The sequence below is a fragment of the Cibotium barometz genome, chromosome 33 (assembly GCF_041138505.1).
Source record: "Cibotium barometz isolate CiBa-2024 chromosome 33, ASM4113850v1, whole genome shotgun sequence".
NCBI classification, from domain to species: domain Eukaryota; kingdom Viridiplantae; phylum Streptophyta; class Polypodiopsida; order Cyatheales; family Cibotiaceae; genus Cibotium; species Cibotium barometz.
Genome location: NC_141078.1, coordinates 3,040,604 through 3,112,692, shown reverse-complemented (window position 1 = coordinate 3,112,692; position 72,089 = coordinate 3,040,604). Strand labels below are relative to the sequence as shown.

At 40.3% G+C, this 72,089-nt stretch overlaps 1 protein-coding gene across 3 annotated transcripts; it reads right to left on the bottom strand.

Annotated features, from left to right (window-relative positions):
- Positions 1 to 38,289: 38,289 nt before the first annotated feature.
- On the bottom strand, positions 38,290 to 49,455 carry LOC147619198 (uncharacterized). Of its 3 annotated transcripts, XM_086772820.1 has the most exons (6): positions 49,058 to 49,451; positions 39,335 to 39,443; positions 39,053 to 39,261; positions 38,888 to 38,965; positions 38,627 to 38,684; positions 38,290 to 38,413 (listed from the first exon to the last, which is right to left on the bottom strand). In XM_086772820.1, the coding sequence occupies exons 1-6, from the start codon at positions 49,358 to 49,360 to the stop codon at positions 38,376 to 38,378; spliced, it is 795 nt and encodes a 264-aa protein (XP_086628946.1). In that variant the 5' UTR covers positions 49,361 to 49,451; the 3' UTR covers positions 38,290 to 38,375. The 3 variants fall into 3 exon arrangements, with proteins under 3 accessions (XP_086628946.1, XP_086628944.1, XP_086628945.1); XM_086772818.1 differs by having other exon boundaries at positions 38,290 to 38,684; positions 49,058 to 49,455; XM_086772819.1 differs by having other exon boundaries at positions 38,290 to 38,684; positions 39,053 to 39,255; positions 49,058 to 49,453.
- Positions 49,456 to 72,089: the final 22,634 nt, after the last annotated feature.

Here is a 72,089-nt window from a genome sequence, read left to right as displayed (position 1 = left end):
TAAAGAAATATGAAGGGTCGGGAGACCCATACGACCATGTAGCAGCTTTTAGGCAAGCAGTTCGAGCTGAGCAAGTAGCTGATAAGCATACTCAAATTGAAGGATTTGGACTCACTCTTGAAGGAAAAGCCCTTGCTTGGTTTCAGGCATTAGAAGCTTCTGACAAAACTTCTTTACGAGTTTTGGAAGAGAGATTCATTGCTGCTTTTTCCTTGATGGGAATTCAACATGACACGGTAGCACACATCTACTCTTTCAAGCAGGGTGAGAATGAGAGTGTTAGAGACTGTGTAAATAGAATGAAGCAGTACATTAATCGTTGCCCAGAAGATGAGAAGCCCGCTCAAAGTCGATTAATTTCTCTCTTCTTAAAAGGCCTCAAAAATTCAACACTGCATACACATCTCTATGCGAAGAAACATACAAGTTTCAATGAGTGTTGCCATGATGCTATGGATTTCACCGATAATTTCAAGTTCCAAGATGGTTCTGGCCCTGAGGTGAAACCTAGAAATCAATGGGGTGATGACCAAAGTTCAGGGTCTAGCGCACTAGTAAATCCAGACCAAATAGCCAACCTAGTGCTAAGGAGATTAGGACAGACCTATCGTCCACCCATGCAGCCACAACAACAGCAGCAGAGAATGAGGAGTATACTTCCTACAGGTCCTCATCTTTGTGGAGCATGTGGCGGTGACCATAAAACAGAGGACTGTAATTTAAAAAAAAAAAGGGTTAGATAGTTACGACACACATTTTCTTTTTAGTTGCCTTTAGTGGTTAGGTAGGGAAAAATATATATATATATACATATATATATATATATTTTTATCAAAAAAACAAAACACAAAAACCAAAACTAAAACAAAACACACACAAAAAAAAAAAAAACCAAAAAAATTTGACCTTATGCACTTGCGGTCGGGACGTCGTGTAGATTCTGCCATAGGACCTACGGCACCTTCTAGAGTACCTACGCAAGAAAGTGGGACCCAATCGGTAGGCAATTTGGCAGATATTGCTGAAACCCTTACTGAATCCCAATCCGATACCCTTTCCTCCAGAACAACTAGTTCATTGTCCATGGATAATCTAGTGCCGACAAATAGTCATCCCGTAGCCCAAAATAGGACACCCACACGATCCTTTAATCCATTTGAGGCCGACACCATGGGGTTAACATTCAATGTGCGACTCCAATATGTCTACACAAATGCTCAAGGAGCTGAGATCTTTAGGGACCCACAACAACGCTACCTTGTTAAGATCGCCGACATATTCTCAGAACTTGATAGAGCACCTCTAGTCAATGACCAGGGTAACATGTACATGGGTGGAGATGGTGTTCGCTATGAAGTCACCTACCATCCAGAAAAGGTAGACAAATTAGGGGAGCTCTCTAAAACTGAGTTGTTAGACTATTCACAACTTTCCAGAGCAAAAGAGTCTAGAGATGACTGGCTTATCGAGCCGGACATGCCTGGACCATCCAATGCCCAGTCCTCAAAGCCATCCACCAGAGATGATTTACTTCTTGTAGATCTAAATTTGGACAAGGATAGGAAAGGCAAGTGTAAAATGGATCAGGGGGATGAAAGTCAATGGGAGTTTGTACGACAAATTCCTGTGACAAAGGTCTTACAGGATGACCCACTTCAAGAGGTCTATAAGGATTCGTTAGAGGGATACTATGCCACAACTAAATCGCCAGAGCTGGATCTTCCTCTAGCTTATGTAGTGGTAGTTGAGAAGTGTGCAGGACACATGAACAGAATAGTTGATAAATGGGCCAATGAATATCGAACGTTAGATTGGAAAGAGATTAGGGAACTCACGTGGAAAGGACAACCATTATTTATGGAAGTGTTCTCAACACATACAGCCAAACCAGGAGAGACAACCTTTCTTGGAGAAACTGTTGCTCCTCCCCTACGAGAGTTCACTAGAGAGGGACCTTCAACATCCAAGTGGACCACTGCTAGTAGCCCAACTCTAGCACCACGATATCGTCCTACACCAAATGTGCGACCACCACAACAACATCTTTCTCATTATAACAATCGGAGGATAGGGGAGCCAACTCGGCCTCCTATAAGTGCACCTCCTGAAATGAGGGTGCCAAGATCTTTAGAGGGGTTTGGTGAGGCTGGTAATAGGGTACCCACACCAATTTTGGAAACATGTGGACCATCTTTCCAAAGAGAGGAACAATTTCCACTGAGAGTGAGAGGCCGTAGGCCCTATGATGAGTATTCACGACAAGTAAGACCATCAACTCTTCAGAAATTGGTAAAGAAATATGAAGGGTCGGGAGATCCATACGACCATGTAGCAGCTTTTAGGCAAGCAGTTCGAGCTGAGCAAGTTGCTGATAAGCATACTCAAATAGAAGGGTTTGGACTCACTCTTGAAGGAAAAGCCCTTGCTTGGTTTCAGGCATTAGAAGCTTCAGACAAAACTTCTTTACGAGTTTTGGAAGAGAGATTCATTGCTGCTTTTTCTTTGATGGGAATTCAACATGACACGGTAGCACACATCTACTCTTTCAAGCAAGGAGAGAATGAGAGTGTTAGAGACTGTGTAAATAGAATGAAGCAGTACATTAATCGTTGCCCAGAAGATGAGAAGCCCGCCCAAAGTCGATTAATTTCTCTCTTCTTAAAAGGCCTCAAAAATTCAACACTGCATACACATCTCTATGCAAAGAAGCATACAAGTTTCAATGAGTGTTGCCATGATGCTATGGATTTCACCGATAATTTCAAGTTCCAAGATGGTTCTGGCCCTGAGGTGAAACCTAGAAATCAATGGGGTGATGACCAAAGTTCAGGGTCTAGCGCACTAGTAAATCCAGACCAAATAGCCAACCTAGTGCTAAGGAGATTAGGACAGACCTATCGTCCACCCATGCAGCCACAACAACAGCAGCAGAGAATGAGGAGTATACTTCCTACAGGTCCTCATCTTTGTGGAGCATGTGGCGGTGACCATAAAACAGAGGACTGTAATACCTTTTCTCCTCTAGTCACAAACCAACCCACAAAGAAGTGGTGCCAAGCCTGTGCTTGGAACTTTACTCATACCACCCAGGATTGTACTCGCATTGCGAGAATGAGACAGGAACGTGAGCAGCCGAGAGGTGGAGTGGCTCCACAAATGTATCAACAATATACAAATTTTGAACGTAAGCCACCGATGACACAAGAACAAGCACGACCTGTTCTTGGTGCTCAACCTCCTGCTCCAGGGACTGCTCCTGTGAGGGTTGTCGACTACGACAATTCAAATATGTGTAGAGAATTGGTAAACCCAGGCTATGTGGAGGAAGAATATGTATCATATTCATCCAAGGATAATATCTTTGAAAGTCCCACATACCCAAACCAAGCACTGGTGGAGATTCAACCAGGGGAACAAAACTCTTTAATGTTGCTAGGCGGCTACCAACCTAGGACTCCAGGCCCCTCAGGTCAATGGCAGCCAAGGAAAGTAGAGGCCAAACCAATGGGCCCCTGTTATGAGTGCGGAGAACCCCATTGGGCTCGTGATTGTCCACATCGCTCAAGGCAAGCATCTAGATCCAATACAACAGCACAACAATTTCCACCAATAGAAAGATATTGTCTGGGGTGTTGTGTCGAACACTTCCCGAAGGATTGTCTCCTGAAACCACATGAGGAAGGCACCTCTCAACCAAAGGTTTCACTCAACCTTGTAGGTACAGTTCCATCCCCACCTTCATCTGAGAATGAGGATGTCGTGCCACTTAGAGTCATGACTCGATCACAGACACGAAACGCTGAAATACAGACTGATGAGACACCTCGAACTAGGGACGCAAAGAAAAATCTAGTGGTCAAAACCCTACAGTCCAGTAGAAAAAAAACCACTAGGAGAAAGAAGAACCGAAACAAGCAAACTAAAAGTACATCCACTAGTTCTCAGGAGACCACTAAACAAAACATACGGGATAAAACTTTTACATCCCAGGAAGTGCGTGAGGAACATCAACCTCAACCTGAGCCTAGTGTTAAACAAGATAAGGCTAGTACGACTGAGGATAGTTCTGGGGGTTCTGTTTTTGTGGATAAAGTAAATGAGACTCTAGAGGCCATCATTGATGCTCATAGAAGTTGCATTGCAGCTTTATCTGAGCTACCCAAAAAGCTTCAAGAATACCCAAACCCTCGTGAGGAGAAGATCAATCTAGCTGTACACCAGCAACTCATTAGGGAAGCTCAGTCAATACTTGAGGGACCACCACCACCTATTCCTCGTGGCCCAGCCTCTCTTAAGCCAACATTAGAAACCATACCGGAAGTGTCATCAAGTCGGGAAATGAAAAGTGAGCTCATTTCACAAGCTCAAAGCGAAAGATCTGCACCAATTGACACTCCATTAAAAGATGACATTCTGCCATCACCTAGCCTTGTCTTCCCATGCAATGATGAAATTATTGATGCTAATGAGGACATGGCAAATGAAATGTGGGCCACAGTAACTGAGAAAATAAATGAAAACATGTCTTCTGTTAGTTCGCCTCCATTCTCTGAGGTGGATTTTACCAGAGACAAGGAAAACAACTTTGGACGCCCAAGCATCCAGGAGGAAGGTCAAACAATGGTTTCTCCTAGAAGTAAGCATACAATGAAAACCTTACCGTCCTATCTGGGAGAATATGAGAACTGTTCTCAAACCTTGAGGATACCCTCAATGCATAAAAGGTTGACAAAGGAAAAAGATATGAGTATGGTGCACGCTATTTTGTCTGCACCAGTGGCTTGTAACTTACCTTTGCTTGATTTGATAAAAAGTCGACCTGAGTTGTGGAATGATATTGCCACATGTTTGTCAGAGCAGGTATTGCTACAAAAGGGTCCCCATGAGTGTACTATACACCCTGAGACAAAGCATGTAATGCCAGTTCCTATCAACAAAGTTGAAAAATTTTGTGAGGACGATCAGGGAAATGCTACCCTCCCATTAGAAGTGCGAAAAGTATCTTCAACTGCAATACTTGATAGTGGTGCAGGAGTAGGCATTGTGACAAGGTCCATTTGGGAAAAATGGGGCAAACCAGCTATTAGGAGTACAAGGATGCGCTTGCAGCTAGCAGATGGAAGCTTAGAACATCCCCTTGGGCTGCTTGAGAACATATTGGTCACCACATGTGGGATTGAATATGAGCATACCTTTGCAGTAGTGGATTTCGGAAAGCATCCAAACTACGAAGTGATATTGGGTAGACCATTCATGCGACAATTTCAAATGATTCAAGATTGGGGATACAACTACTTGTACCTCAGACATGATTCTGTCATCACAAGGGTCAACCTAAGGAATCACTCATATCGTGATGTAACAAGGTCTCCGATAGATGAGTTTGATTCTGCTTCATCTGAGGGCTCAAAAATTACATTGTCAGATGGGCGGGAAGATCTAATGATGTGTGGAGCCTCATGTAGGGATTTCAACACTGAGAGACTTAAGGGTAATCGAAGTGTATCAGACGAGGCATACATTCCACAACCCTTCCCTGAGCATTTAATTGATCCACTAGAATGGAGTCATGTCCTTGCAACATTATCGACATGTGCTTTACCGAAGCCAATTCAATTCTGTGACTCAGATGGATATGACATTATACCTATACGAATGGTACAACCACGTGCTCTTCTAGATCATTTGTACTATAGGGATACATCCAAAACAACAGCTATGCATGTCGAGGAAGTCTCAGTTGAGAATTTAACACTCGAATCTGCAAATGATGCTGATAAGAAAGAGACACAAGCTCCAACACAAATGATGTGGATAATTGATGAGTACTCAAGTGAGGGCCATGGCTGGCATGTTCCAACTACTCTAGTTGCTGCTCAAAGAAGGCCAGGCAAAAAGGAATTATCAATGTGGCTACCCAAAGATGCGTACAAACTTGTACCATCTAGTCCAGTTGCTAAGCCTCTTAAGAAGCACATCATGTCCAAGCCTAAACCTCGGATTGTTACTCGATGGGTCCCAAAAAATGTGCTCAAAGCACAAGGTTATTATGAGGGTGCAACAGCAATATGGCTTCCAAAATGCCATGCTTTGCTAAGGGTAAAAGAATGTTTCAAAAAGGTTCCAAGAGCCACCCTTGATTTTCCATATCAGTGGGTGCAGAAGAAATCAACACAAACTCTTCAAGAAAGAAAAGGTGGCTGTGATAGCACTTACAAATCAACTTGTGTTGATCTTCCTAAAACATGTATTGAGACACCTGTTGTCCCGATTTCTCCTTGTTACATAATTCAACCATCAACTGGTGTACTTAAGACCCATCCAACTTCACATGGGTCTCATTTGAGCATAGATTCTAGCATTTCAATGCCTAAATCCTCTTATCTTGCTCAAATTCCAAAACAATTGATAAAATTCGCACCCAAGAAGGACATACCTAAAACCAAAGATAAGGCATTAGCACTACAAATGAAGCTCTTTGGTAGATCAATGTTTGAATAGTGTGGTTCCTTACGCCTTTAGACAATTGTGTTCTTTTTGGGATAATCTCCACTACCAGCGCAAGGGTAAGTTCAACGACTCCACAATAAGATCGACAAGCCAGGGCACTTTTCTCCCATTGGGTTTTTCCCCTCGGCTATATTTGGTGATTGGCACCACTAACAAATTTTATTCTTTTGTTTTTTCTTTGTTTGTTAATAAAACTTTGTGCAGAGATCTCAGCTTAAGAAGAGCATCAGATACGCCCCTACAGTCCACCTATCGTGCACACAAATTAGGAAGGGGGGAGATATGCTATGCCTACAGGGATCAAGGAGAAGCAATGCGGTGGAGTACGCGCGCCAGCGAAGAATCCGGCGACAAATCCGGGAGCGAGAGCGCCGAGCGGTGCGGATAAGGTAGGGGGAAATTTTTCTTTTTTTTATTTTTTTAGTTTTTATTTATTTTTTAAGTTTTTTTTTTGTATTTTTAAATATAAAAACAAAAAAAAATATAATATTTTTTAAAAAAAAAAAAGAAAAAGGCATTAAAAAAAACAAAAAAAGAAAAGAGATTAAAAAAGAAAAGAAAAGAGAAAGAAAAAAAAGAATTTTAAAAAAAAAAGAAAAAAAAAAGAATAGTGGAAAATTTAAAAAAAAATATAGAGAGAAGAAAGAAAGAAAAGAATTAAAAAAAATAAAAAAAATAAAAAAAATTCTTTTTATTTGTTTTTAGGAGTCCATAGTGTGTGCATATTTTTTATTTTTTTATTTTTTTATTTTTTTTATTTCTGTAATTTTTAGCATATTTAGGGTAATTTGCATTGTTTTAAATTTTTGTAATATATATATATATATATATATATATATAAAGAAAAAGGACAAAAACAAAAACAAAACAAAAACCAATAAAAAGAAAAAAAGAAAAAAAGAAAAAGAAGAAGAAAAAAACAATTTTTATCATTGTTCATCATTTAAAATTTTGCATAATTTAAGTAGCTTGCATTTTTTATTTTTATAGAATTTTTGTAATTGCATGCATAATTAGTAGATTTATAATTTGGCACGAAATTTATTCATTTTATTAAAAAACAAACAAACAAACAAACAAACAATAAAAACAAACAAAAGGAGGAAAGAAAACAAAAGAAAATTTTTGATTTTTTTGGGAGTCTATTATTTTTTTGCATATTTTGTAGTTCTTCATTTTTTTTTAATTTTTTTTTGCATAATTAGTGTAACCTGCATTTTTTCTAATTTTTGTAACTCTGTGCATAATTAGTATTTTTTTTTAGTGTGATTCATAATTTTGTGTAAATTAAAAAAAAATAAAAATAAAAATCATAAAATCATAAAATCATTTAAAAAAAAACATTTAAAAATAAGAAAATAGGATAGATAGTTACATACTCCTTTTAATTGTCTCTAGTGGTTAGGTAGGGAAAAATATATATATATATACATATATATATATATTTTTATCAAAAAAACAAAACACAAAAACCAAAACTAAAATAAAAACCCAAAAAAACCAAAAAAATTTTGACCTTATGCACTTACGGTCAGGACGTCTGATAGATTCTGCCATAGGGCCTAGGGCACCTTCTAGAGTGCCTACGCAAGAAAGTGGGACCCAATCGGTAGGCAATTTGGCAGATATTGCTGAAACCCTTACTGAATCCCAATCCGATACCCTTTCCTCCAGAACAACTAGTTCATTGTCCATGGACAATCTAGAGCCGACAAATAGTTATCCCGTAGCCCAAAATAGGACACCCACACGATCCTTTAATTCATTTGAGGCCGACACCATGGGGTTAACATTCAATGTGCGACTCCAATATGTCTACACAAATGCTCAAGGAGCTGAGATCTTTAGGGACCCACAACAACGGTATCTTGTTAAGATAGCCGACATATTCTCAGAACTTGATAGAGCACCTCTAGTCAATGACCAGGGTAACATGTACATGGGTGGAGATGGTGTTCGCTACGAAGTCACCTACCATCCGGAAAAGGTAGACAAATTAGGGGAGCTCTCTAAAACCGAGTTCTTAGACTTATCAGAACTTTCCAGAGCAAGAGAGTCTAGAGATGACTGGCTCATCGAGCCGGACATGCCTGGACCATCCAATGCCCAATCCTCAAAGCCATCCAACAGAGATGATTTACTTCTTGTAGATCTAAATTTGGACAAGGATAGGAAAGGCAAGTGTAAAATGGATCAGGGGGCTGAAGGCCAATGGGAGTTTGTACGACAAATTCCTGTGACAAAGGTTTTACAGGATGACCAACTTCAAGAGGTCTATAAGGATTCGTTAGAGGGATATTATGCCACGACTAAATTGCCACAACTGGATCTTCCTCTAGCTTATGTAGTGGTAGTTGAGAAGTGTGCAGGACATATGAACAGAATAGTTGATAAAGGGGCCAATGAATATCGAACGTTAGATTGGAAAGAGATTAGGGAACTCACGTGGAAAGGACAACCATTATTTATGGAAGTGTTCTCAACACATACAGCCAAACCAGGAGAGACAGCCTTTCTTGGAGAAACTGTTGCTCCTCCCCTACGAGAGTTCACTAGAGAGGGACCTTCAACATCTAAGTGGACCTCTGCTAGTAGCCCAACTCTAGCACCACGATATCGTCCTACACCAAATGTGCGACCACAGGTCACACCACAACAACATCTTTCCCACTATGACAATCGGATGAGAAGGGAGCCAACTCGGCCTCCTATAAGTGCACCTCCTGAAATGAGGGTGCCAAGATCTTTAGAGGGGTTTGGTGAGGCTGGTAATAGGGTACCCACACCAATTTTGGAAACATGTGGACCATCTTTCCAAAGAGAGGAACAGTTCCCACTAAGAGTGAGAGGCCGTAGGCCCTATGATGAGTATTCACGACAAGTAAGGCCATCAACTCTTCAGAAACTGGTAAAGAAATATGAAGGGTCGGGAGATCCATACGACCATGTAGCAGCTTTTAGGCAAGCAGTTCGAGCTGAGCAAGTTGCTGATAAGCATACTCAAATAGAAGGGTTTGGACTCACTCTTGAAGGAAAAGCCCTTGCTTGGTTTCAGGCATTAGAAGCTTCAGACAAAACTTCTTTACGAGTTTTGGAAGAGAGATTCATTGCAGCTTTTTCCTTGATGGGAATTCAACATGACACAGTAGCGCATATCTACTCTTTCAAGCAGGGTGAGAATGAGAGTGTTAGAGACTGTGTAAATAGAATGAAGCAGTACATTAATCGTTGCCCAGAAGATGAGAAGCCCGCCCAAAGTCGATTAATTTCTCTCTTCTTAAAAGGCCTCAAAAATTCAACACTGCATACACATCTCTATGCGAAGAAGCATACAAGTTTCAATGAGTGTTGCCATGATGCTATGGATTTCACCGATAACTTTAAGTTCCAGGATGGTTCTGGCCCTGAGGTGAAACCTAGAAATCAATGGGGTGATGATCAAAGTTCAGGGTCTAGCGCGCTGGTAAATCCAGACCAAATAGCCAACCTAGTGCTAAGGAGATTGGGACAGACCTATCGTCCACCCATGCAGCCACAACAACAGCAGCAGAGAATGAGGAGTATACTTCCTACAGGTCCTCATCTTTGTGGAGCATGTGGCGGTGACCATAAAACAGAGGACTGTAATACCTTTTCTCCTCTAGTCACAAACCAACCCACAAAGAAGTGGTGCCAAGCCTGTGCTTGGAACTTTACTCATACCACCCAGGATTGTAATCGCATTGCGAGAATGAGACAGGAACGTGAGCAACCGAGGGGTGGAGTGGCTCCACAAATGTATCAACAGTATACTAGTTTTGAACGTAAGCCACCGATGACACAAGAACAAGCACGACCTGTTCTTGGTGCTCAACCTCCTGCTCCAGGGACTGCTCCTGTGAGGGTTGTCGACTACGACAATTCAAATATGTGTAGAGAATTGGTAAACCCAGGCTATGTGGAAGAAGAATACGCATCATATTCATCCAAAGAAAATATCTTTGAAAGTCCCACATACCCAAACCAAGCACTGGTGGAGATTCAACCAGGGGAACAAAACTCTTTAATGTTGCTAGGCGGCTACCAACCTAGGACCTAGGACTCCAGGCCCCTCAGGTCAATGGCAGCCAAGGAAAGTAGAGACCAAACCAATGGGCCCCTGTTATGAGTGTGGAGAACCCCATTGGGCTCGTGATTGTCCACATCGCTCAAGGCAAGCATCTAGGTCCAATACAACAGTGCAACAGTTTCCACCAATAGAAAGATATTGTCTAGGGTGTTGTGTAGAACACTTCCCAAAAGACTGTCTGCTGAAACCACATGAGGAAGGCACCTCTCAACCGAAGGTTTCACTTAACCTTGTAGGGGCAATTCCATCACCACCTTCATCTGAGAATGAGGATGTCGTGCCACTTACTCGATGGATCCCCAAACATGTTCTTAAAGCACAAGGTTATTATGAGGGTGCAACATCAATTTGGCTTCCAAAATGCCAAGGATTGCTAAAGGTAAAAGAGTGTTTCAGAAAGATTTCAAGAGCTACCCCTGATTGCCCATATCAGTGGGTGCAGAAGAAATCAACACAAATTCCCCAAGAAAGGAAAGGTGGCTGTGATAGCACTTACAAATCCACTTGTGTTGATCTTCCTAAAACATGTATTGAAACACCGGCTGTCCCGATTTCTCCTTATTACCCAATTCCATCATCAACTGATGTACCTAAGACTCATCCAACTTCAAATGAGTCTCATTTGAGCATAGATTCTAGCAATTCAATGCCTAAATCCTCTTATCTTGCTCAAATTCCAAGACAATTGATAAAAATCCCACCCAAGAAGGACATACCTAAAACCAAAGATAAGGCATTAACACTACAAATGAAGCTCTTTGGTAGATCAATGTTTGAATAGTGTGGTGCCGTACGCCCTTAAAGGATTATGTTCTTTTTGAGATAATCTCCACCATCAGCGCAAGAGTAACTCAGTGACTCCACAATAAGAACGACAAGCCAGGGCACTTTTCTCCCATTGGGTTTTTTCCCCTCGGCTATATTTGGTGATTGGCACCACTAACAAATTTTATTCTTTTGTTTTCTTTCTTTGTTGGTTAATAAAATTTTTGCAGAGATCTCAGCTTAAGAAGAGCATCAGATACGCCCCTACAGTCCACCTATCGTGCACACAAATTAGGAAGGGGGGAGATATGATACGCCTACAGGGATCAAGGAGGAGCAATCTGCACAAAATCAGCAATTAATCAAGGGAAACGAACAACATCAACAGAGCACTACAACAGGTGTATGCAAATCTTAATCTTTATTTCTTTAAGTGCTCTTATCTTTCGAATATATGGTTTGCATGTACACAATATTGGCTGGCTTGAGTTTTTGATTTGTAGTTAAAATATGGTGAGTGAATTCTAGAGTCTTAGAAGACTTAGTAAAAGATATGTCTATCCAAAGACAGTGTAGGATATATACCAAGGGAGTATGCCAAGTACTTATGTCTTCAAGGTATATTAGTTATCCCTAGTGGTAGCTATCTCTTAGATATGAGCTAGGTGCTAGGAGTAATAAAAATTTATGAAAATATACCCTACAAAAATATATATACAAGGTGAATTGCGACATGAAGTGTCTACCGCCATGCGAAGTGCTTGGTAGGACCTGGGGATGTCTCAGCACCTTGGGGCCGATGCCTTGGTTTCCATGGGGTGAACACTGATGTCTAGAAGCTTCAATAGAGGACCTTTGAGGAATCTATCGCCTTGATAGATGTTGGTAGGACTCGGGGGTACACTATGGGCCCTCAAGACCGATGCCCTCATCTTCAAGGGGTACTCCTTAGGTCATAAAAGAAAGAAAAAGGGTCTGTCGCCCTTGAGATACTTAGCGGTCTTTAGATTCTCTTGGCGGAGGTCTCTTGGCCATTTCTCGGGTCTCATGGGGATAGAACCTTAATCTTTATCACCTTTTACACACATATCAAAAAAAAAAAAAAAAACAACAACAACAAGAGAGAGCTCCAATCACCTTTGCTCATACTTAGGAGTAGGGTTGCCACTTAGGAGTAACTTCCATACTGATAGGACATTGAGACTGCGGTCATAACCGGAGGTGTACAAAGACACTTGTCTTTGCATAGCATTATCTACTACCTAAGTCTCACTTTGACTAGTTTTTACTCACCTCTTTTAGTATTCATTAAAACTTTAATCAGCCTTGCACTTGTATGCTCACGTGTGTAATTATTATTGCTGATTTTGCTTTTCTTTTCTTTTTAAAGGACTTTACTTGTATCAATTGTTTTTTTTGTTGCAGCTCTTGCTACTACCGCGCTCGAGGACGTGCGCAAAATAGGAAGGGGGGAGTGTTGCATGCAAATGAAGATCAATACAAGGATGCCGAGGATGCAACAAAAAAAGATACTTAGGGCTCTTGTAAAGAGTTCCACTTTGTAGATGAATGTGGGAGAGGGTTTGATAATAATCCCACATGGGGACTTATGGGAGTCCTAGAATTTTTGTATAAAAGGTGGCTCATTTGAGAGCTTAGACACACTTTTGGGCTTAGTTCATGCAAGAGCTCCTTTGAGAGACCTACTCTCCCTCTTCTCCATAGAGGTGAAGACTCTTCTCTCACCCCATCTACATCATTGTATGAGGTAAATCTCTTCATTGAATCATTAGCAATGTCATGAGTCATTCTCATCCTCTTCTCTAATCATTTTACTCTTATGCATGCTTTTAGTATTTCATTTTTGAGTACATGGATTGATTTGAAGCTTTCATGGAAGCTTGATGCTTGAATGTATGCATGCTTGTAGGAAGATAGGAGTGGAGTGAGGTCTTTCTCTTTGCTTGAGTGCATAGTGATTGTATTCCTCTTGCTTGTATTTGTGAATGAAGGGGTGTGTAGGAATGAGGACAAGTTGAGCTTGTGTGTATGCTTAGTCTAGTGTCAAGTGATGGTAGCCATGAGCATTCTCTCCATTTGTGGATAAGCTCTTGTGCACCGGTACGGGTCGAATCCCTAGCTCCGAAAGGGATGCAAATCCCATTGGATTGAGCTTAGTGTGGATCGTACTCCTCTTGCTACAAGAGAGAGAGTTTTCCGTCTCTCCAGGATCCATCCTTCTTCTTCACCAAGAGAATGGGAGATGCAAATGGAGATTGTGAAGGTTGAATAAGACCCATAGCAAGCAAATCTTGCACTTGCTTAGCCACTTCCTCTCTTTCTACCTTAGACAAATGGTAAGGAGGCTTGTTGACAACCTTTGCATTCGGTTCAAGTACTATGGCATGGTCAATCTCCCTCTGAGGTGGTAGACTCTTTGGCACTTGCAAAATATCTTCATACTCCTTAAGAAGAGTTGCCATTTCCTCATCTATGTGCTGTCCACTGCCTTCCATCCCCTCTTGGGTAACATGTAACACATAGATAGTGCCAAAAGCCTTAATCTCTTTCTTGAGTCGCCTTGGAGTGATCAAAGAGAGCTTCTTAGGTGCATTTGCAGCAAGTACCACTTGTTGCCCATGATGTAGAAAGCTCATGAAACCTTGTTGAAGGTTCATGTGAATGTCACCAAGTGAAGCAGACCAATCACACCCCATGATAATGTCGATGGGACCCATATCCAAAACCACCAAATCACCTTCCCAAGTGTATGAAGAGGATAAAACCACTTTTTTAGAAGGGCAAACCAAGCTAGTCTTCTCACTTTCCCCATTTGCCACTTGCACTTGGTTGGAACGTTGTAGGTGTCTTCTTTGTGTTGAGTTTGAGAGAGTTGATGGATTTAGAGTTGATGAAGCTATGAGTGCTCCCGGAATCCACAAGAATATGTGCAACCCTCCCATTGATGGTCCCCACCAACCTTAGTGTGCTTGGGTTCTTGCAACCCGCCAACAACTCTTGTGAGATAGAGCATATGCAAGCTGAAATTTCTGCATTTGTAGGCATGTCTCCGTCCACAAGGCTTTCCTTAACTCCACCTCCCGGATCAAACGGAAACTCACCATCCTCCGTGATGAAAGAATGGTCTTCAAGTGACTCCTCATGTACTTGGTAGCCCACTCCTCCAACTCTTGCGGAGATGACCCGTCACCTTTGAACTTTGATAGTGAGATTTTGTCTTTGACATCCTTGGAAGATATGTGGGATGGGTTATCATGTTGGGTAGAGGGCTTGAATCTTTGCATCTTCGAGTATGACTCCATAAATTGTGCAAAGTCTTTGTAATCCCTCTTGATGATATTCGACAATTCCATCCACTTCTCGTGAGCATCCCTTTGTCTTTGGGCAAAGGACATTTGATTCCAATCGAGTGCAATCTCCTCATCATTCACAAACACCTCATCCTCTTCCCTTGAATGCATTGCCCTAGAAAAGGTAGGACCCTTTGATGCATTGAGGTGAGACAAACCCGAATGAAAAGAAAAAGGAAACATGTCCTTGACAAGAGGTCTCCGTGCATCCGCCATGAATCCCCGAGTGGATGCTCCCAATGGATCCTCTTGTACGGCCTTCATGGAATCCTCATTCAAGATGCCCTTGCCTTTTCTTTGCTCATAGTCACCATAATTCCCATTCTTTTCTTGTGCTTGAGACTTCCCAAACTTGTCCTCCATCACACCAATCCGTGAGGATAATGTTTCAAAATGAGAATCAAGCTTGGAGTCAGGTCTCCAACCGTTGTACAAGCATTTGCATGAGGGTGTCATGGTTAACCGCCGCTTGTGTCCTTTGATAAATTTGATTATGTACATTGCCCCCATTGTCTTCATTGATGAATGCATCCCTTGCATCCATATTACCTTCCATGTCCTCATCACCAATGATCATTTCTTGCACAACATCCCCACCCTTGCGTGGTCTTCCCTTCGGCATAGTGAAGAAATGCAAGATGTTGGTAGAATGCCCAAATGATGTTGAAATTGGACAAAAGAAGGTTTTATGGGTAGATAATGGTGTCTACTATCCTCCCCAATGAACACAGTAAAAATTAGGTGTGGGCAAGTACTCTCTGTTTTAGGGTTTGTGAGGGACAGCTGAAAGTAGTAATTTGGCTCTAAAACGCAAAATATATGTCGGAATTAGGATTTTGACGGCTCTATAGAAAGCTAACGGAAGATAAAACCTACCCCTAAAAGCATTTTGATTCAGTCAAAGTGGAAGTATATTCTGTTTGACTTTGACCAGAAAGTCAACATGACTACTTTGACCGAGATTGTGATATCCGATTAAGGGGTTCTATGGCTCATTTGAAAACTCTCAAGGAGTAGAATAGAGTTGTGTAATCACTCGGACCTAATCCCAAAAACCCTAGGACTAAATTAGGGTTTTGTAAAATCCCAAAAATTCCCAAAATTCGGTCCCAAAGCTCAATCCGGCTACAAATGATTGGTGTTTCTCCCCTTGGTAGTTGTGAATAACTCTTCAAGTGTATCCATGGGGTAAATCTCCAATCAATAAGCTTGTTTGGCTCCCTTGTTGGAAAAATTCCGCCAGAGTCTCCTTTGTAATTGGAACCAAATCTCAAATGAAAATGCAACTTCTCAAATCACAATGCAATACTCTTTGTATCCCACAATGTCATGAAAGATCATATGCACTCTTTGTCCATCAAAGCATTTGCAATATCCACACAATATGACGGAAAAGGGGCCCCATTGCCCAAATGCATCCACAAAGTCGATGGTGAGGATTGTTGAGGACGCGCGTTGAAGCTTGCCGATCTCCCGGCCAAGCTCTTCTCACCCCTTCACCGAGTTTCCAAGGTGAAGGTTGAGGCCATTTCTTCACACCGGTGTACCTAATCCCCCTTTGTACCGCTTTACCAAGCAATCACGGCACAAAGAGTTCAAGCCATTCTCCCCTTGGCCTCTCCAACCAATGCCAAGGTACCCTCACACATTGCTAGATTCTATAGAAACTTGAAGTGGTAGCAATGGTGAGTGTAGGTACAAAATGATGTGGATAATATCAAATGATAGAACAAGTTTGTTGGCTTACAAGTATTGAGCATGACTCATGCCCTTTTATAATTTAGAACTCATCAATAAAGCATGGACTCATGCCTCAATCCATCATCCAAAAGCTCCAACACAAACCAACAATTCACAATGCCCTCACCATGGCATTTGCATAAGCATTTGTTAACCACAATCAAGGCATTTGCAATTGCATTCCAACAATCCCTTTCACATCATATTGACAAATGCATGCTTCCAAAACTTATGCTCTCTTATGCCCATGTGTAAAACATAGCATTGGCATGGCTATGTATAGCATCCATAGTGTCCATATGGCATCAAGATGAGCATGAGGGACTCCAAAAACATTGCATAAGCTTGCTATTCCATCAATGGCATGCCAAATGAGACATAATGAAGAAAATCCCCCAAAATGTGATCTATGAATTGGCCAAGCTCATGTGGAATCAATTCCTTTCACCATTGCCATCAATAATGCATGGAGAAGCAATATTGGCATGTGAATGGTCAAGCTTTAATGGTTAATTTCTGAAAATTAGGGGAGTTTGAATGTGTCCAACCCTAATCCATTCCCAAGCTCCACCAAATGCTTCAAACTTGCAAGGGATTGATCAAACCACTCACCAATGTCATCCGGAAAGCTTCAATGGTAGAAAATGTTGAAGAAGCCTCTTGTTGAAGAAAAACGTGGCCCCTTTTTGCTCCCTGATTTGCAGCCATTAAAGAACACCATTTCTCCCTCTCCATTGGCCATGAAATGCTCCCCAAAATCTCACCAAAAAGGGCTAAAACACTTAGCAATCCTTCATGAAGCTTGTGGCTAAGCTTCATAGCTTGGAGGAGGCATGGAAGAGGCGACGAAAATCAGCCCAAAATTCAGCGTGGAAGTGAAAATCAGTCCCATTGCTAGTCTCCATGCTCATTGAGAGAAGAAATCACCATAATATGATGCTTATCAAGTGTCTAAGAGCTTAGCAATGCAAGATTTCTCACAGCCATGGAAGAATGAACAAAAGCTCTCCAATCTTGAGAAAAATTTGCAAGAAAGAGGCTCAAATGAAAGATCTCAAGGAGCTCTACAAAAACCCTAAGGTTTGGTATCAAAACGGGTAAAGGAAAAGCATCCCATGGCTATGGAAAGCTTGAGGAAGAAGAAGATGATTACTAAACGTGATTAGCAGAAAAGTTAATTGCAATTAGTCACTTGCCCTAAGTTTTGGCCCTACTGTCCCAAATTTTTGGTCCAGAGGTCCAAAATTTGGTCCAAAATTGGCAAAATTGGCCAAAATCACTCAAAATTCAAGCAATTTCCATGAAACGCTCACCATCTCCATGAGATTAAGCAAGATTAGAGAAGATTTGTCAAGAATCACTCAAGGATTACAAGAAAATGAGAAAAAAAATGAAAGAAACTCAAATTTTCAAGCAAATTTTCCCAACAACCCATGCATGCCCATGATCAAAATCAAGAGCTCTGATACCAATTGGAATGAAGGGATGTAATGCATGAAAAATATGAGTAATCACCATGTAAACATGATGCCTAAGTGTGTTTAGTCTCTCACCAAGAGAATGGAAATAGCCTTCCAAAAGCCAAGAGAGAAGCCATGAGCTCCAAGAAACATAAATTTCCATTTCTAAAAATGATCATCAAAAGTTACAACCATGGTCCAAGTCCCCTCTTTTATACATGGACTTGTCCCATTATTAACCCTATTGAATAAAGTTCCTACTTTATTACAGAAAACTTTCCTTGCCCGAAAAGCACGGGCAATTCCTCCACGATAACTTTTCTCTAACGTAGTCAAAAGCCTTAACTAACTAACCTAATCTGACAAAACTCGTAAGTCCCAAGTCAGATTAGGGAAAAGATAGCACTCAGATCATAGAGACCGATGCTTTTTTCCTCATTGAGAGGCACAGCCATTGATTCTTTTCCATAGAACAATTTTTGTCCGGGATTTACTTCATCTATCATACCATAACAGGATTGAATCTCAATTTAAGGATCCATCAATCGCGTGGGTTAGCCAACCGCCCAACCACTGTAGTAATGGGATCCAATTATTGTCTTGATTTAAGGATCCATCAATCGCGTGGGTTAGCTAACCGCCCAACCACTGTAGTAATGGGATCCAATTAAGAATTTGGTTAGGTTTTGTCCTAAGTACCAGGGAAAAGAGTTCCCAAGCCCCCTAGCCAAATATTCATGCAAACTTAAAACTAGTCACACCACTTACACACCCAATATGAAATTACCTTTTTCTCAGAATCAGCTATCTTTAAAACAATCATTGAATGAAACCATTGTGTCACTGATCACAATCCTCAAAATATCCGATTGAACCCTTATCTTCAATCATTCCTTCATCGGTGTACCTATGGCATCATTGGCAACCAGAACGCTCGCCACCTGTTCACTCAGGGGCCTTTTCGTCGATAGTTCCTAGCTCATAATAACCGGCAATATATTCACGTATCAAAATGGAATCTCTGTTGAAGATCGGCAAGATCAACCAACGGATCCATATAAAAGAGCCATGGACTCATCCATTTTCATTGATCCCTATTACATCAAATCATTCCCACATCAAATCACATCTAATCGCATCATCCACACATCAATCCACATCATCCATACATCCATTTACATCATCCACACCAATCCACATCATTCATATATCCATCCACATCAATCCACATTATCCATACATCCATCCACATCAATCCACACGTCAAACCACATCATCCATACATCCATCCACATCAATCCACATTATCCACACATCAATCCACATCATCCATACATCCATTCACGTCAATCCACATTACCCACACATCAATCCATATCATCCATACATCCATCCACATGAATCCACATTATCCACTCATCCATCCACATCAATCCACACGTCAATCCACATTACCCACACATAAATCCACATCATCCATACATCCATTCACGTCAATCCACATTACCCACACATCAATCCACATCATCCATACATCCATTCACGTCAATCCACATTACCCACACATCAGTCCATATCATCCATACATCCATCCACATCAATCCACATTATCCACTCACCCATCCACATCAATCCACATTACCCACACATCAATCCACATTCATTTCATAAGTATTCCCATTCTCATCTAATCACATATTTTTCTAACTCATCACTTATTTTCTCATTTATCCTCATTAGATCACATCTACTTGCATCTACCCATACATCTCATCACTTCACATACATTAACATTACATTGTATCTTATCACATCAATTTCACATCACATCTTATTCATTCACATGCTAACACATTCACATCTTATTCATTCACATGCTAACACATTCATTCACGTCCCTTATCGTTCATTCACATCCTGATTCACATGTTATCACATTCATTCACATCCTATATCATTCATTTACGTCGTGATTCACATGACATCACATCTCATCTATTCATTCATATTTATAATTCGCATCACATATCATCACATCGATTTATCTCTCATTCTCATCACTTCTATTCTCATCACATCTATCCTCGATTCATTCTCATCTATCTGATTCATATCACATCTATTTATAGAATGTAAGAGAATTCTTATTTTTGATATAAAGATTCTTTACGCATCTATTTATGCATAAGAACAACTTCAGTGGGAAATAACACTTTTATAAAAATTCGTTTATGCATCTATTTATGCATAAATTCAATTTTAAGGAGAATAACACTTTCGAAATAAAAATAAATCTTTTATGCATCTTTCTATGCATAAAATCAAAATTGATGAGAATAACACTTTTGAAATAAAAATAAATTTCTTTATGCATCTTTCTATGCATAAAATCAAAATTGATGAGAATAACTCTTTTGAAATAAAAATAAATTTCTTTATGCATCTTTCTAAGCATAAAATCAAAATTGATGAGAATAACTCTTTTGAATTGAAAATAGATTTCTTTATGCATCTTTCTGTGCATAAAAGCAAAATTGATGAGAATAACTCTTTTGAATTAAAAATAAATTTCTTTATGCATCTTTCTATGCATAAAATCAAAATTGATGAGAATAACTCTTTTGAAATAAAAATAAATTTCTTTATGCATCTTTCTATGCATAAAATCAAAATTTGATGAAAGTAACGCTTTTATTAAAAAAATTCTTTTATCCATCTATTTATGCATAAATTCAATTTTAATGAAAGTAACACTTTTATAATAAAAAAAGGTCTTTTATGCATAAAAATCAATTTTGATGAAATTAACACTTTTATAATCAAAACATTCCCAATATGCATCTTTCTATGCATAGAAATTAATTCTAATGAGAATAACACTTTTATTATAAAAATATTTCTAATACGCATTTTTCTATGCATAGAATAAAAATAACACTTTTAGAATACACAAGCGGTGGGGATTACTCTTTTTGAATAATAAAAGATAAAACTTATTTCACAAAATTTAAGAAAATTTTGCCATAACCTCCTTTGTATGGCTGACCATTTTTTAATTTTTTTCATTCTCAAGTTACTTAAAAATTATCCCAAATGGTTTAAAGCATTCTAAACTAATCAAATTTCACTTTTTAAAGAGAAACAATATGAAACGTTTAATTCTAATAATTTGATTACACATCTAGGATAAAGAAAGGCTGAATTCAAGAATGAAGAGAGGGGAAAAGCCTTTCCAACAAGGCATAGCATCATTTTTCATTTTAAAGAAAACAAAAATCAGAAAACCATTAAATGGAATAAAGAAAAAGTAGGATTTCTAACTTACATGAATTTTTGTGAGCTTTCCTTTGGCTTGACATGACAGACCAATGTTATTGTAATCTATCACTGGATCTCATTGTTGACTCGCTGGTCTCAAAACAGAGAGTCCAGAGTGATACTGTTTTGTGAAAAACAAAGACTCAATGGAAATTTTGAAGTATGATATGTGTAACCAGTAAATTGTTTGTATGATTTTTTTTTATATTAAAGTTTTAAAGAGGAGTGTGTGCGTATTTGTTTTCTAAAGCTAAAGTTAAGAAAGGCATTTCAATTATGGGTGGGTGAGTACTTGTTTGGATCTACCGATTCCAGTGGCAGGGTGGTGGCTAACCCATGGGCCGGATGGGGTTAGGCTAGAATCAGTGGAACTAAAAAATCTTAGGATTACGCTAGGATTCGAGTCGATAGTTAATTCCCTGATAAATTTTTTGTTTGAGTGATCAACGGTTGTGCCTAATCTTGATTAGAAAAAAAGCGTTGAATTGCTCAAATGATCAAATTATATCAGTGATAGTTTCCTTCTATCTGGTTTATTCAGGTAGAGGATAGTTTAGATTTTGATCTCGTTAGAAAACTCGATAAGAAAAATTCAAAAAAAGGTGGAATCATCCCCGCTTTTGGAATGAAGGGATGTAATGCATGAAAAATATGAGTAATCACCATGTAAACATGATGCCTAAGTGTGTTTAGTCTCTCACCAAGAGAATGGAAATAGCCTTCCACAAGCCAAGAGAGAAGCCATGAGCTCCAAGAAACATAAATTTCCATTTCTAAAAATGATCATCAAAAGTTACAACCATGGTCCAAGTCCCCTCTTTTATACATGGACTTGTCCCATTATTAACCCTATTGAATAAAGTTCCTACTTTATTACAAACCATCCCTTCCCAAAGATTTTGTCCTCAAAATCAATAACATGTACAATCTCAAAGTATGAGACTCTAATGTAATCAATGGGAAGTGGTTAAGAGTTCTCAAGTACATCCAAAGCACATATACAATGAAAATCCGGATGTATACAAGTCCACAAAGCTTCAAGCCCAAAGTGTATGAGTGGGACTGTTATGACAGCCCTTCTAGTCGATGAAGACCCTTGAAAATCCTTCATTTAGACTCCATATATTGGGCTGAAAATGATATGTACACTCAGCCATATGTAGCCCACATCATAATCTTTCATTAGGATACGCCATGAAGCTTGTTGGAGTAGAAAAATAGGCCCAATAGTAGACCTTCCCAAAGCTGTCCAGAAATTACAGCATGTATACTTCTCCTCATATTACCCAATTTGCTCAAGTAAACCATACCACTTGGTCACGGAAAGTCATCCACAAGTAAGCCATGTTGTTGGACATACTCCAATGATTGCCAAGTAGCCTCATCCATGGGTAATTGCTTCCATTTGACAAGGTATTCATCAATATTCCGATTCCTCAACTCTCTTGTCCTCTTGCCAATAACCCTCTCCGGCTCATAAATGATCTCACCTTCTTCATTCATGGGTGGAAGCTCTTCCATCTCTTGAGGCAAAGATCCCATAAACCTCTTAAGGTTAGATACATGAAACACATTATGGATCCTTGTCGAAGAAGGCAAATCCAACTTGTAGGCCAAATCACCAACCCTCTTGATAATCAAGTATGGTCCATAATACCTATGAGCCAATTTTGAGTTGGTTACACCTTTGAGAGTGTTATGCCGACTCTTGGGAAGCTTCAATAGCACATAATCATCCTCTTGAAACTCCACATTCCTTCTATGAACATCCGCATTAGCCTTCATGACATAGATGTTCCCCTTTGCTCTTGCTATAGATCAAGATGTCATCGAAGAACACTAGCACAAACTTGAAAAGAAGGGGAGCCAATATCCGATTCATCAATGCTTGAAAAGTGGCCGGAGCATTTGTAAGACCAAAGGGCATCACCATGAAGTGAAACAATCCCCTTTCCGTCCTAAATGCTGTCTTCTCTTCATCACCTTCCTTCATCCTTATTTGATGATATCCCGATCTCAAATCAATCTTGGTGAAGAACTTTGCCCCTTTGAGCTCATCAAGAAGATCATCAATGCGAGGTATGGGATACCTATTCTTGATTGTGACCTTGTTCAAGTCACGATAATCAATGCACATGCGAAAGGATCCATCCTTCTTCTTCACCAAGAGCACGGGAGATGCAAATGGAGATTGTGAAGGTTGAATAAGACCCATAGCAAGCAAATCTTGCACTTGCTTAGCCACTTCCTCTCTTTCTACCTTAGACAAACGGTAAGGAGGCTTGTTGACAACCTTTGCATTCCGGTTCAAGTACTATGGCATGGTCAATCTCCCTCTTAGGTGGTAGACTCTTTGGCACTTGCAAAATATCTTCATACTCCTTAAGAAGAGTTGCCATTTCCTCATCTATGTGCTGTCCACTGCCTTCCATCCCCTCTTGGGTAACATGTAACACATAGATAGTGCCAAAAGCCTTAATCTCTTTCTTGAGTCGCCTTGGAGTGATCAAAGAGAGCTTCTTAGGTGCATTTGCAGCAAGTACCACTTGTTGCCCATGATGTAGAAAGCTCATGAAACCTTGTTGAAGGTTCATGTGAATGTCACCAAGTGAAGCCAACCAATCACACCCCATGATAATGTCGATGGGACCCATATCCAAAACCACCAAATCACCTTCCCAAGTGTATGAAGAGGATAAAACCACTTTTGTAGAAGGGCAAACCAAGCTAGTCTTCTCACTTTCCCCATTTTCCACTTGCACTTGGTTGGAACGTTGTAGGTGTCTTCTTTGTGTTGAGTTTGAGAGAGTTGATGGATTTAGAGTTGATGAAGCTATGAGTGCTCCCGGAATCCACAAGAATATGTGCAACCCTCCCATTGATGGTCCCCACCAACCTTAGTGTGCTTGGGTTCTTGCAACCCGCCAACAACTCTTGTGAGATAGAGCATATGCAAGCTGAAATTTCTGCATTTGTAGGCATGTCTCCGTCCACAAGGCTTTCCTTAACTCCACCTCCCGGATCAAACGGAAACTCACCATCCTCCGTGATGAAAGAATGGTCTTCAAGTGACTCCTCATGTGCTTCTTCATTGCAATCCTCCCATTCCTCAATGTCATGAGAGTCATCCTTGTTCTCTTCCTCATCAATGAGGATCATAGTGGCCACAATCTTCTTTGATTTGCACACATGCCCGGGTGACCACCTCTCTTTGCACTTGAAACATAGCCCTTTGCTTCTCAACTCCTCAATCTTTGGATCATCCATTCTTTGAGTCTTCTTGAAGGGTTGAAAGGGCTTCTTCTTCATGAAGTCACTACTCTTTTTGGCATCAAATTGATGTATCCCATTCTTTGGCTGTCCACCCCCAAATGATGTAGGAGTTCTTGGATTAGAGGATGGTAATGTAGAGGTAGGACCTTTCCCAAAATTGTAAGAAGTAGTGGTTGGTTTGAGTGTGTCTTTGGTGAAGGTCATGGGCTGAGACCTCTTGTACTTTGGCTCATAGAGTTCGGCTAACCTCATAGCTTCTTTGAGAGAGCTAGGCCTTTGACCCGACACATCCGCCTTGATGAAGTGTTCAAGCCCATGCACAAACTTTTTCATCTTCATGTCTTCACTCAAGCCTTCCACGTACATTGAAAGCTTCAAAAATCTCTTGATGTAACCTCTCACCATCATCCCCTTTTGAGAAAGTTCATACCATTCTTCATGGTATCGGTCGAGCATGAAGGCCAAGTTCATCTCCCGCTTCAATCCTTCCCAAGTTGATGGCGTGTTCCCTTGTTTGACCAAGAGCCTCCACCATTGGATGAGCATAATCTTCAAGATGTAAGGAGGAAAATTGTACCATATCACGCTCACTTTTTGGGTAAAGTTGGAAATAGGTGTCAAGCTTGGTAGCCCACTCCTCCAACTCTTGCGGAGATGACCCGTCACCTTTGAACTTTGATAGTGAGATTTTGTCTTTGACATCCTTGGAAGATATGTGGGATGGGTTATCATGTTGGGTAGAGGGCTTGAATCTTTGCATCTTCGAGTATGACTCCATAAATTGTGCAAAGTCTTTGTAATCCCTCTTGATGATATTCGACAATTCCATCCACTTCTCGTGAGCATCCCTTTGTCTTTGGGCAAAGGACATTTGATTCCAATCGAGTGCAATCTCCTCATCATTCACAAACACCTCATCCTCTTCCCTTGAATGCATTGCCCTAGAAAAGGTAGGACCCTTTGATGCATTGACGTGAGACAAACCCGAATGAAAAGAAGGAGGAAACATGTCCTTGACAAGAGGTCTCCGTGCATCCGCCATGAATCCCCGAGTGGATGCTCCCAATGGATCCTCTTGTACGGCCTTCATGGAATCCTCATTCAAGATGCCCTTGCCTTTTCTTTGCTCATAGTCACCATAATTTCCATTCTTTTCTTGTGCTTGAGACTTCCCAAACTTGTCCTCCATCACACCAATCCGTGAGGATAATGTTTCAAAATGAGAATCAAGCTTGGAGTCTAAGGTCTCCAACCGTTGTACAAGCATTTGCATGAGGGTGTCATGGTTAACCGCCGCTTGTGTCCCTTGAGAAATTTGATTATGTACATTGCCCCCATTGTCTTCATTGATGAATGCATCCCTTGCATCCATATTACCTTCCATGTCCTCATCACCAATGATCATTTCTTGCACAACATCCCCACCCTTGCGTGGTCTTCCCTTCGGCATAGTGAAGAAATGCAAGATGTTGGTAGAATGCCCAAATGATGTCGGAATTGGACAAAAGAAGGTTCTATGGGTAGATAATGGTGTCTACTATCCTCCCAAATGAACACAGTAAAAATTAGGTGTGGGCAAGTACTCTCTGTTTTAGGGTTTGTGCGGAACAGCTGAAAGTAGTAATTTGGCTCTAAAACGCAAATATATGTCGGAATTAGGATTTTGACGGCTCTATAGAAAGCTAACGGAAGATAGAACCTACCCCTAAAAGCATTTTGATTCAGTCAAAGTGGAAGTATATTCTGTTTGACTTTGACCAAAAAGTCAACATGACTACTTTGACCGAGATTGTGATATCCGATTAAGGGGTTCTATGGCTCATTTGAAAACTCTCAAGGAGTAGAATAGAGTCATGTAATCACTCGGACCTAATCCCAAAAACCCTAGGACTAAATTAGGGTTTTGTAAAATCCCAGAAATTCCCAAATTTCGGTCCCAAAGCTCAATCCGGCTACAAATGATTGGTGTTTCTCCCCTTGGTAGTTATGAATAACTCTTCAAGTGTATCCATGGGGTAAATCTCCAATCAATAAGCTTGTTTGGCTCCCTTGTTGGAAAAATTCTGCCAGAGTCTCCTTTGTAATTGGAACCAAATCTCAAATGAAAATGCAACTTCTCAAATCACAATGCAATACTCTTTGTATCCCACAATGTCATGAAAGATCATATGCACTCTTTGTCCATCAAAGCATTTGCAATATCCACACAATATGACGGAAAAGGGGCCCCATTGCCCAAATGCATCCACAAAGTCGATGGTGAGGATTGTTGAGGACGCGCGTTGAAGCTTGCCGATCTCCCGGCCAAGCTCTTCTCACCCCTTCACCGAGTTTCCAAGGTGAAGGTTGAGGCCATTTCTTCACACCGGTGTACCTAATCCCCCTTTGTACCGCTTTACCAAGTAATCACGGCACAAAGAGTTCAAGCCATTCTCCCCTTGGCCTCTCCAACCAATGCCAAGGTACCCTCACACATTGCTAGATTCTATAGAAACTTGAAGTGGTAGCAATGGTGAGTGTAGGTACAAAATGATGTGGATAATATCAAATGATAGAACAATTTTGTTGGCTTACAAGTATTGAGCATGACTCATGCCCTTTTACAATTTAGAACTCATCAATAAAGCATGGACTCATGCCTCAATCCATCATCCAAAAGCTCCAACACAAACCAACAATTCACAATGCCCTCACCATGGCATTTGCATAAGCATTTGTTAACCACAATCAAGGCATTTGCAATTGCATTCCAACAATCCCTTTCACATCATATTGACAAATGCATGCTTCCAAAACTTATGCTCTCTTATGCCCATGTGTAAAACATAGCATTGGCATGGCTATGTATAGCATCCATAGTGTCCATATGGCATCAAGATGAGCATGAGGGACTCCAAAAACATTGCATAAGCTTGCTATTCCATCAATGGCATGCCAAATGAGACATAATGAAGAAAATCCCCCAAAATGTGATCTATGAATTGGCCAAGCTCATGTGGAATCAATTCCTTTCACCATTGCCATCAATAATGCATGGAGAAGCAATATTGGCATGTGAATGGTCAAGCTTTAATGGTTAATTTCTGAAAATTAGGGGAGTTTGAATGTGTCCAACCCTAATCCATTCCCAAGCTCCACCAAATGGTTCAAATTTGCAAGAAATTGATCAAATCACTCACCAATGTCATCCGGAAAGCTTCAATGGAAAAAATTGTTGAAGAAGCCTCTTGTAGGAGAAAAACGTGGCCTCTCTTTGCTCTCAAATTTGCAGCCAAAGAACACCATTTCTCCCTCTCCATTGGCCATGAAATGCTCCCCAAAATCTCACCAAAAAGGGCTAAAACACTTAGCAATCCTTCATGAAGCTTGTGGCTAAGCTTCATAGCTTGGAGGAGGCATGGAAGAGGCGACGAAAATCAGCGAAAATCAACCCAAAATTCAGCGTGGAAGTGAAAATCAGTCCCATTGCTAGTCTCCATGCTCATTGAGAGAAGAAATCACCATAATATGATGCTTATCAAGTGTCTAAGAGCTTAGCAATGCAAGATTTCTCACAGCCATGGAAGAATGAACAAAAGCTCTCCAATCTTGAGAAAAATTTGCAAGAAAGAGGCTCAAATGAAAGATCTCAAGGAGCTCTACAAAAACCCTAAGGTTTGGCATCAAAACGAGTAAAGGAAGAGCATCCCATGGCTATGGAAAGCTTGAGGAAGAAAAAGATGATTACTAAACGTGATTAGCAGAAAAGTTAATTGCAATTAGTCACTTGCCCTGAGTTTTGGCCCGACTGCCCCAAATTTTTGGTCCAGAGGCCCAAAATTTGGTCCAAAAATGGCAAAATTGGCCAAAATCACTCAAAATTCAAGCAATTTCCATGAAATGCTCACCATCTCCATGAGATTAAGCAAGATTAGAGAAGATTTGTCAAGAATCACTCAAGGATTACAAGAAAATGAGAAAAAAAATGAAAGAAACTCAAATTTTCAAGCAAATTTTTCCAACAACCCATGCATGCCCATGATCAAAATCAAGAGCTCTGATACCAATTGGAATGAATGGATATAATGCATGAAAAATATGAGTAATCACCATGTAAACATGATGCCTAAGTGTGTTTAGTCTCTCACCAAGAGAATGGAAATAGCCTTCCACAAGCCAAGAGAGAAGCCATGAGCTCCAAGAAACATAAATTTCCATTTCTAAAAATGATCATCAAAAGTTACAACCATGGTCCAAGTCCCCTCTTTTATACATGGACTTGTCCCATTATTAACCCTATTGAATAAAGTTCCTACTTTATTACAGCTTTCCGGGCATGGGAAATTTTTTCGGTTTCGGTTTTCAGAGTGACCACCAGCCTATTCTCGTGCCCGGACATTCGTGGGCGAGGCCCCTAGTGAGAAACCCTGCCCCGCACACATGAGGGGGTTGCTTCCGCTGTCAGCTACTACCGAGAGTCGGGTGTGCGGAGGGGACAGTGGGATCTTATAGTCATCGATGACCAAGCTTAGCTGTCATGAAGCGATGATACATCTAACTAGACACGACATGATACACTTAATCAAAGGGTGGCTATAGCACTTGAGATCCTATGTTGAGGAATACAACATCTAAGAGTCCAAACAAACAAGCCATAACACACTCAATTAGAGGCTAGCTAGCACTTGAGATCATATGTCGAGGAATATAGCATCTAAGAGTCCTATTTATTAATCTACAAATTCTAAGGTCTTGTTGAAGCAATCCATACTAAACCTCTTATAACATCCAGTCGAATAAGGATCATTACAAGGGAAATGTTCTTAAATAGCTTCTCATCTTGGCTATAAGTAGCCATGATCCACTTTCCTAAGAACCATTTGCCTCTCAATGAGAAGGGGTCAAAAAGTTAAGGGTCTCAAAATTTTAAGCCAGGGCAACTTGATCTGTGCTACAAGCTAAAGAGAGGAGAAGCTCCAATGCAAAAGCTGATATAAAATAGGTGCACATTCCTATGCATAAGGGTGCACAAGAACCTCTATATTAAGCACATTTAAACCTACTTCTAGGCTTCTTTTTCTCACTAATTCTTGCTAGATTTTAGGGCTCATTTCATGAATCCTTTATCCTAACATTTACATATACCAATCTAAAATAAAGGCCTAAAATGCTATATGTGAAAAGGAATAAAGACTACATTTATTATGCACATTTTAGGATGCACAACTAATTAAATAAGCTAACCTCTACATAGCCTTCTAACCCCTAATCCCTAAGTTTATTCCATTTGTAATATAGCACTAAAATAATTTATGGTCATTTACAAGAACTCTCCTAAAGTCATCAAAGGATTGTTGCCAAAACCACATAACAAGCTTTTTACCCTATGGTACCCTACAATAATTTATTGTAGGGTACAAACATTATTTTCTAAGGTCATCCCTCATGGTTTAATCAATTTGACCATGCATAATGATAGAGGGGATAATTTATTTATTTAATAGTCTCTAGGGTATAAACTACATGTCCAATGGATTTAAATAAAACCTCTATTTATTGTTTAATTTAACATAGAATTATAAATAATGAAAACTTAAAAGACAAGGACTTCAAGGCTCAAAAAGGATTGTGTACTTGCACAAATTCAAAAATTTAAATATAAGGCTTGAAAACCTACTTGTGTATATGCCAAAACTTAATGTGTATACATTGTTGCAAGATGAAAAAACAACCTTCAAAGCTCTTCACAAATTCCTTCTCAACTTGTTTTTAGTACCCACACACTCCCAAAGGTGACTTAAATGGCCTAAATAGATAGGCTAGGTAGTACTAGATGATGTAAGGGTATCATACAAGTATTTTAAGGTTAAAAGGGGATACATGCAATAGCAAATGGAGAGGTTTTTAGTACCCACACACTCCCAAAGGTGACTTAAATGGCTTAAATAGATAGGCTAGGTAGTACTAGATGATGTAAGGGTATCATACAAGTATTGTAAGGTTAAAAGGGGATACATGCAATAGCAAATGGAGAGGTTTTACTAGGTGTGGAAGAGAAATGAGATTGGGGCCCTTATGATATAAAAGTTGGCTCCCTTACATGTATGAAATCGACCATATATGGTATGTAGGAGTTCGAGCCACCATGCCCTCACATCTACTAAGTTAACTCCAAAAAGGGGGCTAGACTAAGGCTTCATAAAGTATGAGCCCACTATGCACAAATAAAACTCAAGTTGAAGGAGCCTGTCATCACTACCCATACACCAAAACCACTAGCCAAAACCCATGGTCTACCCAAAATCTCTAGCAAAACCCATGTGTGGCCAATCTATTTTCCACTCATCTCAAATCCACTTGGTTTCAACCAATTTACCCTTTGGGGCTATTTAATTTATTTATCCAAGGGTACACACACTTAGACTAAACCAATTTAATTCATTTTTCTTATGTTCTAATAATATTTTTGCCCATGCTCTTAGTCCTAGGGGTAAACCCCTCATTTTGGATTTAAAATAGACTTAGATTTTTCAATTTATCTAGGGATCTAGGTGCTTTCTCACATGCGTGCACACACACACACGCGCACGGACGCACGCACGCACACACACATGCACGCATTAACATGTACATGTGCATAAGTGCTTTCATATTTCATCAATAAGTTCCCAGGGCATGTGAACCTTAGCATTTCAGGTAAAATTCAAGGTTTCTACCTTTAAAAAAATTTCAAGGACTTTTACCCATCTTAGAGCAAATTTTCCATATGTCTATTCTACTTACATATTTTTCCTTTCTTTAAAAGTACATAATTGTATTATTTTTAGGCCAAAAAACATTTATTTAATTACTTCTTTTTGCACACGTAGGAGGGATCTTATAGGGTCCCCACACCCACTTGATTTGATGATCAAGCTTGCATATATTGGGGTCCGAGGCCTATGATTCTTTGATCTGAGCACCCATATGTGGGGTTTCCTTCGTAGCATCATTATGCTTCTAGTAGCTTTATTATAGGATCCAATGAAGAATCCAGTGTTGGGATGGTGTTGGGTATTGAGGCCGTCATGTGGATCTTTTTGGCTTCAAGGATTGTGCAAGCGGGAGGCAGTGAGGTTTTGGGACCTAGACGGACGAGGCTTTTGGGACCCAGATAAACAAGTTCCCCATTCGTAAAAGCCCTGGGCTTGTAGTATCTTGAGAAGGGTCCAATGGGGCTCAAGGTTTGGGTAAAATTCTGTTACTTGGGGTTCCTCTTGGTAAATCTCTACTCATGGTTGGGCTTCGAGCCAAATGGTAGGTGACAGGTCCTTAAATAGGCATTGGACTTTTCTTGGCTAGCCATGGTGATGCACTCCTTCTTGGGGGGGAGGGGGTCATTCTTCATCTTTGGATGTAGAGGTTTAGGATCTCCATAATGATTTAAGGAGGTGACCGCCGACATGGCAAGGCGAGAATATTGTTTAGTGCTAGAGGTTACATAAGTTGGCAGTCTGTAATAAGTAAAGGATGAGCCTTGGGATGTTGATAGGTTTGGGGTGCCGTCATCCACCAAGGGTAACCATTCCAAAGGAGAGCTTGAGCATTGTGTGGTCCTCCTTCACTAGCTACTAACGATACAATTTGTGAGCTACGATCCATCCCCTCTCGAAGATGATGCTCTCTTTTAATGTACCTGTGGGGGTTATATAAAACTTGCACAATGTAATTTTAGACCCAATTAGAAACGTTGCTTCAAAACAACCGACGGTCATCATCATAGATTTGGAAATATTTACCATAATGATGGCTACTATGGATGGTGGGTGGCCTAATGAGGTCCATGTCTCCCACTATGGCTAGCCCGAGTGTCCAGCGTGGGCCATACAAATAGGTGGTCTTTTTTAAAAAAACTTGAACTCAAGGGCGAGCGGGTTCCACTGCTAGTTTTATCTCAAAGTATCAAGCGCAAACATGGATGTGATTTTGGCACCGTCTAATCGTGCAAACCTTGGCCCTAGTTACAAGAACGTGAATCTGATCCTCGAAGTTGGTAGGATCTAGGAGGGGCTCATATTCTTGGTCCTCATCTTCACCATCCAACATCTTGTTATACAAGATTTGTAGAATCAACGTGGTGTAAGATCTTGCATTGCATGCTCTACAAATACCAGTCCGAGCGGTTGTGTTAGGTTCATTGGTGAGAATGCCTTGACCCACCATGAGATGAGTCTTCCTGTTTTCTAGTTTTTTTTCAAGGATTGGTTACCTTTGCGTATGTAAATGTGATTGGTTTCCCAATTGTGAACCAGCCTTGTGTCTCTCATATAAGTCTCTCATGCAAGGCCTTCTGAGGATCATGCGTATACATGTAAATGTGATTGGTTTCCCAATTGTGAACCAGCCTTGTGTCTCTCATATAAGTCTCTCATGTAAGGCCTTCTGAGGATCATGGTTATCTTTGTATGTAAATGTGGTTGGTTACCTTTGCATACGTAAATATGATTGGTTTCCCAATTGTGAACTAGCCTTGTGTCTCTCATATAAGTCTCTCATGTAAGGCCTTCTGAGGATCATGGTGTATGACCCTCTTCTTTGAAAATCCATCACCGCAAATGTGTGGTGGAAGCTAAGCCTAAAGATCTTCATCTTTACATCCCGACAAATGCGCCCAAAGGTTTTGTTGTGTTCCTATCATTGGCAAGCTTGACCCCATGAGGCTTGTGGTGGGCAAAGAGTGGTGGGCTTCCCCGAGCCTCCTAGTACACCCTGGTGATTATATTGAGACGAGCACGACCATCAAACATTGCCGAGACCATCGTTCCATTATAAATGACACGTAGCATGACGTTCATTTCATCACTTTCAAAGTAGTGTCATAGCTTATTCATGGTCACTTTTGGTTGTCCTTTTTTCTTGGGTATGAAAGGAGAGAGCTCATTGTGGCATGGCTCAGCCTCCTCTTCAGCTTAGGTTTAACTGTGTGGGATCTTAAATTCCCATTCATCCAGTCAGATAAGTCTCTCCAAAGTTGAAAATTTCCTTATAAAGAGAACTTATCAGAACTCAAACTTCTGAGAATAAGAATTCTATGAGGCAAGCTACATCCGTCATGCGATATTCGCACTCACTTATCACTTGAAGGGTGGACTGGGACCTACTAATGTGTAGGGGATGTGCACTAATCCAGCACCTCCTTCCCTAGGAGGCGATGCCTCTAATGGGGTCAAAATGAAGTCATAACCTATCAAATCAGAGAAAATATTATGGTGACTATGATACCCATGGAACACCAACTTTCACCTCCTAATGAGTCCTCCTTCACTACATCTAGCATTGCAAAATATGGTCGTATTAGTTCCAGAGATAGAGTCTACACAACTACCTCTTTTTGCGGCCTCTTAAGAATGGTTATAGTTTTAGGCAAGGCCTTGGTGGGCACTGAGGTTCCCTCATAGGTTCTATGTAGTTTTAATATGGAATGGCATTTAGCTTTAGTACTAGATTCATGGATGGAGTTGGGGCCACTAGGTGTGATGGTGGCTCTATGAGGACAATTGGCAACCGTTAGTGTAAGCCCTTATAATGCAAACATTACATTGGTGGCTTGCGTGCCATATTGTTAAGGCTTATCACTCTTTGTTTCACCATGGCCTCAATTAGAGAGGTATGGTTTATGCTTGGAAGTTTCTCTTGATATCCATATAAATCAATCTACTTATATGACTCATAGCTCTCTTATTCTTGACTCTCAGAGTTCGCTGTGGCAATGTCACTGAGTATTGTTATACTGGTGCGGTTCTAGGAGGGCCCGGTTGGGGTGGTGATGCCGAATATCGGAGAGGTGGGTATGGCATGAGTGGCGGTCTATACATACCTCTCAATATAGGGTTCTAATGAATGAGCAGCACTGTATTATGCATTGTTTAAGAAGCATTTGGTATGGGTGGCAGGGCTCGTGTATGCATTAGCACTAGGAGCATAGGTTGTGGTGTTGAGTTTCCTTGGTATCAACAATGGGTTGTATCGTGGTTCCCATGGCATTGCAGTGAGCACAAAACTCTTATTATCTAAGCATTGGACACTCTGTACTTATATTATTTTGACGACAAATTGTGCACCAAACCATCTTTCTTCATGAGAATAAATGTGGGTGTCCTGCTTGAGGTGCTAGCTGGGGGCCTTGAGGTTTCCCTTGGAGCTATCCCTGTCCCCGCTAGCCTAAACAGTTTAGAAAATGATCTCCCAACTCGTCCATGTTCATGTCCTTAATTAGGACTCTAGCTGGTGTGCAGGCACCCTTGGCTAACGTCAAGGCTTTGGATTATGCGTCCCCTCTCTCTTGGTTCGAGTGTATGACTCCTACATCCTTGTCTTACAGGTTATCTACCAAGTCTATTGCCTCGTGGGTAGTGCCTAGACTTGTAGAGATGGTCATGAAGCCTCTTACTCTTGAGACCGGTCATAAATTGATCAATGAGTGATGGATTATCTAGTCTCTCACAGGTGCTACATCTCATGTGGAGATACTTGGTTAAAGCAGTATAGTCCCATATCATTTCTCCATCCTCTTGCTTGAGGTTATACATCTACTTGATGGGGGCTCCATCTCACTCCACTGGGTGAGAATCCCACTATGAAATTGTGTCTCAAGTCCTTGTAGTTGGCCTTTTTAAGTGGGGTTAGTGACCTAAAACATTGGCCTGTTTTAAGGTAAGTTGGCAGCTCCTGCTTTCAAGTGTTCCACTGTTTGATGCACTACAATTGACTATATTATTGTTTCCAACAATTAGTCCAAATCAAATTCGCATCAAAGGTCCCTGTGGTTTCAAACAAGGGTTTTTTTAATAGATTTGATTTGATTTTTTAATATTCTCTTTTTTGCTACTACGAGGCTCATGTGTCTTAGTTCACATCTCCAAGCTCACGCCTCTAAACTCACGTCTCTAGGCTCACGTATATATAGGTTCACATGTTTGGACTCATGTATCCAGGTTCACGTCTCCAGGCTCAGGTCTCCACACTCACATATCCAGGTTCATGCCTCTAGATTCATGTTTACCTCTTTTCTGTATAAGCTTGGTTCATGTACTTTCATTGTATGAAAGGAGCCTACTTGGGACATGAAAATCTAGGAACAAGGCCTATGATAGGATTGGTGTGCAATTATTGGATAAAAAGTGTACTTTATTTTTCAATACTACGGACAAAAATTTTCCTAGAATTTGCCATTTTGGTACAGAGTGTATGACAAGAAAATCTTCCAAGGACATGGCTAGGTGTGTCCATACACGGGCTTTTATGAACATTATAATTTGTCCGTAATATATTAGATATACCTGCCTCTAGGCTCATAGTTTTGTGAATGCCCTTGTGGATCCCTTTGTGATGAGGTAGTCTCAGACAATGGCTCCTTAGCCCTCACCATATTCCTTGTTTCTCGTCCAAAATGGAGAAGAACTGGAACTTGGTTTCGTGGTAAAGACGTTTCTATAGTGGGTTCATGTGGAGAGCGGGACTCTTGCTTGTGTTGTGCATGCTTGATGTTGTGTGCCGCACTATGGAACATTTGTCCCTATTGGTACAGCAAAAGAGACATGTCTCGATTATTGAACTATAATTATTGTTGGTTTGTTTGTTGGTCATGTCAGCTTGCGATAAACCAAGCTCAACCAAATGTTTAAAAGATTATGGCATCTAACATGGTTTGTTTCTTTCGGTGGGAGCACAAACTGTGAGGTTCCAAATCCTGCTCCTGCTTCTTCATTGGAGTTGCGCCCAAAGATAGGGTCGTTGAATGTCTTCTTTATAAAATTTAAGATGTTTATAGAGCCAATTGGTAATCCATAGTTCAAAGGACCATGGCGGCTCCTACGTCTAAGTGTTCCACTATTCCTCCACTCACATCTGTGTTTCATTGGCTCATTTCTTTCTAGAGCTCTTTTCTTAGATGTGGATCTAAAGGAGTCTAGCCTTCTTAACTAGAGAGCACTTTGCAAAGTGTTAGTTGTTTGTTAAAGATCAAAGGCTTAGTGGGTTCGAGGAGGTCTGGTTTGATGTGCTACAATTGACTATATCGTTATTTCTAACAATTAGTCCAAATCGAGTTCACATTCAAAGATTCCTGGTATTTCTAGATCAGGTATGAGAACGGTTTCAAACAAGGGCTTTTTAAATAGATTTGATTTGATTTTTTGAAGGCGTTTTTTTGCTGTTGCTACTAGGCTCACGTGTCCAAGTTCACGTCTCTAGACTCATGTATATAGGTGTACGTGCTTGTTAGGCTCTCGTCTCTGCACTCACATATCCAGGTTCATGTCTCTAGACTCACATCTGTAGGTTCACGTCTTTTTTATATAAACTCGGCTTACATACTTCCATTGTATGAAAGGAGCCTACTACATTAAAATTTAGAAACATGACCAATGCTTCTCAAAAAATATGAAATTGTGAAGCTGACATCCTAATATGACAACATTAATGCATTTCACATCCCACTAGACAAGGGATGCTAGAAGGAAATGCAAATTCAGTACATTGATTCAGATTCACATCCACTTATAAGCTCACATGGATGACTTTCAAGATACCCTCCATGAAATTAATGAAGTAAATCTTGAGCAAAACTCACATTTGATTCATATTAGTGCTTAATTACTCATTCATCCCAATTCCATGTTCAAGATATCAATCATTGCAACTGAAAAAATATGAAATTATGAAGCAACATTCTAATTAGGCAGCATTGATGCAATTTCACAACCACTAGACAAAGAAACTCAAAGAGAGTACATTGGTTTAGATTCACATCCATGTTGAGCAAAGCCTTACAGAATCAGAACGCCCATTAGGGAAAAAAAAGTTATCATTTTGAACCAATATAAGAAACAAGAATGAGTTTAGTGGCTCAGCTCATGCACTCTTGCAGCCCATCCAACTTTATTACTAGGTCACGAGTGCACATCCAACAAACTAACTAATTGCCATCTTTAGGCAGACTCTTTTTCAGTTTAAATTGTAGGGAATGGAAGAGAAGTGAAAAGATCCACACCAAGCATGCACTCCTGCACATGAAGAACCCAAGATAAAGGACTTTAACATTACCACCATGGTGAAGACACCAGAAAACATGAATGTTTCCACCAATGTGAAGTTGCCTCATTGAGCAAGAACATGTACTTCAGCACCATAGAATCAAAGTGGGTCCTCAACATCTATGACTGTGTAGGGGCTCTCCACATCCATTGCCTACGGAGGGGCACTCTGTATCTCTAGATGATCTGAAGCTGTTGGGTGGAGCAAGCCACTGAGGGTGAAGCCTTGAAGATCATAACCTCGGTCTTGCCAAGGTTAACATGAGGCCCGCTGCTCACAAAAGGCCTGCAATGCCATGGAGTGTCGAGTGTCTCTGTAACCCCTCTGCTAAATCAGAGATTAATACTACATTGTTTGCATAAAGCAAAATGGGTACCAACGTCCACTTAGTGTAGCGCCTAGCCTGACAATTCTGTCAATGAAGTCAAAAATCTCATCTATGTAAAGGCCAAAGTCTGTCTGAGAGAGAGGGCATCCTTGCTTCACCCCTATCGCATCTGACATGCCTCCTCGTGTTCAGACTCTCCCTTTAACCAATTCATACATTACCATGACTCCCCATATCATCTCCACTGGAAGGGCCAATGTCATAGCCAAACCAGTGAACTGCATGTGGTGCAAGAGAGACAGACAAACAGACAGACAGAGAGAGAGAGAGAGAGAGAGAGAGAGAGAGAGAGAGAGAGGACACATCAGAGAAATTTATACAAAGCTGATATATCAATTCTCAGGTATATACAAAGAAAACCGAACCCGAGCAAAATTGGATTATTACAATCAACTTTTCAATTGCTTCTTTGGTGGTTCCCAGTAACCTGCAAAAAAGGCACATATAATTGGTTCTGTATAGCCAGGACATCAATGCTGCATTACAATCTATCCATACTTATAGTAAAGCAACTTTTAGATAGCTTCAAGCATGTCTAGCCCCCAGCAATGCATGTTGAAAGTCTTCATCATCGTAGAGGGGAGCTGGTGGTGCTTGACAAGACACCTCCACTTGAAGCAACAATCAAGAACATATTTACCTGAGGTGAAACTAGACTCTGTGCTAGTGGCATCTCGTTTTTTTGTAACTGCATGCACCTAATCAAAGATCAATACATTTGCATATATTAGCAGATATAGAGATTCTCATGCAGGGTCACCAAGGAATACACGTGAATTCAACCGAAGGGGCTTGAAAAAACTCCTGAATGCACACAATATATAGGATTTTCATGTAGTGAACCCTGCGAGTATAGATTATATTACAGAAGGATGCTGCTGCATTTTGAAAACAATCAGACCTTATAATGGAATCCGTTTGCTGTGGTCCTGGCCTCAATTTCAGATGAATCTTTCTCAATGTGTTCAACTTCCATCACCTAGAAAAGCATGACATTTCTTTCTCTATAGCAAGAGGACACCACAAACATGTAAACTCAGATTGATGCAAGTAATCTAATCCATACCCCATCTAGTCCTACTTTTTGTGCTGAGAAAGAACAGTAGGACTTTCCTGTCCCACCATGACACGTTGAAGTGCTCTGATAGCTTAGACATTGATAGCTACTATTCGTGTGACCACCATATCTAGCTTGATAGTCCTCGTTCCTCAAAGCTTGAAATGATTTCCCATGTGGTGGTTGATCTTTCGATTGATGTTGCAAGCCCACTGTTCCTGGAATACAATATATAAGCCTGTAACTTTTCATGCATGTGCTTTGGCAATGCCTTACCTTTCCTTGCCTTACCAACGTCATCAGGATGTCCAACAATATGCTGCTGAATATTTGAAGCTTCGCTTGCAGGTTTTTCTTCATGGTCATCTGAAAGCTCTTCTATAACCACTCCCCTTCTTTCCTACAAGGTGGGTCAAAAACATGTGTAAGCCACCTAATTTTAAAAAACTATCAAAGGGCTATACGTTCAGAAATTTGTCAGTGTATAGAATGCTCTATCTTGTTGGTTTATAAAAACCAAGCCCAAATCCTTTTCAAGAAAAGAACATTGAAGCAAGCCACTCTGAGAGGAAACAGTATCAGGCTTCTTGATGGATAACTCTTAAACGTAAAGCTTAGACATCTTTAAAATAGAATAAAGTGTGATCGCATGCATCATCTCCAAGAATCAAATGCAGTGGGTACGAATTAGAATTAAGGTTCCATGCTGTGAGCCCTAATATATATAAGAGTGAGATGGGACACCCAGAACAACAGGTAGATTGTACTTTCATTTCTAAGCCCGAGAGAGCTTTACTTCTAGTCTTATTGCCTTTATAGTTGCCAGACATTTTTAAAACGAGAAGTATTATACGAGTTTTATACTTTTAAAAACGTTTTTTTTTTTGGAAAAGTTTTTAAAATATGTTTTTTTTTCATTAATTTTTTAAAGCTATAATTAAGGCCTGTATATATAGTTTTCAAGCCTAGGAAGCACAAATTTTATGTATAAAAGTTAAACTTGTGCATAAAAACTCAAGAGTGAACAATTTGAAGCCTATGGCTATCATAATTCATTGAATCATAATGATAATACGTTCACATGGTCCCAGGCTCCCATGGGTCTGGTGACGGCAATGCCATTCAACATTAACTTTAATATTGATTTACCAATGACCATTCAACATTAACCATACATGTACCAAAAAACACAACCCCAAAAAAAAAAACTTTTTTAAAAAAAATTAATAAAAAATTTATCTTTAAAAAACGCGTCCCAAAAACTAGGACGTTTTGAAACGTACACGTTTTTTATTTTTTCAAAAGGACGCATTTTTTGCAACTATGATTGCCTTACATCAAGGGCTAGCACACATCTTCAAAATCATGTAAAAGAGAGAAGCTTCCACATATTTAATCTTCAAAGAGCTACCGAATCTACATTACTAAGTAGAAAGAACGCAACTCCACAAGGGGACACTGTTGCATTCAAGAGAAATTGGGGAGGATTTTTAATTTCAAGGCAAAAATCATCAAATTGAAGCTACTGTAATCAATCAAAACTGCGGGTTTTCTCCAAAATCAGTAAAAATCAACTAATTAACCCCTCTGCACACACCCAAATTTGAAAGCTTTTGCCCAAATTGACCAAAATTGGTCAAACAAGACCGCCATTAGATGCATTGAAGTCTTCAAAAGGCCATAGACGGATTGGTAGCTTGGAAAAGATGCCGGAAAAGGCAACACCACTGGCGTCGAGGGGGGGATCAAACCCTCATTTCCCCGGAATTTGTAATTTCCGTATTATGTGTGTGAGTCTAGGTTTTCTGCTCAGGATGTCTCCCAAAATCTGAAAAATGATCTTGTGTGTATTACATTTTTTGCGTGTCTACTCGTCTAAATGTTTGTATCGACTTGTTGTATAAAAGGCTCCATCTCCAATGTTTACCCTGTTTAGAGTAAGGGGAGGTTTCTCATGAGTAGAGTGAAGTATGTAGCTACTATGGGTGAAGCTCCCACAAATCAAGCCTGAAAGGGAAGTTCAGGATGTTGGACCCCTAGATCTCTGAGTTTCCCTTCAGGATGTTGGACCCCTAGATCTCTGAGTTGCCATGCATCCATGCTTAGACTTGGAGCCTCTTGTCATGTGCACAGTGGGTATCTACCGTGTGCTATACGCATGCAAGACTAGTTTCGAGGCTTGGGGAAGCTTGGAACTAGGCAGGCTGATTGACGAGCTGAGTTAGGAATATACTAACGGACGGGCGCCCAAGTATGGACGGGCGAGCGGCCAAGTGTGGACGCCCGATGACCGGCCAAGAGCCTATAAAAGGGTGGCCAAGGTTAGTTATTGTTTCATAGAGAGTCTCGCGAGTTTGTGAGAGCTCTATGGTCATGGAGCCTGGATCTAGTGCAGACGTGCACCTGCTTTATGCAGCCGAGGCCGGCAGCAGTCTCGAGGCCCGCGAGAGCAGCTTCGCGGCGGTATGGGACGTCGCGAGGAGGAGATTGGTCGGTACGTCAACCTAGTTAGCTCAGCTCGTGGCTCGGTGGGGACAGCCAAGACTGTGGGCTTGCCCACGGCTGTCATGGTTGGGAGGTGAGTCAGGCCTGCATCCCCTTGCTTGTTTGTTTGTTCGTTTGTTTGCAGGATTCGAGTTTCGAACCAAGATCGATCACGAGGGGATCTGTGGGGATTTGACAGTGGTATCAGAGCATACCTCGTGAACGAGCAAGTCGGTAGGTAGAGAAGAAGAGATCAAAGAACGGTATGTGTTAAAAAAGCTTGCTGTTTTTTCTGTGCATACTGCAGTTTTCAGATTTTGTATGTGTTTTTTCTTTATCAAAGACCCCCATGTTGATGGGAGATGGTAGGATTAGTAAGGGTTGATTGCTTTGCAAAGAAGGGGAGTCGTGTTGCGCAGTCGCATGAGAGAAAACAGAAAAAAAAAAGCATGTTGATTTTTGTTGCTTTTTGGCGCATGAGAGAGAGAGCGAGCGCAGAATTGCTTGAAGCGTTGCTGGCGGGTGTGCGTTTTGGGCCGCAAGAAAACCTGTAGGCAGGCGCCTAAGGCCATGTAGGCCTGCGTAGCCAGATAGCTAGGCGCCTAGGCTTGAGTAGCCAGGCCTACGCAGCCTAGCATAGGCAGCCCAGGCCAGGCCGGCGCCCAGGCCAGGCAGGCCAAGCGGGCCAGCACTCATGCCAGGCAGCCGGCGCCCAGTCCACGTCCAGCAGGTTGGCGCCCAGGCCACGCACAGCAGGCTGGTGAAGCGCACGCTGGCGGACAAGTTGGCGCAGCACTTGAGCGAAGGTGCACGCGACGACAAGAAAGCAGCCGGCAGCCTCCACGTCAGCAGACAGCGTCGGGTTAATCCAGGAGGAGAAAAAAAGAAAAAACAAAACGCAAGGAAAGCATACGTTTTTTAGTGCTTTCGTTTTTTGTTTTTTAGGGGGAGTTTTTTTTTTTTTTTTAAGGTTTAAAAGTCCTCCCCTCTCCAAGGTTTCCAAAGGTGTTTATTTTTTTAAGAAAAGCGAATATATATATCCATATATATATATATATTAAAATATATATATATATATATATATATTTATTTATTCAAGAAAAAAAAACAACACAAAAGCTAAAGCAAAAGCTAAGCCTAGCTTTTCGAGTTTTTTTTGGCTTTTGGGAAACCTTTATAAACCCCTCTAGTGGGCTTCTTGCCACACATCTCTCGAGTTCTCAAGTTCTCAAGTTTTCAAGCTCTCAAGCTCTCGAGTTCGCTCGCACTTTTATTGTGCAAAGATCGAATTTTCTCTCCACGTACCCTCTTCATGATGTCGACCCAAGAATCAAAGTTGAAGCCCCTTGTGGAACGCGAAGGCTTGCCGGCTACGGAAGGCACTGATGCCGATCTTTTTGACGAGTTTGTGTCAAAATCAGATTTCCAAGAGTTCAAAGTAGCTCTGGAAGCTTCTTCGACGCAACGTCAGGCACAAATCGCAGCCCAGATGCAGGCTTTGCAGAACTCCATCGCTCTATTGACCACTACCCTCTCTACTTTCTCGGGAATGGATACCTTGGCTTCTGCTTTAGGCCCCAATATTACTCCAGAACCGTTCGGGGACGAGCAAAAGCAGAGAACCAAGGAGATCGTGGACACTTGGCTACATAAGTGGCAAGTTCACTTTCAGTTTCATCCATATGATGATGGAAAGAAGATACAGTTAGCAGCAGGTTTCCTGTCCGGCAAAGCTTTGCTTTGGTGGAAGGAACTGAACCCAAAGCCAACGACTTGGGCACAATTTGAAGACATTTTCAAGCAAGAATTCCTCAAGAAAGAGGATGATTACGATGTTGTTGCCCGGTTTTCAGCTTTGACCATGACCTCGCAGCACCTCACTTATGAGGTCTACCTCCAGAAGTTTCGTGACTTGCAGATGAAGGCTACAAAGATGGATCCCACTACTCTTTTGGGGTTTTTCGTAGCTGGTTTACCAGACTCGTATCGATTACAGGTTAAAAATAACAAATGTAAAACATTGGACGAGGCCATTCATTCAGCTCGTATCTATGATGATACGATGGTCTCTTCCAAGTCGAAACCCGTTACCAAGCAGGGGAACAAGCATAAAAGAAAGTTCTCCGCACCTATGGCTAACACGACTGAAGGCAAGTCTTCGGACCAAACTTCGAAGAATTCCAATTCGACACCAGCGAAGAAAAAACGACTTCTTCGGGCTTTGAAGCTCAAGAAGGAAGGACGTTGTTTTATCTGCGAAGAAAAAGGACACATGCGTAATGAGTGCCCAAAAAAAAAGAGTACCAAGTCAAACGCAGGACCCAAGCCAAAGGCAGCTAACCAGTTGTCTTTGACAGGTACGTCAATTTCTGTACTTTCTCGCCCTAGTACTTGTTCTGATTGTCTGTTCAATTCTAAAGTATTTGGCATGCATGATCTTCTCCGAGTTTATGGAGAAGTGAATGGCCATAAAATTCACATTCTGTTAGACCCTGGCAGTTCGCATAACTGTTAACTACAAACTTGTGCAGAAATTGAGTCTTGATACGACACTCAGCGACCATACCTATGAGGTACGTCTACCTGCGGGCAGACAAGTTTGGGATCGCAAGGTGGAGATGCTTCCAATCCAGATTCAGGACTACAAAGATACTCTGGAATGCTATGTTATGCATCTCGAAAATGTAGACTTGTTATTAGAGATTGAGTGGTTTAAGACTCTTGACGTCCAGATAGATTGGTCTAGTCATATTTTTTGTTTTCAGCATAGGGACACCAAGTATAGTATTTTAGGTGATTGTATCCATCCCTCTCAGGGACCTCTTGTAAATACAATTGATTTTGGAAATATAATGAATTCTTCTTTGTACACCGCTTTCCATTGTGTCTTGATTCCACTTTCTTCTTTTCTCATCCCTTCGTTGGATGTGAATGAATTAAGTGTGTTTGAAAGGAAAGAATTACAGAAGATACTTGATTCGTTTCAAGATGTATTTCCTAAGGAATTGCCATCGGGTTTACCACCTGAACGGGCAGTAGATCATCGTATTGACTTGATCCCTGGTGCTCATCCTGTCAGTATTCCACCTTATAGAATGAGCCAAGCTAAGGAAGATGAGTTGGCTAAACAACTCGCAGATTATTTGAGGATAGGTCAGATCCGTCCAAGTAAATCACCTTGGGGTGCACCTGTGTTGCTTAGGAGAAAGAAGGACAATACTTGGAGAATGTGTATAGATTACAAAAGATTGAACAAGCTGACTATTAAGAACCGTTATCCTCTCCCTAGATCAGATGACCTAATTGACCGGTTAGCAGGAGCGAAATATTTCACGAAGATAGATTTACGTATTGGCTATCACCAGATACGTATTCATGAAAGGCATGTCGAAAGAACCGCCTTTCGGACTAGGTATGGCCATTACGAGTTTCTCGTATTACCTTTTGGGTTAACCAATGCTCCAGCTACTTTCCAGCAAATGATGAACGATCTTTTTCGTGAACATTTGGGCAAATTTGTGGTGGTGTTCCTGGATGATATTTTGATATATAGCCGTACTCTTGAGGATCATGTCAGACACCTCACGATTGTCTTATCTATTTTAAGACAGAATCGACTATATGCTAAATTGAGTAAATGTGAGTTTTTTATGACCGACATCATTTACTTGGGACACAAGATCACTAGAGATGGATTGAGCATTGACTTTGACCGAGTTCAGAAGGTTTTGGACTAGCCTATACCGCGAACAGTGAAACAACTTCGTTCTTTTCTCGGTTTTGTAGTTTTTCTTAGGAAATCTGTACGGGAGTACTCTCAGCTCACACTACCGATGACCGACTTATTGAAAGGTCATGGACGTAAGTCCAATCAGCCTATCACTTGGAATAACGATTTGGATATGGCCTTCAGACTTTTGAAAGATAAAGTCAAAGAAGCACCTATCTTAGCATTGCCTGATCCTAGTCGGTCTTATGTTCTTGAAACTGATGCCAGTGACTATGCTATCGGGGCTGCTTTATTTCAAGATGGTAGACCGGTTGCTTTTGAAAGTAAAAAGCTAGACGACACTCAATCTCGTTGGCCAACCCTTGAGAAGGAGCTTTATGCTGTGATTCATGCTCTCAAGGTTTGGAGACATTATTTATATGGCTCCAAGTTTGTGGTATTGACTGATCATCAGTCAATCAAGTATGTGTGTGATGCGGATGATTTGAGAGGCAGGAAAGCTCGTTGGGCAGAGTTAATGCAAGATTTTGATTTTGAGATCCGTTATCGGAAAGGGTCCATGAATAATATTGCAGATGCGCTTAGTCGAATTAGAGAGGTGAATTCTTTGTCGTTCACCGAGATTTCTACTGACTTATTTCAGTCATTGAGAGGGCTTTGCAGGAGTGATAGTTATTTTGGTCCATTTTGGCAGAAGATCCGGGACGGGAGCTCATTGATTGACCAAGACTCGGTGACTGCGCAGTCTACCATTCAGGCTGCAGGAGGTCAGTGGATGATTCGGAATGGTTTACTATTCCGTAATGACAAAATTTGTGTACCACAGATCCCGGACATTAGGTCCAAGATTCTGAGGGAGTGTCACGACGCCCCTTCTGTTGGACACCCTGGGGTACACAGGACACTATCATTAGTGAAACACACTTTTTATTGGCCGAAGATGAAAGGGTATGTAGGAGATTATGTTCTCAAGTGTCAGATTTGTCAGGCAAATAAAGCTGAACGCTTTAGACAGGCTGGGTTGTTGCATCCTTTTGCAAATCCCAGGTAATAAGTAGGAAAGTATTTCCATGGATTTTATTACCAGATTGCCAAGAACACATCAAGGCCACGATTCTATTTGGGTTGTGGTAGATCGCTTGACAAAGATGGCTAGATTTTTACCGACACGGAAGACTATTACAGCTACGCAATTAGCTCGGCAGTTTATCGAGCAATTGTTTAGACTGTACGGGTTACCGCAGGACATAGTCAGTGATAGGGACTCTAAGTTTACGAGTGATTTTTGGAAACTTGTTTTCGAGAAGTTGGAAACAACTTTGAATTTGAGTTCCTCAGATCATCCTCAATCTAATGGCTAGACTGAAAGAGTGAATCAGATTTTGGAGGATATGCTTTGAGCATAGGTATCCAAAAGACAAAGTTCATGGGAGGATTATCTTCCTATGTTAGAATTTGCATATAACAGTACTAAGCATACGAGTACAGGGTTTAGTCCTTTCATGCTTATGTATGGTTTTCAACCAAGATCACCTGTTACAGTAGGATTCTCAGGACTTCAGCATGATGCAGCACGTAATTTTTTGCAAGATATGCAGGAAATGTTACAAGTTGCGAAGGAATCTATTAGAAGTGCTCAAGACCGAGACAGGTTTTATTCTAATAGACATCGTTCACCCAGAGAGTTCTATGAAGGAACGATGGTGTATTTGCGAGTTCCGAAAGATTCCGAGACTTTACGGACAGGTGGATCTCCGAAATTATCCCCTAGATACTGTGGACCATTTCGTGTTTCACGACGGATTGGTTCAGTTGCATATGAATTGGATTTGCCTTCTCATGTGAAAGTTCATCCTGTATTTCATGTCAGTAGACTTAAGGAAGTACTGGGTGGAGCAGATCAGTTAGTTACTCCTCAAGAAATCATAGATGTCTAGGACATGACATTTATTCCGCACGAACCTGAAAAGATTCTTGGATTTCGTGAACGAAGATTGCGTCATACGCTTATCACGGAATACAAGATCAAGTGAAAGGATCGTGTTGAGAAAGACGCTACATGGGAGACATTGACTTCTCTTCAGAGAGATTACCCTGGCTTTTTAGTGAGCTCAGGAGTGAGCTCTTAGAGGAAGGGGAGTATGTCATGTGCACAGTGGGTATCTACCGTGTGCTATACGCATGCAAGACTAGTTTCGAGGCTTGGGGAAGCTTGGAACTAGGCAGGCTGATTGACGAGCTGAGTTAGGAATATACTAACAGACGGGCACCCAAGTATGGACAGACGGGCGGCCAAGTGTGGACGCCCGATGACCGGCCAAGAGCCTATAAAAGGGTGGCCAAGGTTAGTTATTGTTTCATAGAGAGTCTCGCGAGTTTGTGAGAGCTCTATGGTCATGGAGCCTGGATCTCGTGCAGATGTGCACCTGCTTTATCCAACCGAGGCCGGCAGCAGTCTCGAGGCCCGCGCGGGCAGCTTCGTGGCAATATGGGACGTCGTGAGGAGGAGATTGGTCGGTACGTCAACCTAGTTAGCTCAGCTCGTGGCTCGGTGGGGACAGCCAAGACTGTGGGCTTGCCCACGGCTGTCATGGTTGGGAGGTGAGTCAGGCCTGCACCCCCTTGCTTGTTTGTTTGTTCGTTTGTTTGCAGGATTCGAGTTTCGAACCAAGATCGATCACGAGGGGATCCGTGGGGATTTGACACCTCTAGTCATGTTTGAACGTAAAGCCGTGAGTGACTTGTTGTATAAAAGGCTCCATCTCCAATGTTTACCCTGTTTAGAGTAAGGGGAGGTTTCTCATGAGTAGAGTGAAGTATGTAGCTACTATGGGTGAAGCTCCCACAAATCAAGCCTGAAAGGGAAGTTCAGGATGTTGGACCCCTAGATCTCTGAGTTGCCATGCATCCATGCTTAGACTTGGAGCCTCTAGTCATGTTTGAACGTAAAGCCGTGAGTGACTTGTTGTATAAAAGGCTCCATCTCCAATGTTTACCCTGTTTAGAGTAAGGGGAGGTTTCTCATGAGTAGAGTGAAGTATGTAGCTACTATGGGTGAAGCTCCCACAAATCAAGCCTGAAAGGGAAGTTCAGGATGTTGGACCCCTAGATCTCTGAGTTGCCATGCATCCATGCTTAGACTTGGAGCCTCTAGTCATGTTTGAACGTAAAGCCGTGAGTGCTCAGTTCAACCTCTGAGCCATGCTCAGACTTAAGCCTCTCAGTTGGCATGGCAAATACGTCTAGGAGGAGACATGGTGCAATCCACCGTCAGCAACAACCCATTTTCCCAGAGGGCAAGGCTGACCCAAGAACATTCCCTGATGTCATGGGAGGCAGGGAGGGAGCATCAAGTTGGCAACTCAGTGGGGGGCAGTGCCAGGCAGGCTTTCCCATCCTCTATCTGACAAGTCAGCAGTCTGCAGGCATTCTAGGAGCAGCTGATGTGTCAGAATCACACTCTGAATCCGATGCACATCACACGATGTAGCAGCGACTAGTTGACAACTCAGCAAGAGTCATGATGATGATGATGGCTGGCCCGTAGAATCATGATGAAACATGATGATGGTTATGTCTGGCATGTCCTCTATCTGAAAAATCAGCAGTCTGTCAAGCATTCCAGGAGCAGCTGATGTGTCGAAATCGTGCTGAATCCGATAAAGAATGACCGCTCTTTGGACGGCTTCGATCTAAGTGACCATGGAAGAAGGGTGCAATCCTGTCCCTAATCCTTCTGTGATGGAAGGACTCGAGACAGCGAGGACTCCTACTCAAAAGAAAGGGTGAAGCTGACTTACAGTTTGAAGAGAAGGTGGATGGAAGCGCGTGTACTGGCGGAGGAGGGTGCGCATGCCCGAGAAGCCAGCAGGTCCGAAGAGTCCCCCTGTAGAGCCGAACATGCTACCAAAAGGGCGGGTGAAGAAAGGGCCGTGGCGGCTGCTGGAGGAAGAAGGCTCCTCGAAGAAGTCCCCATTCATAGCCCAGTCAGACAATGTAGGAGGAAAGCCTCCGGAAGACGATGATGATGCACTGCCAAAATCCATGAGACACACACACAGAGAGAGAGAGAGAGAGAGAGAGGAAGAAGAAAACCTTATCATTGAAGGTCCTGGTCACACTTGAGCAACACTAAAGTGAAGCAAGCCTATGGACAATGGGGGGAGCATGGCAAAAAGATAGTGTCAAGCCGGTCGTAGTTAATTGGCTGAGAGATGGAGATGCACATTGCATTCATAGGTCCGGTCGAGCCAGTCATGGTTAATTGGCTGAGAGATGGAGATGTACATTCCATTCATAGGTAGTAGGTGAGAAATCTTGTGATGATTTCGTGTCGTGAATGGCATACCAATTCAGTTGACGATTTGGCAAAAAGGGGTCAAGGTCTTGAACAACAGCCTTCGTATGATGCACCCTGCAGGAGGATAACACCCACAAAGCAATCCATCAACATGTAGATGAGAAATTATGTGATTTCATGATAACCATAGCATTGTAGCACATAGGTTTCATTTGTCGTTAGTGTAAACTTGTTCCCCACATCACTCTCACTCATGGCTCATCCTCATCATACGTCGTTTGATCACTGGGGGGATGATAACACCTATTGACTAGAGGTGCATCTAGAAACTTGTGATATCCCTCTAGATCCCTCTATACATTGGTGATGTCGAAGAGGTTTCCTTGGCATCCCCGTACTGGCCTATATTGCCTTGATTCACTCTAACTCTCCTCAATGTTGAAGAAGTCATCCTGGGCATCCTTGTACTGGTGGGCTATATTACCTTGATTGACTCTAACTCTCCTCAGAAAGAATCTGTCTATCACACCTTGAGGTTGAGTCACAAGTGGCTCCGTGTGAGCTCTTGAACTCTCAAGGACTCTATGGGATCCTTACACATGAATACAATATTCCAAACAAGTAAGAAGTATTTTAATAAAAAATACACCATATTCACATTCGAAACAATGTAAACCATTGTAAGCTCAAAGAGACATTACAGCTCTCCAGTCTTCAGTAGAAACTCCAAACAATTGAGTTCCCTAGTCCCAACATATCTTGGCAAGGTCTTCTTAAGAACCTTCCTTTCTTGGGATCTTTTTCAAGTCTTGATTTTGTAAGCTAATCTAATCAACTTTGTTTAAGATCCTTTATGTACAAACATGGTCATTCAAAAGTCATTAGCCTAATTCTTGTAATTAGGTCTTGTTTTTAAAAAAAACAAGAATCCTTCTAAAGTACATTGGTCATTTTTAAGGGTCGTAAGGACATCTCTCCTTAAAGGTCCCTTAAATTTATTTCAATCTCGACTTCTTAAACATAATCATCTTTATATTTCTTAAGGATTGGGCTTCATTGAATTAAAAGCACATCTATCCCTATCTTTCTTATTCTTGATTTAGTCTTGGTCCTTATTCTCCATCAAAAGTCAAAGTGGAAGTGCTAAAGCAAATGTTGGATAAAATGGATCATTATATGCAGTTGATGCATAAGAATATCAAAATATGATATGGATCATCATATACACTCAATATAGAAGAATATGGATCATTATATGCAGTCAATATAGAAGAATATCAAGGCTGCTCAAGATAGACAAAAGTAGTATGCTGATTTGAAGTGGACTTCTAGAGAGTTTGAAGAAGGTGATATGATCTCTCTTCGTATGTGACCTAAGAGAAGTTCGCTCTCCATAAGGAGGTATAAGAAGCTATCACCCAAATATTATGGACCGTATGTGTGTTACGAGAAACATTGGAGATCGAGTTTATGAGCCTTTACTTCCTCCAAATATGCCTTCCATGTGAGCTTATTGAAGATGTTCTAGATCCGAGTCATATATTGGATGATGACTAGGTTGCCTTTCTTGCTCAAGGTCAAGTGGAATTGGAACTAGAAGCAGTTTTGTGTGGATATCAAAGAAATGCCCCTCAGAAATAGAATCTTAAAGAAGTATATGACCAAGTGAGTTTTTTTTTTTGTTGAGGATGAGACTTGGGAGAAAGAGGAGGATATAGTAAGAGATTATCCCCACTTCACGAGATAAGGATCTCTCGGATCTTCAAGTGGGGGAGAATATAAGATCCCTATTGCTAAGCAATAATTATAATTGAATGTGAAAAATATTGTGTTCAAATGTGCAAGGCCTTATAAATAAATAAATAAATTATAATAGAAAAAAACTTAAGTAAAATTAGCAAAGTTTGTATGCATAAATAAATTAGAAGACCCTTGTGTGCACATGTGCATGTAAGTGTACACACTTGCATTTAATTCAAGTAAAAAAAGAGAATGATAAATTATCAAGACAAGTGCACATTAATGGATAAAGGTTAATTTACCTAAGGTTTAGAAAACCGTGGTCTGGCCAAAACAAGGTGGATTTAGGATGGTAGGTGTGGTAGTTAAATTACTCATCGTATTTTATTGGTGGTATGCTATATATGGTTTATCCAAAATAAGAGTCATGCATTCTCTATTAGTTCACTTTAGATAAAGTGCATACATATAATTCTAAGGTTGAGTTTTAGCCCCCAAATTGTATGGTTGCATGGATTGCATGGTAGGTATGGCTTGAAATTAACTCTAGTAGGCTATGTGCATGTAGAGGCTCCTAGCCATGGCACCTTTTCAAGTATAAATATCCCCTCCCTTCATGTAGAAATCCAAAAAATTTTCTTGAGAGATTGGAGAATGTACTTTGCATAAAATTCAGTGCAATAATTGTGAGATCATCCCTAGGCTTTATTGTCAAGGTGCTAGAACAATCAACTACATTGTAAGAAGTGAGAATTTGGAGTTGTACTACCTTGGGAAGAGTAGAGAAAAACTTGTGGTGTTATTGAGGAGAAAGAGGCTTTTTCTTTTGCCCAATGGTCACTACATAGCACCTTCAAACTCATTTACTCAAAGAGGCTTTTTTTTTGCCCAATGGTCACTACATAGCACCATCAAACTCATTTACTCGAGGTAAAATATTTAAATGCTCATAAATTATACTTTCCTTGTTATTTTACATTTAAAATTAGCAATTTGTCCTAAATTTAATTAGGAATACAATTAAAAAGCGAGAAGCAAGGTAAGTACTCCACAATGATTGTTGTTATTCTTGGGATTTCTAGAATGGTAGAGTTCTTGTGAGGTTAAGAATAAGCCATAGCATTTTTGGATGTTACCCCATTTTGGGTTAAATAAAGGAACTCCTTATTACACACGAGTAGCCAAATAAATAAGTATTATGTAAATGACACTATAAATGTTATATATATTATGAGAAAAGATTGTAAATGATCAAGCTTAATAGATTAGGCTTAAGTTTGGGCATCGGACTGTGAATAAGAGCCAATTGTATATAAGCAACTTTCTCATAATAAAAAACCCTTCGTGCCATTGAGTCTTGCTTATCTACTTACTCTTATCTTGTTGAGAGAGAGAAAGAGTCGAGAGAAGAGTGCATAAATCGTGGTACATGTGTCTCTTATTCATTGTGCGAGAATGAGTGAGAGTGAGAGTGATGATAAGTGAGAGTGAGAGTGAGAGAGGTGAGGCCTTATAGGAAAGTGAAGAATCTTCTTAGTGGTGATGACAACAAGAAGGAGAACATGAGAGCTTGGAGCTAGCACCACTAGAAGTGCTTAGAGGCTAAGAATCCCAAGCTGACAACAAGATAAGTACCCCATGATGGTTATTGCTTATTCCTTGGACTGCTAGAATGGTGGAGTCCTTGTTGTGAGGCTAAGAAATAAGCTATAACATTTTTGGCATCGCTCTGTCGGCGGTTCCTTGGGCCCCACTAGAAGCCATGAGTATGCATACAAAGGTTATAAAGGATCTAATCAGAAGCTGTGACCATGTATACAACTTAAGATGGTGCTCTAACTTGTGTCTACAATCACGCTCATTTGCTATTCTCTCTTAAAGTATGACAATGTTCTCTTGCATGGTGGGTTGTGTTGTAGGAAAATTGGCCATTTTGTGCAAACAGATACACTTACCCTCTCTTACCTAAAATGTGACATAAGCATTGGTGAGGATCTAACTACTAGAAGGGAACTTGCCTTTATTCAACAAAACTCTGATAGAGATACTGACCCTACTGTAATAATGGCCATTTTTCATAACCATATATATCTTACAGACTACTATATGTCCATGTATACCTATGCCTTACACCCTATAGTACTCAACTTTAGGTCATGGTGTAGAGTATTAACGAACTCTATAATTTTAGATAATAGGGAAGAAATACTAGAGCTCTTTATGCCTCCAAACTTTTCCTCCACCCCTACTAACTTTGAGACTCTCACTAACTCCTTTGCTTGGTTCCACCAAGCCTAGGGGTGGATAGAGGCCTATGATACCTACGAGCACCCAAGCCTTCATGAGAGTACCTTATACCACCCTTATGGTATTCTAAAGCTTTATCATAAAATCTATAAGTATCTGTTACAAATTTTGATATCTGTGGTATAAAATTTATCACTTAAACATATTGAATATCCTGTTATTATAAGAGCAATTATATCTTAATACCTTTATAAATACTACTAAACTCCCTCCACCCCCAATCCTTAACGATAATAAGAAGGGGAGAAATGCTTATACTAGGCTTCTCTCCTCTAAGCTTCTCCCATCTTATGAGTAAGCCCTTGAGCCTACTAATAATGAGGAACCTTATAACTTTGAATCTTTTTCTCTACATCATAATTTTACCACTGATAATTGTTATGGGCTACCGCACCTCCCTAGAAGAAACTCCACACAAGCAAGCAATAGACACAACAATCATTGGGTACTTACCAATGCTTCAAGCTCTTGTCCCTTAAGACTCCCCAAGCTCACTTTGGAATCTCCACTCCTCCGAACACCACCTCCATGCTGTCACCGGCGAAGTCGCTCACACCACATATGCAAGGCAACCAACCTCTCACTCCCTCATACAAATGCATGCATGAAAGAGGCACATGTACTAGAGCACACTCTCACTTTCTCTCTCTCTCTCTCTCTCTCAAGACAAAGTACAAGAGCTCTCATAGCATAAAGGGGGATTGTGTGTTTCCATTATGAGAAATTATCTTATATACAACTGGCCCTTATTCATACTTGGGCTCCCAAAACTTACTAACTAAGGCCTTGGGTGGCCAATATCTCATAATGTACAACTTTATAGTGCCTTTGCATAACACTTATTAATGTCCTCAAATGTAGGAGCATATATGTTAATCCAAAATGGGATTAACATCCCCCCTACCTGATATAGGTTTTGTTCTCAGAACCTTCCGAGGTCGAAAGACTTGGTTGCCGAACTCATGTCTATAGAAGTTACGACGTGATTGAAGCTTTTTTAGGGTTTGAGTGTGATGTCCAGAACCCGGTGTCGACCATATACTTCAAATTTAATGTGCATGTAACCTGGAAGACACCTTAGACGATGATAGTACAGCATCATGCCTCTTTCATTAGGACCTGTGTTCATGTCGAAGCGCAGCTGTTTAGCTGCAAATCCATCATATCGTTCTTTAGGTTAATCTATAAGGACCACTATCAACTTTAGAAATCTGATTGTTGCCACAATATCTGGATTTGGAATACGGTTCAAAAGTCATATCCAGGTAAGCATTTGCTGCCTTTGACTTGAAATATTTGGAAATGTCGATGGTGCAAACTGTGGAAAAGTATAGCAAACATGAGAATCCTGGTGCTTGGCATCATGGAATTGTAATGGGGTCAGCCTTCGCTTGACAGGCATGTAGAGTAGATCATTGGCGGGGAGCACTGATACTGTTGACTATACTCCGAAATTGTTAGATACTCCTTATGCCACTCTGGTTGTATACCAAAATCCTCAATGCGGGGATTGGTATCATCTATTATGATGGTCGTTTAACCCCCCCCCTTGTATGAACGGGATTTGCCTTGCACCACCTGGGTGGAAACAGTAACTAATCATGAATGTGACAATTCAAATCTCGAGCAGGTCTGCTAAGTGGGGGTTTGCTAGCTTTGTATGCTTTGCCACATTTACCCATAATGTACCTTATCCTACAATTGGTAACAACTTCTCCAAATTGGGCATTGGTGCACGGAGAGGATAGGGCACATAAGGTTGCCGTCTTGATGTCATTACATAATAGGTGTCTGGCATGATTCTTCGGGTTGGTTCAAACAGTGTGATTTGCATCAACACCTTGAACATTAACTTTAGCTTTAATAAGGGGTTGCCTGCCCTGATAAACCTTTCATACTCTGCACATAACAAGGACTCAAGGATATTGATGCTAGTGAAAGATTCAATGTCATCTTGTGGTTGAATAGGACATACCTCATGAAACGGTCATGGGGGAGATGGATTGGTTGCCAGCATCTCCTCGAGGGCAAGAGTGTTAGTGGGAAAATCGAGAGGGATAGAACATATGCGAGAGAAAATACAGTTTTTCGCAGTCTTGTTAGTAGGAGCCACACTCGGAAAGGGGTTTAGTAGGAGTCACACTCGAAAAGGGGTTTAGTAATTTACTTGCAATAGAAGAGAACACTAGATATGTATTTGGAATGGATGAGCCTTGTGTTTCTTCCTGACCCTCACCTGAACTTGGGGGTGGGTGGTTGGGCTTGTTAATTTTCATGAATTATTGGAGTTCAGTGAGATCTTCTGTAGTAATGTTAGGATATTCAATATGTGCTTTATCAAAGTTATATATCACATTACTCATCATAGACTCTAAATGTTTATGGATATAGAGTGGACTCTTAAAGATTTAGATGTTGGTGTGTATTATAAACTTCTAACCATCCGTTTTTGCTAATGATCCATTGATAGCTGCGTGCAACTATCTCGTAGTTGGCCGGTATTGTGGGTATATCATCTAGCATAACGTGTTGAGTTTATTGACACTATTATCCAAGATGTTAGATTGTTGTAGCACCCAACACCAACTACGGAGGTTAAGCACGATGGGGTGTAAGGGGTTGGAAAAGATATCAGCTGGATTAGTTAGTACTAAATCTCCCTGAAAGATACCCATAATAATAGTGAGATCGACATCTCTTTCTGTATTTTAGCGAATGAGTGTTAAGTCTCCTAAATTGAGGTCATTTGTTAGATTAATCTCATATTGAAGAAGAGAGAGGGTTAGTGTAGATAACAAGGTTAGTGTTTGAGGAGGGACCCAAGGAGTTACTCGCAAACAATGAACCTATCTCTGAGGCTCGTTCAATGAGTAGTCTCAATTTATTGGTTGGCTCCGTTCCCTTGGTCCTTTGCCTAATGGCTAGCTAGCATTCCAATTGAATCCTTGAGTCTTTGGTTGACAAAAGGTCAGATATGGCAGCCTCACGTACCATTCTAGCAGCGTCCAACTCTTGATATCTTCTGGTAGCCAATTCTTGTGCCCTTCTTGTAGACACTTCGAGTGCATTAGCATCTTCAATCTTCTTTAGTTGCTCCTCTGGTAATATCTGACTGTTTCTTAGCTGCTGATTGATATGGTCAAGCTCTTGCTTGTGGTTGGCCAACATCTGATCCATTTCCAAAGATCTTGTAGAGTGATTACCTCATTTAAAGCTTTAATCTTCTCTGCATGGGATTTGTTTAATTGTTCCCATTTAGTTTGAAGGTTGATCACTTTTTGTTCAGCTCTATAGCCCGGCTTTAGTTAGGATAGCGATTTGCTTTGTAAACCCTTCTTCTTTGACTTAGAACATTGCATGAGCTTCTTTAAGCTGTTGTATATGTTGCCCTTCTTTTTCTCTAGTATTTGCCACCTCTTTTTGAAGCTACTCCTTGGCTTGTTCTGAAAGATCCCTGTCCCCTCCGCGTAACGAATTCAAGGGTACTAACAGCGGAAGTAACACTTCTTGTGCGGGGCCGGGTCCCTCACTCGGGGCCTCGTCCCCCACGAATATCTGGACGAGAGACTAATCCATCGGTTCTTCCAAAATCGAACCCGAAAAAGCTTCCCTTGCCCGGAAAGCACGGGCTTTCCAATCATTCCTTCATCTATGTACCTATGGCATCATTGGCAAACCAAAACGCTCACCTATCCACTCAGGGGCCTTTTCGATGATTCCTAGGTCATAGTACTCGGTAATATATTAACATATCAAAATGGAATCTCTGTTGAAGATCAGCAAGATCAACCAACAGGTCCATATAAAAGAACCATGGACTTATCCGTTGAGGACCAGCAAGGTCAATCAACCAGATCCATGCCCGAATTCAGAAAACAACTCTTACTCGTTCCAATATCTTCCACGATACACGTGTGGGTATCTTCGGCGACCCAGAGCCCGAGTACCGTATGTTCAGCACCCTTTAGGATCCTTCGCAGGTGACCTAGCGCTTCACTCATAGGCCGCTTCCTTGGTTCCTCATCCACCGTATAGTGGAAGCTTACCATTTGAATCAAACCGATGCTGGTCAAGACCTCGACCGAGACCTTGCTATGCGAGACGTCCTCCATTGACTCTCCATTAGCTGTTGTGATTAGGTCTCCATGACCTCATTCACAAGACGGTCAAAATGCTTCCCCAGCATTCTTGACATAAAACAATCATTTAAAAACAGGTCATAAATACAGTGTTTAAAATGAACTCTTGTCTTTCCACATCGTTCCACATTAATCCACATTATTCAAATCACATCCATTTCATAAGAATTCCCATTCTCATCCGATCACATCATTTTCATCTCATCACATCTTTCTTCATTTATCCTTATCAGATGTCATCCACTCGCATCCACCCATCTCCACATCTCATCACATCACATTCACATCTCATCCATTCACATCCCAATTCCCATCACATTTACTTAAATCCATCACATTCATTTTCATCACCATCCTATCACATCACATCTATCCACATCATATCTCATTCATGCACATCCATCTAACCGTTCACATGTACGACTACCCACATTTATTCATACATTCATATCTATCACTTCACATCCACATATATTCATGTTACATCACATCTCTTTACATCACATCACATTCTTTCACATACACATCCACATCATATTCTTTCACATCCTGATTCACATGACATCACATCTTATCCATTCATTCTTATCTATTTGATTCACATCACATCTCATCACCTCTATTCACATCACATCCATCCATACATTCATTTACCCCTATCTGATGCTCATCTCATTACATCTATTCACCTCACATCTCATCACCTCTATTTACATCACATCCATCCATTCATTCATTCACATCCATCCATCCATTCATTCATTCACATCCATCCATCCATTCATTCACATACATCTATCTGATTCACCTCACATCTCATTACCTCTATTCACATCACATCCATCCATCCATTCACCTCACATCTCATTACCTCTATTCACATCACATCCATCCATCCATTCATTCACATCTATCTGATTCTCATTACATCTTATTACATCTATTCATAGAATTTAAACATAGAATTTAAGAGAATTCTAATTTTGATATAAAGATTCTTTATGCATCTATTTATGCATAAAAATCAACTTCAGTGGGGGAATAACACTTTTATAAAAATCCTTTTATGCATCTATTTATGCATAAAAAGGATGCATAAATAGATGCATCCTTTTATGCATCTATTTATGCATAAAAATCAACTTTAATGAGAATAACACTTTTGAAATAAAAAAAATCCTTTATGCATCTTTCTATGCATAAAATCAATTTTAATGAGAGTAACACTTTTGAAATAAAAATAAATCCTTTAAGCATCTTTCTATGCATAAAATCAATTTTCATGAGAATAACACTTTTGAAATAAAAATACATCATTTATGCACCTTTCTATACATAAAATCAATTTTAATGAGAATAACACTTTTGAAATAAAATAAATCGTTTATGCATCTTTCTATGCGTAAAATGAGAATAACACTTTTGAAATAAAAATAAATCCTCTATGCATCTTTTTATGCATAAAATCAATTTTAATGAGAATAACACTTTTGAAATAAAAATTAATCCTTTATGCATCTTCTTTCCTTTGGCTTGAGGGATTGAGGGTTCTATTCTTGTTTGAATCAAGAGTGGCCACCAATTGCTTGGAGAGGATTAAGCCAAAAACAATTGAATTATCAAGAAAATTCAATGTAAATGGCTCTGGGTAGGAGTAGAGTAACAGTGCGTAAAACACCATTAAGCTTTTACAAAGGGGGAGGCTTCTATTTATAGAAAAAACAATTGAATTATCAAGAAAATTCAAAGTAAATGGCTCTGGGTAGGAGTAGAGTAACAGTGCGTAAAACACCATTAAGCTTTTACAAAGGGGGAGGCTTCTATTTATAGGAAAAACTCCCGTGTGTGTGGGGTCCTCTCCGTCTCTCAAATCTGATTTTTCCTTCTTCTCTTAAAAATGATTTTTTAAACATTAATCATAATTAATGTTAATTATGATTAAGTATTATTTAATTAATAACTTTAATCAAAGATTAAAGTTAATCTCTCTGATTAACAGAGAGGGGAGGAAAGAGAATGGAAGGAAGAAAAAGATGGGCAAGAGGGAAGAAGAAGGAGAGAAGGGAGTAAAAAGAGGAGGGAGTTAGAAAACTCCCTCCCTCTCGCGTTTTTTCTGCGCACAGGAGGGGCTACGCAACAGCCGCGGAGCGGAAAAAAAACGCTCCCCCCTTAAAAATCAATTTCCATAATAAGCTTAATTAAAGCTTATTTAATTTTTTTTTATTTTTTAAAAAAATAATTTTATTATTATTTAAAAAAGCTTTTGAAATCTTTTTTCAAAAAAAAAGCTTGGAAAAAAGCCAGAAAATGTGAAATTTGAGATAAAAATTCTCTAAAAAATTTCTGAAAATTTCTTCTTGAAACTTTTTGGCTTTTCATCTTCTGGAAAACCTTTGGCTTTCCGTTTTCCCGAAACCTTTTGGCTTTCCGAATTCCAGAAAAACTTTTGACCTTCCATATTCCGGAAACCTTTGACCTTTCACATTCCGATTTTTTTTGTCTTTTCATTTTCCCAAAACTTTTGGCTTTCCGTATTCCGAGAAAACCGTTGGAATTCCAAAATTTTTTGACCATTCGTATTCTAAATGCGTTCGGGGTAATTTAAAATTTTCAAAAAATTCTTGAAAATTAGTGAAAAATTAGACAAACGTTATTTTAAATTTTGGAAAAATGTGGGGTTGGTGTTTGGCATGTGGTGTGTCCATTCAGGCGCCCGTGACCATTTAAATTCCTTTGAAAGTCTGGATAAGGCCATCTTATTCCTTTTATACAAGATTTTATTCATATTTCCTAGACGGCATACTAGGGAGTTTCAAATTGTTAAGGTATGTATGGGTGGTATCATGGTGGTATGGGACGCTAGTGATCCCTCACATATATTATCTTATGGGATAATTTGGGCTCAAGATTGTTGCTTTGCTTACATCACTTAGCATGTTGTCCTCAACATTCAAAGACAAACTCATTTTCTAAATTCACTAGAAGTTATAGTGTGGGCATTCTCTAGATAAACTTCTTTTATCTATAGCCTGCATGTTTTGATGAGGATAATCTCATCGGTATTTTCACTTGTTGAAATCTCTTTCTTTAGAGTTCAAACAAGTTTATCTTGTTGTGTTCGGATAAGGAAATTTGGATTCTTCCTTTGTTGGCATTTCTTTCTCTAGTTTCGTACTTTAGGTGATTTATATAGTCAACGTGATTGTTTACAAATGGACATATGTGACTCATCGAGACGCTGATGACTCTATGTTGATATGGGTGACTCGAGACGTCGATTATTCCATATGCAGATGTGGGTATATCGGGGCGCCGAGATGAATCCCTAGTTTCTGCTGTTATAATGCCATGTTTTCCTACTTTATTCCGAATGGTTTACAACGAGGAAGTTACTTTGAATGTGAATTGCTCTCATCATCCATAGTCTAATGGGCAAACAGAGTGTATGAATCAGATTGTAGAGGATATGCTTCATGCATATGTCTCTAGAAAATCATCATATTGGGAAAATATCTTCCAATGATGGAATTTGCCTATAACAGTTTTAAATGTACGACTATTGGTTTTAGTCTGTGCATACTTATGTATGGGTATCAGCCCAGGACACCTATTGATGTCGATCTTAAGGACATCGAGCTTGATGTATCGAGGGATTTCTTGCGTGATATGCAGGAAATGCTGACCGAAGCTCGGGATTCTATCAGGAGTGCTCAAGATAGGGCACGGTTTTATGCTAATATAGGGGACGCTCATCTTGGTCTTTTGAACTAGGAGCGTTGGTTTATTTTAATGTTCCTAAAGATTCTGAGACTTTGTCAATAGAAAAATGCTCGAATTTATCTCCTAGATATTATGGTCCATTTTCGAGTTATACATCGGATTGGCACGGTTGCGTTTGAACTTAAAACTACCTCCACATGTTAGAGTTCATCCAGTCTTTCATATCAATAGATTAAAAGGGAAACTGGGAGGTGAGGATAACACAATTACTCCTCAAGAACTCGTTGAAGTCGAAGAATTATCCTATGTTCCACATGAACTTGATAAGGTACTTGAATTCAGGGAAAGAAAACTTTGTAGTTGACTAATCCTTGAGGTTAAAATTAGGTGGAAAGATAGGGAAATAGAGGATTCGACTTGGGAGTCAGTTGATATTGTTCAGCGCAGTTCTCCTTCTTTTCATTGCAAGAGTGCAATGTTTTGAGAGAGGGGAAGTATGTTATATGTACATTATGTGTGCTATGTTATATGCACATTATGTGTGCATATACTAGGAGTGCAATGTTTTTGAGAGAGGGGAAGTATGTTATATGTACATTATGTGTGCTATGTTATATACACATTATGTGTGCATATACTAGGAGTCTAACCCACATTAGGCTTGTGAGCATGGGAACAAGCTCTAGTGGAGCATGGGTTAGGACTAACCTTAAGGATTAAGGTTAGGGTCAGGCATCCAAGGGTCACACATGGGAAATGGAGAGTCAAGAGTCACTTGAGGGTCCTCCTATATAATAGGGGCATGGGGCACACTCAAGGGAGGCTTGGAGGCTTGGGCTTATGAGGCCAAGGCTATGTTATGCTCTCTTGTGTAGAGGTTCATATCTACTCATCTACCATTTCACTCTATAGCTACATGCTATGGATTGGAGTTATACCTCTTGATGGTATGGGACATCAAGGTAGAGGTATGATGTATTTCATTATTGTTCATGTGTGCATCCATTGGGCTCAGGGGTGGTTGGGTGGTTGAGTTTATGCCTGATTTATGCATGTTTATGCATAACAATTATCTAGAGAGATCTTAGGGTTTTAACACTTTTCCCATGCAATGTCTGTATGTCTTTGTTGATCACATATCCCTGGAACTTCTATGCATATGGCTCCCCACGTAGCTGAGCTTAGTGCCGCATGGTGCTCTCTTCCTTCGTTCCATGGGTGACCCTGTGGTACTGGTTTGGGTTACGGCCAGAGTCTCTTTGACTTTTGGTTTTAGTGTAGCGGAGGAGGCCAGCTGTAACATTGGAAAGAGCGTCAGTCATTGTCTTATGGCAATATTACAAAAGAAACAATCTAGCCTATCATATCAAAGTGCCATACGATGTACTGAAGTAGCTCCATAGTCTTCATTTGGGTAGCCCCCCCTCCCCCCTTATCATATTTGTGGTTTGTCGTCACTCTGAAAGTTACCAACAACAAATTGCTTATAGTCTGCATGTGAATTTGGCACGTGAGCAGTAGCAACTTCAAGTAGTATCTGCATTGTTACTTGCATGTTTTTTCCTCAAATGGTTTCTATAATTCGTTAAGCTATTCATATTTACTTTAGTTTAAAATTCAACATGGCTTTGGATGGAAGGTATCAACTATACTTTTGGTGTCCACCTGCAATTGTTTGTGTTCTCATTTTTGTGCTTTGGTTTTCTTGACTTTACAATGTATGCTTAGATATGCATCAAAATCATTTGGTCTGTGTACGTTCTTGTGCAATGTTCTAGCACATTAGTGTATGTTCTAGCACATTAGTGTATGTATGCATGGTATGTAATGTGTCTTGTGTGGACATGGTTGCTTAAGTACCTCACTCTGTATGCATGGTATGTAATGTGTCTTGTGTGGACATGGTTGCTTAAGTACCTCACTCTGTATGCATGGTATGTAATGTGTCTTGTGTGAACATGGTTGCTTAAGTACCTCACTCTTTGTTTGGACCATGATTTGGCTTTTCATCGCGTCCTCTCCATATTGTAGGTCCATCTCCAGTCGGTATGATTGTGCTGAATCATTCTTGAAGGCATGGTGTCTTGTGGAGCTCTAGGATGTTTTCGAGCACAATTACCTGTAGACGGTAATCTTGAAATGGGTTGTTTCTCATTTATAGACTTAACATTGACACATGATTGCTTGAAGGAAAGAATCGACTCTGAGTAAGATGCATTCCTTGACGATCTCTTCAAGCACTTTTAGTGCAGCTATGTACATGTGTCTCCTTTACAAAAGCGTTAAATCAAAAGTAATATGTGCCATCAAGATGATAATCACAATTCAAGCCGTTTCTCTCTCTCTCTCTCTCTCTCTCTCTCTCTCTCTCTCTCTCTCACATACACACACACACACACACACACACACACACAGGGCTGAGTACGCGCACATGTTGGCGATCTCTTTAGGAGAGAGATGTAACACTATTAGGGTCAAGCAAGGTTGTCCGCTCTCGCCGGCACTATCTAGGCTATATATTGATGAGATTGCATCCTTTTCTAGACAACTTTGGAGGTAGAGGATAACCAAAGTGATGATATGTAACACCAACTACTTGACCATCTCACGGCTATCTTTCTTATTTAGAGGAATCCGAGTGTAGATTATGCCAAGGTATTGATACCTTGAAGTCACATTTATAGGCCTCGTGTTCATCAATACGACTATTGTCACTCTGCGAGATCCCTCTAGGATTCAATTTAATACACATGCATAAACAAGGTTAGAGAAACCAAATAGAAGGGGTGTAGGTAAGCTCACCACCCAACCGTAGGTTTTCATCCCTAAACCTCCCCCGAGCCAAGGGCTAGGGCTCCACTTTGATAGGCCAAGCCAGCCAACCTTGGCGTCGCATACTATCAGAGCTTGTTTTAAGGGACTCTCGGCAAGATCGCCTATGATCCACCACATTCATGGCAGGTGCAAGCCTCTTGGTCTAGGTCTAGACCACAATGAATCAATAATAACCCAAGTCTCACTTATACAATGCTTATTGTTGCTATAAATAACAGTACAATCCTAATTGTCAATAACCTTGGATTTGTTAGTATGGAAAATGTGCAAATGTAGAGGCATCAAGTCTACCTCTTCGACTTTGGGAACCATGTCTTGTTACATGAATTGACCACCCTGTGGATATAGGGACAAAGAAAATATCACATGATCTTGGGCATATAGCCTCCTTTGGTACATCTTCTTGGAGATGGGAGCTACACATGGGCTCATTAACTACAATGGCATGGGTGAATGCCTTGGTTTCCCACATGTTGGAAGCTCTAGCACAATTGATTACTTAATTGGATTCTTGTATATGTAGGACTTCAATGTTCCACCCCTACCTTTTGGTGCAGATCACACTTGCCTACCCTTCACCACGCATGCACAATTTCTTCCTAGCCTAGATAGCGTAAACCAAGATAATATCCATCATTTCCTCTTTGAGCTTGACCCTGATGCCCCACTCACTATACTCAATTTTTAGCTCATCGCTATCCTACAAAGCATGTTTCCCATGTACACAATGTTGCACTGCTAAGCCTTTGTGTATATCTATGGCTCTAAAATAGTTGGTTTGATGATGGGCTACTCATCTTCACCTATTGCTAAAGAAAGCAATGAGGAAATCATGAAGCTCAAAGTGCGACACATTTTCTAAAGAAAGCAATGAGGAAATCATGAAGCTCAAAGTGCGACACATTTTCTATTATCTTACTCGACAAAGAAGAGGGCTTTTCTAGCCAAACACAAGGATGAATTATACCAACTTGTATGTAAGCGTATTGAACACTAATCACCCACACCCATTGCTTTGTATATAATATGCACATAATCTTTGCCATTTACCTAATCAGCCACCCCTTCGCCCTTTATGTGACCCGATCTTTGTCATGGTTTCCATCCTCTTGGTCTAGTTACATCATTCATAACCACAAGGCTTGGCACTGATTGGATCCCAATAACTCTATACATTATTATCATGATTAGCCTAGATAAGGTAAACCAAGATAACATCTATCATTGCCTCTTTGAGCTTGACCCTTAGATTTAGTCAAGGGGCTATAGAGATATCTTGATGTACCACATGTTTTGAAAGAAACATGACCTTACTTTGAACCTTGGCAAGACTAAGGTAATGATTTTCAACATTATATGCAATGGATACATTGGGTATTATGTGGGTATAGTCACATCTTATGTTTATGTGGAGATTACATTCACCAAACTAGATTTTACCATACCAATTTCACCCAAATGAGGTTGATGAGGGGATATGTTGCCTTGATCCTTCTTGAGAGAGGGCTTCTATACATACTTTTAGGAACCTAATACTACGAAATGGTTCCTTGACACCCTAGTGACTCCAATAGTGATCTATGGAGCCTCTAGGACACCATACCACCTTGGGCAAGATGAATGGCAAGGGAATGAGAGTCTCTAGGTCATGTTGCTTGTTCATGTGACATGGAGCGAACTATCATTGTGTTACTGTTTCATTATCGTAGAGTTCAAAGAAACACAATTGATAGGTTATGCACTTTCTAAATGGTGACATACATATATCACCTTCGCACGAGAGGCTGTTGAGGATTCTGTTGGAGCGATCTTGATGGCAGGCAGACCAAGTACATGATAAAGTGTAGTATGCTAGAGGCACTCATTTCTCAAACAAGGGCTTCCCATGAACCACTTACCACCCTTCTAGCACAAGTGTCCAATGGTTTTTCACATAAGGGTTTCACATGGACAACTTACCACCCTTCTAGTACAGCCTAGATGCACCCTCCCTTCAACTCACTTATTGTGGATGTTCATTGGCTTATTTGTTATGAACTCATTGGCATACATATTCACACTACATGGTTTGCATCTTTAGAGATACCCCTTGGCCTATATATTCATATGTTGGCTTACTTGTTATGAACTCCATGGATTCCCATTGGCTTATTTATTAGCACTCCTTGGCCTACACATTCACACTACATGGTTTGCATCTCTAGAGATACCCCAAAAGATGTAGTTTTATCAAGATCACTTCTTGTGGTGTTGCATTGAGGTGTTATAGAAGCTTTTAATGATTACCACATGTCGTGTATACCAAGCCTCTCAAGGCTTAGTGAGATAGGGTGAATGGTGGTATTGACTGAAGTAGTCCCTTTTCTATTGTGAAGTACATCCATAACTAGATTTGACTTCCTTGTAATATAGCTTATCATCCCACCAAATTGTTGAAAATTTTCATTCCAAAACGAGCTTGGTGATTGCTCCAATGGGCATTGGCATGGTCTAAAGACATTTTAGTGCTTGATGGTCTATGTGAACGTTGAATTCTCCCCCATAAATAAGGGTGAATGATTTTTATCATAGATAAAATAATCTCTCTACTAGGTTCAGTTTGCAGCTCTTGTAGGGACATGGGATGGTTGTCTTGTTGCAAAATAGTGCTAATATCATGATTAATAGCATCAGTAATGCTCATTCCTTTAGACAAGGCACCTCAATAAGGGCCTTGTTAAGGGTATGGCAGGTTGTGGTCGTAGTGGGAGCTATTTGAATTCTTTGCTTTTGAGTCTTTACTCCTTTTAATAAATATGTTAGAGCTGAAATCTCAGAGAATTTATTGATATATAAGATCCCAGTGAACAAATGGACATCATACGTTGTGTGATTAGGATGTCCCATGCTGTTGGAACTAATGACATAACCAAGGAAACTCATTCAGAAAAATGGAATCCTATTCTTGATTGTAAGCTTGTTAAGGCCATGGTATTAATCAACACACAAGTGGATCGATTCCTTCTTCTTGACAAATAAGATGGGAGTTGCAAATGGGGAGATAGTGGGTCAAATAAACGTAGGCCGTAGAAACTCATCTAGTTGGTGGTCGAGCTCTCCCTTCATGGTTTTATTGAGGCAATTGGAAAAATTGATCGGGGGGCTCCAAGCCTAGGAGTAGGTTAAGATGAATGAGAAAGGATGGGATTGGACTTGGAATGGATTTGAAAAGTCTTTAAAGTCAAAGAAAGGGTTCGACTTGGACCTGGAATGGATTTGAAAAGTCTTTAAAGTCAAAGAAAGATGAATGAGAAAGGATGGGATTGGACCTGGAATGGATTTGAAAAGTCTTTAAAGTCAAAGAAAGGGTTCGACTGTGCTAGTATAGTGTTGTCCATTGGGTGTGCTCGGGTGTGCCAAGTATTGGCGAGAACATCCCCACACTTCACACCGACGAATGCTTACTAGCCTCACTGGTAACTGATATATCTTGAGCTGGCAGTCTTTTACTATAAACAACCATTTACAACGATTAGTACCTGGATGCTTGAGCAAAGAGGGACTTGCAAGAAGAGAAATCCTGAAAAAACCAAACTAGCATGCATGTGAGAGATTAGGATTTTGCTTGTTGTTTACAAGTCAAAAAGCCTTCTCTTAGGGGGGAGGCTACAAGGCAAAGGTAAAACAACTAACCTAGTCTCTTATGGCAAGGATGCCAAGAAGGAGTGTTTTAAGCCTAGGAAGAAATACATGTAACTATTATCGGAATCTAGATCATTATATCAATGAATGTAGAGAAAGGCTAGAGAAGGAGAACAAGGAAGAGTCATGCATGGCCATGGGTGATGCATTAGCACACCAAGTGTTGAAAAGGAGTCATGAACGATGCATAGGATGAATGGGTACCCATTCATGGGGTGTACTGTAGTTGTGACCCTTCTATGAATTCTTGTATAGGGTTATCTTTTCTCTGTGCAATGCTTTGGTTCTTGTATAGGGTCATCTTTCATGTCCAATGCTTTTATTTCTTTTCTTGTCTTCAAATTAGGAAATTTGCACTTTGTAAGATAATCCCGAATTTCTTACAACCCTATGGAGCAACATATACATACATAAGGTTCTATCCATAGCCTCAAACTCATACTCTTACACAAAAGAATTATCCATCTAGCTATGCAATCAGTTGGATTAGGTTTATTAAAAATAGACCTTAAAGATCTATGGTCAGTGATGAAAATGTTTTTTTTTCCAAAAGATATTGGGGCAAAATATTCACAGAAAAGAGATTAGCAAGAGCTTCTCTTTTAGTGACATTTTCTCGACTTGCAAATGAATGGGATGGTCAAGTCCTTGTTAATCCCTTTGGCTCAAAGTACTCCCAATTTCCTACAAGGAAGCATCTATGTACACCAGAAACTCTCTAACTTAGCTAGGGGTGAGTGCCACCACCTTCAGCTTCTTAAATGCATCATATGCATTCTTATAAGGATAAAAATGTCAATCCTTCTTCAAGTATTTGCTCAAGTCTTGAGAGATGCAAGAAAACCCTTGAATAAACCTTCTGTAATAACCCACATACCCAATAGACCTTTACTTTATCTTTGTAACATGAAAAGGCAAGTTTCAGATCTTGGAAACTTTATCTAGATCCGTAGCAATCCTTTCATTTGAGATAACATGATCAAGCAAGACATCATATCCAAATCTACATTTTTATGAATTCAATGAAGCATTTTCCATATCAAGACTTTCAAGCAATTTTAATGATTTATCCTCTTTCCATACACTAAAAATTCATCAAGGATACCCTCACAAAGTGACCAATAAAAGGCTGAAAAAACACTTTGTTCATGAACCTTTAAAATTTAGAAGGAGCATTACATAAACCAAAAGGCATTGCCACACGATAAACAAAAGTACCCTATGGTGTAGTGAAGGTTATCTTTAACTGATCCTGTCCTATAGTTCATATTTGACTATACCCACTATACCCATCTCCAAAAGTGTACCACTCATCACTCGAGCCACTTTATCAAGATTTTTATCACTAAATGGAATAGGGTAATGATCCTTCTTAGTTACAATATTTAAAATTTTAAAATCAACACATGCCCTCAACTTTCCATTCTTCTTTATAGAGATTACAATACAAGAAACCCAATCAAACTTTACATAGGAGAAACAAACCCTGCTTGAAGAAGCTTATTAATTTCTCACTTTACCATGAGTGAGAAGAGTTAGGCTTCATACATGATAGGGTCGGTACTGGTTGTCTACCCAGCCATGAAATCCACTTGATGAGTATAACAATGAAAAAGAAAGGAACTTTTCCATTTCATAAAAATGATCACATCTCCTAGCTGGATAGGCCAAAGTCTTTTCTCTATCTATGTATCCCAATGCTTATCATTTGGAGGACCCACCTTTGGAATCACCTCAAGTGTCTGTAAGTCCACCTTGGTGTCTTCATCTATGTTTATGTCCAAGTCACTTCCACTTGTGTAGCCTCTGAAGAGTATCCATACTCATCATATTCTTCACTTTTATCACTTTGTGAAATAACAACACTAGTAGGTTATATAAGTATTTTCTTCTTATGATGGTGAATCTTATTACCCTTCACTTCAATATTCCCTTGTATGGACCCTTTTCCATCAAGGCTTCCACTAAGCATAGGATATGGTCTTTGAGTCCTCTTCATGATTTGGAAATTGAAAGAGGATACTCTCATGATAAAAACCACACCATTAGACAACACCTTATGGTTTCACACTTGTCTTATTTTCCATTCCTAAGGTAACATCTTATGACTATCTTAAGCCCCAATGTTCTTACTAAAAATGACATTGATTGTGCAGAACCACCATCAACAAGACCATTATCTACCTATAAGAGCCATTACATACCACATCAACCTAAGGAGAATAGATGTCGACTTCTGCTTCCACTAGGCTAAGCATATCCTTCTTTCTCCTCCTAGCATTAAGGCAACTTCTCAACTTCATCCTTGTTGAAATATCAATGTGTGAGGGTACATGAGCAAAGCAAGGGGGAGACCATGCACATTATAAAGGAATAAAGACTAAGGGTTCTAACTCAAAGGTTTATTTGTATTATTAATTGTAAAAGGTACAGTCAATGGTAAAAAAGGTTGCACATGGAAAGAACATGGAGGCACATGGAGTGTGGGCATTTACTGGCACATGGATGGCACAGCTTGTGATTTGGGATCTCCATGAAATATATAAAAAGTTGTAGTTGGATCAACTCTAATGCATGTGATTTTATCATTTATTTATATTCTTTCTTACTAATCTTAATTAGCACTTAATATATGTCTAAAGCATGTATCTATTTTACTTTGATCCACCATGAGCTTGATCCAATGCCGATTTTCATATTGGTACCAGAGCTAAGCCACTTCCATTAAGTCTCCAAAGCCATTAGTTTGATTAGGAAAACTCTAGTCATTAAGCACTAATTTTATTTTTTCCCTCTTCTATGTTATCCCACAAATTACTCAAATTAGCTTAAACACTAAGCAATGTTGGCTTCTATTGAAGATTTGAGCTACCTTCAAATATACAAGATCAAGGAAAGCAAGCAATCAAAGCAAAACAATTTACATGAGAGAAAAGGTGAAATTTATGCTATTTTTTGGCCTCGTTTGTACTTTCTAGGCATAAAGTGGTCATATGGGGTTCTTTTCCAAACTTAGAGGCAAGTTCTTGAAGCACTAATTGCATCAAATAATTCTCTATCATCCTTCTAATCTTTGTTATTAATAATGCAGACATAAATGTTAAATTTTAATTAATCCTTCAATTACTACTAATTAGCTTGGGTATTTTGGACCATTGAGGGTTGATTCCAACCATTGGGGGTGTGCTAAACCTTTATACATTATCATTTTCAAATTTCCCTTTGATTTGATTCCCTAATTATCCTCCCAAAATAAGGTATTCTCTACTCCACAACTAGAAAACTACATGTGATAAAGCCCTTGTAATTCATACTTCCATTGGTGTTTTTGGGCATCAAAAGGTCCAAATCATAAGTTTAGATTTTCTAAAGCTCCCCACATCATCAATTTAAAAAATTTCCTTGGTTTGAGCCTTCGATTATTTAACCAAAGAGTAGTTATCAATATAAAACCATGAGTAGTTCATGGTTAATCCTTGGTTAAGCACTAATCAAGGCATTAAATCTCTCTTGTACTAAGTGGAAAGCCCTTGCACCATAGAAAGAGTGCAAGAATAAACCAATGTCATGGGGCTTTACCCAACCACACTCGGGAGCATACCAAGTAGCCAATTTTCCATGACCTAGCTCACAAATGCAAGGGCAAGCTGTGTCACTTACCTCGTGAATACTTATGCTCAGGATTCTCGGAGCTAATGTTGCCACATAGCCGCACTCCAAAGATTCAATTCACCGCCACCACCACCACCACCACCACCGCACTCCAAAGGAAGCTCGACCCTCCTCACAACTTACTCTCTCATACTCACTCTCTCACATGTAAGTAGGCAAGCACACATAAGAGTTCACACAAGCAAGCAAGCAATAGCATAAGATAGATAGATAAGAAGAGCCCTCTATTGAATTAGCATAAAAGAATGAGCCATGAGAGTTACATTTTAGGTTTTTTAGGTTATCTCTAGGGTTCACACTCTTAAGCAGCCAAAGTTAAAAGTTTGGTCCTCCGGCTCATTTGGCCACTCTACCTAGTGTAAACACCTATTCTAAATGCTAGCACTCTCCATCTAAAATCCCATGGAGCGTCTTTAATATATAAGCAATGAGAACACA

Bases quoted from the DNA above. Each gene is read 5' to 3' on its own strand.
- LOC147619198 (XM_086772818.1), bottom strand. From the start codon at position 49,360: ATGATAAGGTTTTCTTCTTCCTCTCTCTCTCTCTCTCTCTCTCTGTGT. The intron at 39,444-49,057 runs GTAAGTCAGCTT...CCCACCTTGTAG, and splicing joins ATCCACCTTCTCTTCAAACT to GAAAGAAGGGGAGTGGTTAT. The intron at 38,685-38,887 runs GTCTGATTGTTT...ATCTTTGATTAG, and splicing joins CAAACGGATTCCATTATAAG to GTGCATGCAGTTACAAAAAA.